The sequence below is a fragment of the Zingiber officinale genome, chromosome 6A, assembly GCF_018446385.1.
Source record: "Zingiber officinale cultivar Zhangliang chromosome 6A, Zo_v1.1, whole genome shotgun sequence".
NCBI classification, from domain to species: domain Eukaryota; kingdom Viridiplantae; phylum Streptophyta; class Magnoliopsida; order Zingiberales; family Zingiberaceae; genus Zingiber; species Zingiber officinale.
In genome coordinates this window covers 80,473,324-80,545,412 of record NC_055997.1, presented here as the reverse complement: position 1 = coordinate 80,545,412, position 72,089 = coordinate 80,473,324, and the positions used below count along the sequence as shown (strand labels likewise).

General features: G+C 39.4%; 3 protein-coding genes across 3 annotated transcripts; 1 reads left to right on the top strand and 2 right to left on the bottom strand.

Annotated features, from left to right (window-relative positions):
- The first annotated feature begins 23,153 nt into the window (after nt 1-23,153).
- LOC121996707 (alpha-galactosidase-like) lies at nt 23,154-26,683 on the top strand. The gene is made up of 15 exons (XM_042550772.1): nt 23,154-23,376; nt 23,474-23,532; nt 23,622-23,678; nt 23,852-23,886; nt 24,067-24,170; nt 24,259-24,334; nt 24,417-24,475; nt 24,571-24,636; nt 24,742-24,825; nt 24,897-24,961; nt 25,488-25,570; nt 25,663-25,753; nt 25,880-25,926; nt 26,122-26,262; nt 26,384-26,683. Exons 1-15 carry the CDS (start codon nt 23,225-23,227, stop codon nt 26,468-26,470), a joined length of 1,206 nt encoding a protein of 401 aa, XP_042406706.1. The 5' UTR covers nt 23,154-23,224; the 3' UTR covers nt 26,471-26,683.
- A 42-nt stretch (nt 26,684-26,725) lies between these two features.
- On the bottom strand, nt 26,726-28,716 carry LOC121996705 (uncharacterized protein At1g65710-like). Its single transcript, XM_042550771.1, has 2 exons — nt 27,663-28,716; nt 26,726-27,591 (listed from the first exon to the last, which is right to left on the bottom strand). The coding sequence occupies exons 1-2, from the start codon at nt 28,653-28,655 to the stop codon at nt 26,893-26,895; spliced, it is 1,692 nt and encodes a 563-aa protein (XP_042406705.1). The 5' UTR covers nt 28,656-28,716; the 3' UTR covers nt 26,726-26,892.
- An 894-nt stretch (nt 28,717-29,610) lies between these two features.
- LOC121994976 lies at nt 29,611-32,319 on the bottom strand. Its single transcript, XM_042548844.1, has 3 exons — nt 31,840-32,319; nt 30,314-30,581; nt 29,611-30,164 (listed from the first exon to the last, which is right to left on the bottom strand). Exons 1-3 carry the CDS (start codon nt 32,317-32,319, stop codon nt 29,611-29,613), a joined length of 1,302 nt encoding a protein of 433 aa, XP_042404778.1.
- Between the last annotated feature and the right edge of the window lie 39,770 nt (nt 32,320-72,089).

Genomic DNA, 72,089 nt, shown 5'->3' with positions numbered 1-72,089 from the left:
ACCAAAGGTCAAGGAAGCCAAAGTCCCAACACGCAAAGGCAAGAAGCACATGGTGTGCTTTCAATGCAAGCAACGGGGACACTATAGGAGCCAATGTCCGAAGAGGAGGAAACCTCACAAGGACAAGGGATGCACATCGATAGGGGGAGCTAAGGCAAACCCTAAGGTAACCTCTAAGGTTCATTATTGCAATTCTAATAAAACTTATGCTAGTAGTTTTGTTGCAATTGTTAATAATGATAAGCATGTTAACTTTAGGAACCAATACATGTGCTTAGGAGCTAAACATGTTAGCCTAAATAGGGATACTACTAGGAATGCTAACCCTAGGATTAACACTTCTAAGGTTAAGAAAAACCTAGGTAGAAACCCTAAATCAACTAGACATATGCCTAGGAATACCTCAAGGAAGAGTGATAATTCAAAAATTGAGGTATTAGAAAAGGAGAATCAAGTCTTGAGGTCAATGCTTGATACCCTAGAAAAGGCCCTTAAAAGTTTAGAGAAGTCAACTCTAGGGCCTAAGGGTCAAAAGTCCAAGGACAAGAAAGGTTTGAGTCACAAACCTAAGTCCCAAATGGTCAAGCCCACATATCATGATGTTCCATTCGATTATGGAACAAAACCTAGGGCTAGGAAGACCAACACCAAGGTCACAAGGGGAGTCACCCCTAGAGTTGATCTTGATGAGTCCCAAATGGCCAAGGCTTTAAAGCCTAAGAGGGTCATTAGGAGGGTTGCTAGGGAAGTTATCCCTAGTGAATATTTAGTGAACCCAATGAGCTCAAGTAGGTATTGGGTTCGTAGGAGCATTTTCTCTACCCCATAGATGGGTTAGAAAGTGTCAACTCCAATAAGAAGGGTAGTTAACCCAACTTTGAGGAAATTGACACTCAAGGAGCATTTTCAAGGTTTTGATAACCTTTGAAAATGAAAAAGAATTATTATTTACTCCTTAAAGAGTAAATTGTGCCATATTTGAAAAATATCGATTTCAATCTTATTTGGCACAATTTAAGAAAACCTAGAGAAATACCATAATTGGGATTTTGGTTTTCTCTAAGGGATATATGGGCAATCTAGGGTTAGATTCTAAGTTAGCTAAGGCTGATACTTAGATAGGGAATTTAGGCATTTTATTTGTGCTAACCTCCCATGGTTGTTTGCCATATGCCATGTCATCATCTCTTGCATTATAATCAATGAAATTGATTTAAGGACAAACATATAATTTGTTATTGAGATCAAATTGATGTTTAGAAAATGCATGAGAACTTAGCCTAAGTTGACCTTAACCCATATCTCACATCAAATTGACTTGAATGTGGTTTGATACACCTTAGATGTGTGTGAGATATTAGGATCATGAGTTAGGATCAAGGTGCATAGTTTTTGTACTTAGATGAGCCTAATTCAAGAAAAGGAGGATCATAGGGAAAGCTTGTGTACAAGTCATGTACATCTAGCCCTAAGATTATGGTCCTAAATTCAAATGATTTTAAAAGCATTTTAAAATTGATTTGAAAAACCTTGATGAAGCTTTCCTAGTGATAGCATTCATCATTGAACATTGTGATACAAAGTTGAGTTAAACTTGAACTTTTTCAAAGTTTTTGAACTTTGTATCAAGATTGAAAAATGGAAACTATTTTCATAGAAAATTATTTTTCCATGATAGTATATGGTATGAGGAGTGTATCCTCAAAATTTTACGATTTTTGGAATTTTCTGGAATTTATTAGGAGTTTCTGAATTTCCGGGAAGGGAAATCAGAAATCTCTGATTTCAGAGTGTGGATCGGTCACCGGACCGATCCAGGGAAGTTCTGATCGGTCTGGTGACCGATCAGTGACGATCCAGTGCGATCAGTGAAGCGTGGATCGGTCTGGGGACCGATCCAGGGGGATTCTGATCGGTCTGGGGACCGATCAGTGCGTGCCAGTTTCTGATTTTTCAGCTGTTGGTCTGAAATTTCAGCTGGAAGTTGGGTTTTGTGGATTTTTAAGGTTTGGAACTCTCAAAGACATTGTTGGTGCAATGGTCAAGGGGGAGTTGACCTCTAGGGGGAGTCTTACCTAATTGTCAAGAGGAGTTGACTTTTAGGGGGAGTTTGTACTCCTTAAGACTCTTGAGGATTAGTGATATGGGATTATCACTAAGTTGATTGTTGAGTTTAGTATCAAGGGGGGAAATTAAGAGTTTCAATGAAAGGTATGGGACTTTCATTAGGAAGAAACTCTTGACCTTGATACTCTCCTTTGTCTTTTTGATGTGTGTCAAAAAGGGGAGAGTATTCATTGGAGAATTATTGGAGAACCTAAGTTAGGTTATCGGGTTAACCTAAGCTAGGGAAAGAATGTCAAGGAATGTTCAAGGAAGAACATTGGAATTCTTTTTGATGTGTGTCAAAAAGGGGGAGAATTATTGGAGAGTCAAGTTAGGTTATTGGGTTAACCTAAGGGGAGAATGTCCAGAGAATGTTCAAGGAAAGAACATTGGACATTGGAAAGATGATTGAAAACCTAAGTTAGGTTATCGGGTTAACCTAACTTGATTATGATTTTGTCAAACATCAAAAAGGGGGAGATTGTTGGTGCAACCTTAGGTCAAGGTTGACCTGGTTGACCCGACTCGAGTTGACGTGACTCGAGTTGTATTTTGATGTTTGACTTGGGGAGATTGTCGGTGCAACCTTAGGTCAAGGTTGACCTAGTTGTGTTGCATGTTGATATTTGACACTCGTGAGAGAGTTCTATTCTTGATGTGGGACAAGAATAGATGTTTGGGAGATTATTGGTGCAACCGTAGGTCAGGGTTGACCTGGTTGACCTGATTCGGGAAAAGTCCAAGTATGGAGACTTGGCACGGAAAAGTCCAAGTAGGGAGCTTGGCACGCGAAAAGTCCAAGTATGGAGACTTGGCACTGGAAAAGTCCAAGTATGGAGACTTGGCACTGGAAAAGTCCAAGTATGGAGACTTGGCACTGGAAAAGTCCAAGTATGGAGACTTGGCACTGGAAAAGTCCAAGTATGGAGACTTGGATCGAAAAGTCCAAGTATGGAGACTTGGCACGGGAAAGTCCCAGGAGGGTTGACTGGGAAAGTCCTAACTGGATGTTAGGCGAGGGAAAGTCCGCGAGAAGGTGAGTGGGAAAGTCCTAACGGGATGTTAGGCAAGGTGGAAAGTCCTGTAAGTGAAGCCAGGCGGTGGGAAAGTCCTAACTGGATGTTAGGCGCTTGGAAAGTCCTGGTGAGTGAAGCCAGGAGAAAGTCCTAACTGGATGTTAGGCGTTGGAAATCTGGTGAGTGAGGCAGTGGAAAGTCCCGTGAGTGAAGCGCAAGGGAAAATCCAGATAGATCAAGGGTGATCGGACATCCGTGTTGAGAAGTCCAAGTGAGTGAAGCTTGGCATATGGAGTCGGAGAGGGCTCGGTAGCTCGTTCTCCGAACTTGGTTAGAGAGGGCACTCTAAACCTAGGAGTTGGATCGTGCTCGGTCACCAGACCGATCAGATCTTCCCTCGATCGGTCCGGTGACCGATCGGGCGTGCTGAATATCTGAGTTTCGACGGTCCACGCACCGATCGTGCAACGATCGAAGAAAGAGCTCTCGATCGGTCCGTGGACCGATCGGTGTATGCGTGATCGGTCTCCACGACCGATCAGGAGACGAATGCGATTCTCTGTGAGAGAGAGCTGGGAGAGCCGGGACCGATCAGGATAGAGCCTGATCGGTCCACGCATCGATCGCAACGATCCACTTCTTCCCGACGGTCCGCGGACGATCAGAGTTCTAGCTGCCGCGACGCAACGCCAGTTTCTTCATTGCCTTCTTCGCAGTATAAAGGGTCGAGGCCGTCACAGCAAGAACTTCTTTCTCTTCTTTCTCTTGCAGTGCTCTTGAGCTTTGTTGAGTTCAAGCTTCGTGTGAGCTTCTACGACTGGTTTCCTGCTGTTGCTGCTGCTTCATCCATCGAAGAGAAGGCAAGTAAGCGAAGGTTTTACAGTTGTATTGTATTTTGCTTCTTGCTGTATACTCCTTCTTGTATTGCTTTTGCAAAACTTTGTGGCGAGGTTTCTCCACCCAGAAGGAGTGATTATTAGCCGGTTCTCCGGGGACTCATCCACCGACGGATTGATAGGGCTCGTCCACCTTACGGACACGCCGAGGAGTAGGAGTCTATCTCCGAACCTCGTTACATCGACGCGTTGAGGTTTGATCTTCTTGTTTTCGTTTCTTGTTCTTATTTCCGCTGCGCTAACCCTAATTTGTAGAAAGAAACGCGAACGATTTGGGGCGGCTATTCACACCCCCCTCTCTAGCCGAGTACGAACGATCCCAACACTATTCACCCCCCCTCTAGCGCGTCTCGATCCAACAATTGGTATAAGAGCGGGGTCGTCTTGAATCAGTGCAACCACTATTCAAGACAAATTTTTTTTCGTGGTTTTGTTCGGAGTCAATTAGAATTTAGCCTCATAGCTATATTCTAATTTCTTTTTACGAATCGATTTTTTTTGCCCGAAGTTGGTGCAACACCACTCGAGCTCGTAATTATTACTATTCTCTTCCCACACTACTAATCCAAGACTCAGTCTTGGAATAGATCTTGTTGTTTTTTGTTCTTTTAGATCTAAATGGCCAAACTAGAAGGATATAGCACCGTTCGCCCCCCACTATTTTCCGGAGAAGACTTCGGATATTGGAAGGGGCGAATGGAAATATATCTAAAGATCCAGTTCGACACCTGGATGATCGTCAGAACAGGACTACAACTACCAACTGGTACCGATGGTAAGCCTACATCCTGTGAAAACTGGGAGCCCGCATTTATCAAGAAGGTGGAAGCCGACGCCAAAGCCACCTGCACCATCCAATGCGGTCTGACCAAAGAAGAGCTCAACAGAGTCGGTCCATTCTCCTCCGCAAAGGAACTATGGGAGAAACTGATCGAACTACACGAGGGCACCTCGGAAACCAAGGTAAGTAAGCGTGATTTGTTATTAAATAAACTATACAATTTGAAAATGCAGGAAGGCGAGACGGCAAGCTCTTTGCACGCCCGAATTCAAGATATCCTGAATTCTCTACATGGAATCGGGCAGAAGGTAGAAAACAGAGATATAATAAGGTATGCCCTTAACTCATTCCCTAGGAGTACACTATGGGCATCAATGGTAGATGCCTATAAAGTCTCTAAGGATTTGTCTTCCTTAAAATTAGATGAATTGTTTAGTGAATTCGAACTCCATGAACAGACTAATGCACGGCCATCCGAGAAAGGGATTGCTTTGGTTGCAGGAACGAGTCGAACACGGGAATCAAGAGGACGGCGAAAAATTGAATCGGAATCAGAAGATGAATCCAATTCAGAAGATTCAGAAGATGAACTGGCCGACAAATTTGTGAATCTTGTAAAGAAACTCTACAAGAAGAAGAAGGGATTCAACAAGAAAGATCTGAAGAAGGCAGTTCAATCCAAGGAGGCCCAATCAAAGACAAAATTTGAAGTCACACGTTACGGGTGCAACCAGAAGGGCCATATCAAGGCCAACTGCCCTAATCAAAAGGAAGCCAAGAAGCAAAGAAGAAAGAAGGCTCTAAAGGCAACCTGGGACGAATCTTCTTCGGAGGACGAAGACGACGAACTCAACCAAACAAGTTTACTCGCATTGATGGCCCGGGACCAGATCAGCGAATCCGAGAGCGAGTCAGAAGCCGACTCTGAGCAAAGTCACGGATCCGCATCCGTTTCCGAAGGACCAGACTCCGCTGTAAGTATTCCTAGACTCAATAATTTAGTCAATTATTTACTTCGCAAATTAGCTAAGTCAAATTTGAAAATTAAGTCACTTTTAAGAGAAATAACCACTCTTAAAGGAGTAACTAACTCAAAATCTTTAACTGAAGATTCAACTCAAGTACAACGACTCAAGAAAGAAAATTCAAATCTGAAAAATCAGTTAAACGAGTTAAAAATTACTCTAGAAAAGTTCTCTCTGGGTTCCAAGAATTTGGATCTAATTCTTGGGACACAAAGAGCTGTCTACAATAGAACTGGGCTAGGATACAAAAGTAAAAAGAAATATAAATCCTATTTATCTTTAATAAACAAACAAAGTAGTAAATCAGTCCAAGCATGGGTCCCCAAGTCCAACTTGGTCAATCAAGTTGGACTTGGTCAATATTGGGTCCCGAAGGATCAAATACACTACCTCGATAGACCATATCGAGGCTATGATCCAGGGGGAGCAAAAAGAAAAACAATCTTAAAAATTTGAAATTCAAAATTAAATTTAAAATTCGAAATGAAATTAAATTTAAAATTCAAAATTCAAAATTTGAAATTCAAAATTAAATTTAAAATTTGATTTGAAATTAAATTCAAATTTCAAAATTTGAAATTCAAAATTAAATTCAAAATTTGAAATTAAACTATAAATTCAAAAATTCAATTCAAAATTCGAAATTAAACTATAAATGAAATTCAAAATTCGAAATTAAACTATAAATGAAATTTAAAATTCGAAATTAAACTATAAATTCAAAAATTCAAATTCAAAATTCAAATTTAATTTAAATTCGAAATTCTAAATTCGAAATTCTAAATCAAAAATTCAAAATTCTAAATCAAATTCGAAATTCTAAATTCGAAATTCTAAATCAAAAATTAAAATTCAAAATTCAAATTTAATTTAAATTCGAAATTCTAAATTCAAAAATAGATGGTGGATCCAAACTAGCTGGCACCTCCAACTGAACTACCCGACAGGGTAACTGAACCTAATTTACCCGAAATGGGTAAAACAAGAGTAGATTACCCGGCAGGGTAATTAAGGACAGTTTAAAAAGGGCTGAGTTAACTTTAACCACAGTACCGGTGAAGTTTTTGGATGATAGTACGTTAGGGAAACTTGGGCATCGCATGTCTAGGAAGATATGACGTCGACTTGGTGCATTTGGCCAAGTGGAACTGACCGAAGCTACCCTTAAATGGATCCTAACTAGTTAGACCAGGGTTTAGTATTAAGTTTAATGGGTAGGACTATTTGGGAAACCTCGAAGGCATGGTTACTTTAATGAGTTCCTTGTGACTCACCATAGCCCAGAAGTTTATCCAAAGAATGCTTACTTGTTGAACCCAAAGTTAAACCTGAATCTAACACAAAGTTAAACCTTACCCCAAAATTCAACCATAATTCATCTCACATCAATTATAGGATTCCCTGATTGACAATTTAGATCGGGTGAGATGACTAAGAAATTAAAAGTAAAATTGAATTGAATTTAAATTAATCAAGTTAATTATCTTAAATTATCATCAAAGTAATTAACTCAAAATCTTTTAAAAATTATTTAAAAATATTTTAAAAACTATTTCAAAATTATTTAAAAAATCTTTTAAAACTAATTTCAAAATTACTTTAAAAATCTTTTCAAAATTATTTAAAATTCTTTTTAAAATTAATTTCAAAATTAGTTAAAAATCTTTTCAAAATTAATTACAAAATTACTTTAAAAATCTTCAAAACTAATTTCAAAATTATTTAAATTTTTTTTCAAAATTAATTTCAAAATTATTTTAAAAAAAAATCTTTTCAAAATTAATTTCAAAATTATTTAAAAAAAACAAAAAACTTGTCAATGCATAAAAATATATATATATATATATATATATATATATATATATATATAAAATAAAAAAGGGGCGCCTTTTGGAGGCGCCACCCACACTGGAAGGCGCCTCATAAAGCGGCGGGAAAGTTCCCACCGCATTACCTTAAGGCGCCTCGGATTAATCCGAGGCGCCTCCTAAACCAACTCAAGGCGCCTTAAACAATTTTAAGGCGCCTTCAACACCGAGCTTTAGAAAACGAACAGATTCTTTCTGTTCGTTTTTCTGTCGACGCCGAAAACCTCTTCCGCGTCTGATTTCAAGCATCCAAAGGCGCCTTTAACCTGTTTAATCTTCCCTCATCACGTGGCAATGCCTCCTAGGTATAATCCCAATCCTTTCCGATCAAGTTTTACTTAGAATTTTTACTTATTTCTGTCAATTTTTGCTAAAATCGTCAAAAATTGGAAGCGCCGACACATTGATCCTAATCCAGCTAGAATTCCATCAGCAGATATCAGATTCCCAACTATACATCTTAGGGATACCTTTGCTAGTTACATCTTTGAACCTATCAAACCTAGATATGTAAATAAGACTTTTTATACCCAGTATTGTCAACCAACTATCCAAATGATAGAGCACTATCAACTAGACCAATTGGTTTACTGCACTGATACAGTAAACCAGGAATTATGTGCACAGTTTTATCACAACCTTGAGAGGGTTGATGATAATAGGTACAGCACCAGAGTTGCTGGCGTTGACATTGAGCTTAATCCCACTTTGCTACGCACCACCCTAGGACTTAGGGTTTCAGAGTCCGCCTTTTTATGCTACCCCAGTAGGGATCTGCCATTTGGCGATCCTTACTCCCACATTACGTTAGATACTATCCATACGTATTTCTTTGGGGGAGTGAGACCTGCTGGCTTGACTGAGTTCAGGTCAGTTACTCTTCGGGTTCAGGACTACGTGATGTATATGTTAGGATCCTTCGTACGGCTAGAGAGGGGGGTGTGAATAGCCGACCCCAATCTTTCGCGTTTCTTCCTACGATTAGGTTAGTACAGCGGAAATACAACGTAGAAAGAAAACAGGAGAAGAAAGACAAACCATATAACGAGGTTCGGAGATGAACTCCTACTCCTCGGCGTGTCCGTAAGGTGGACGAAGCCTACCAATCCGTCGGTGGATGAGTCCCCGGAAACCCGGCTAATAGATACTCCTTGTGGGTGGAGAAACCTCACCACAATCTTTGCAACAACAATAGGAGTACAAATAGGAACAAGAAAACAAGAACAGAAATGTAAACAACACTTGCTTGCCTTCTTGAAGTCAGCAGGAACCCTGGTGAAGCAGCAGCTTCTCGGATCCAAGCCTAGCTAGAAAACCAGCAACAGGAAGAAGCTCACGCGAAGCTTTAGCACCCAACGAGCTCAACAAAGCTCAGCAGGAAGAAGAAGCAGAAGCTCCAGGCAGAAGAGAACTTCCAGAAGGAAGAAGTGAGATGCTTCCAATCTTTTATACCGAAGAAGAAGAGAAAAGACTCTCTCGAAACTGGAAAAGATTCTGGGAACCAGCGTAGCCAGAGTAGCAGTAAAGGCAGGTTCGGCTCAGAAGTCGAAGTCGGGTTGCTGCATCAGGCTGGTGGGCGCCGAACGGAGGTTATGGGAAATGGGCAGCCCAGGGGGATCAGTCTCTCTCTCTAACCAGTGCTTAAGGACCCCGAGCAGTATACAGCATAGCTCAGGGAGCGCGTCACACATTCGTGGCAAAGTCATTACAACGAGCCATCGATTCGATTCGATCGGTCACTGCACCGATCGTGGCAACCGCAGATCACCGGATCGGTCACCAGACCGATTCAAACTTCTCAGCCCTAAACCTAAGGCTTCCACACCAACATCCGGTCAACCTTGACCTGTTGGTACATCATCCCTAGCATCTGGTCACTCCCTTGACCTGCTAGCACTCCCCGCTAAGTGTCCGGTCAATCCTTTTGACCCACTTAGACTTTTCCCCACCAGATGTCCGATCACCCTTGATCCATCTGGATTTTTCCCTTGCCCGGCTTCACTCACCAGGACTTTCCACACTGCCTAACATCCCAGTTAGGACTTTCCCACTGCCTGGCTTCACTCACCAGGACTTTCCACACTGCCTAACATCCCAGTTAGGACTTTCCCACTGCCTGGCTTCACTCACCAGGGCTTTCCAACTGCCTAACATCCCAGTTAGGACTTTCCCATTGCCTGGTTTCACTCACCAGGACTTTCCAACTGCCTAACATCCCAGTTAGGACTTTCCCTCGTGCCAAGCTCCCTGCTTGGACTTTTCCCGTGCCAAGTCTCCATACTTGGACTTTTCCCGTGCCAAGTCTCCATACTTGGACTTTTCGCGTGCCAAGCTCCCTGCTTGGACTTTTCCAGTGCCAAGTCTCCATACCTGGACTTTTCCAGTGCCAAGCTCCCTACTTGGACTTTTCAGGTCAACCAGGTCAACCTTGACCTACGGTTGCACCAACAATTTCCCTAGTTCGTATTCTTGTCAACACATCAGAATACAACTTTTCTACTCTCGTCAAACATTGTCAAACATCAAAATACAACTCGAGTCAGGTCACCCTTGACCAACTCGAGTCAGGTCAACCAAGTCAACCTTGACCTAAGGTTGCACCAACAGTATAGGGTCCTGACAGCATGTATTCTGCCGATCTCATCTCGGGATGTTCCGAAGATGAGATCTTCCCACTCATTTTTCTTGTACGCCCTGTGTCATCGATTAGATATCGACATTGCCCTGCATATGTTCCAGAACATTATCTGTGCATCTGGGACAGTCACCTCCAAGATAGTCCACATGCCCTATTGTCATATTCTGACACGCTTCTTTTCGACCATAGAGGGTATAGATGTGACCAGAGGAACAGTCATTCCTCTTACTATATATGATGAGCTAGGATCCCGTAGTTGTAGACTTGCCAGTGCCGATATCACAGCTGATGGAGTTCTAGCATGGATAGGACGACCATAGCAGGCAACTGCCCCTATCGCTCCGGCAGCCGAGGATATACCAGGCGAGGGAGAGGAGTGGGCTGATTTCTTAGCTGAGGATCTTTTCGCGGATCCCTCCCCGTCTGCCAGACCATCCACCTCAGCTGGACCTTCGACCTCTTCCTCACTCTCCGTCGAGGACAGACTTGCTCGACTCGAGGTTGAGTCCATCCAGACACGACGGATAGTTCTCTCTATTCGATCCGAGATGGCTGCCGGATTTACGTCTCTTCGTGACGAGATACGACGTCTAGGTCAGCCAGCACCTGAGCAGCCCCATGATCCTCCAGCTGATTCTCCTCGAGCAGATGATCCTGCTATTTGATATGACTCTGTTATGCATTGTACTGTGGATTGTTGTTTCACTTCACCACCTATTTTTGTTTAGACTTCCTTGAAGTAATATAGACTTCTGTGCATGTTTAGTCAGTTTCACAAAATCTGAGTTTACTTATCACTTATTCAAATTCTAGGAAAAACATTTTGTCAAAATCCCTATTTTTTTAAACTTTCAAAAATTGGACTTAGCCTAGGATTTTCCCCTAGAAATCATGTTCCCCTAGGACTCAGCCAGAGCATCTCACAAACACCTAGGTTTACCTTGATTGTGTTTGTAAAACATAGAACGGCGTGAGATGCATAGGGTACAGCCTGGACTCAAGAATGCTTATATCTGTGCATCGATATGAGTCTGGGCGTTAAATATGCAATAAATATTAATCAAGTTAAGTTCTCCAGCTCTAGTCAAGTCTATCTGGAACAAAATAACTTAACTTGACTAACCAAGTAAAAGCTATTGTCCTGTAGACAATCAGCAAGTAACTCAAGGTTAGACAGTTGGCAAAGGATACTCAATCTTTTAGTTAAAAATGCCTATACTTTAGGGCTCTGATACCTGATCAACACCAATTACATTGCTATTCAACTTGACTCATGCTTGGACTTAACGACAAACCGAATTTAACTTAACTAAACATTTAGCTACTCCCTCTTTGCTAACAAAAGACTTTAAACTAAATATCTTTCAAACTTGAGAATGTTTTTAAGCTAAAATACTTAAAACTTTAGCTACATTTTCTAACTTTTACATCTTTTCAAAATCACCCTTGAAGACTCCTTCAAAAGTCAAGTTTGCAAAAGGCTTAGCTAAGTGATTTCTATGAAAATTAAAAGCTAAGTCAATGTTTCAAAAGAAAATTTCTTATTTTTTAATTTTTATTTCACTTAGCAAAAAGTTAAACAATGAAAATTAATTATAACAAAGCTAAGTGTTATAAAAGCTACTTCAATTTTTTCTAAGTATTACTAGTGTTTAAAAATTTCAGATTTTTTAAAAAAGTTAAGCATCAAACTAACTTGCTCTTCTAAAAAAATTCAGACTTCTTTCACACTGGTATATTTTGATATATGGCAAAGGGGGAGAGTAGGAAAATTCAAAAGTAGGAAAATTCAAAAAACAAAAAGGAGGGCTTTTATTAAGGGGGAGTTTAGTATTACAAAGTTAAAAGTTTCCAGCTTAACTGTGCTTGCATTTAAAGTTTACTTACTTAAGCTTGGTTAAAACTTAATGCATCTATTTGTTATCGCATGTTTTTTTACTTAACTTTGAATTTGGATTGCCATAATAAAAAAGGGGGAAATTGTTGGTGCGGGAAGCATCTAACGATCGAACCTGAGTTTTGATAATGGCAAAGGATTCAAAGTTAAGGTGTGTTGTGATCTAACATGTTGAATGAGTATTTCAGGAAAAGTCCTAACTGCGGTTAGGCAGGTGAAAAACCCTAGGGGGTGGTAACCCTAGGTCCTAAGGGGTGGTAACCCTAGGTGGAGAAAAGTCCTAGCTGTGGTTAGGCAAAGGGAAAAACCCTAGGGGGTGGTAACCCTAGGTCATAGGGGGTGGTAACCCTATGCGGAAAGTCTTGGCAGGTCGGTGGCTTCAGGCAAAAGTCCTAGGGGGTGGTAACCCTAGGTGGAAAGTCCTGGTGTCGCGAACCAGGTGAAAGACTGGACTAGCTGGGAAGCGGATGTCCAGCAGAAAGTCCGGAAGCGTCGAATGCTGAGCAAAAGTCCAGTCGATCTGGAGGATCGCACTGGCAACAGGTAAATCTCCTGAGTGGAGTAGGTGAGGACGCGTTCCCCGTAGAGGGAACAGTAGGCGTCGAGTCGACCTAGGGTTTCCGGTTGGAAACCCGAAGTCAGGCTCGGATAGTCCGGAGACTATCATTATCACTTCTATTATGTTTCTGTGCTAACTTTGTTTTGCAGGGTATGTGTTTGGGACTAACACATTTTGCAGGAACAAAGGAGCAAGTTACAACTCGGATGAACAGTGTCCGAGGCGCCTCCATGGAGCTTGGAGGCGCCTCGGGTGCGAACCAAGAAAAGCCAGCGCAGAAGGTTGGAGGCGCCTTAGATGAAGTTCAAGGCGCCTTGGGTCGAAGGTTGAAGGCGCCTTGGGTAGGCTGAAGGCGCCTTGAACTGGATGAAGTTCGACCAAGTCTGTGCTGATATCCGCGGGTGACTCGGCCTATTTAAGGCGCCTTGAACACCCTTTATAAGGGATCTCGAGCAGCAGCACCAGAATAACAAGTTTCAAGTCTTCTGTCTCCAACGTGCTGCTCTAAAAGACATCCGGAAGTGCTGCTACAAGTCTCCGACGACCCGAAGCTCCAAGACTCTGTTCTTGTCGTCGGTACCATTAGTTTTCTTTATTTACTTGTACTTCAAAGCTGTAACTCTTTTTCGTACTTATAGTTGTTGCCCACGGAAAGCGATCAAGGATCGCGGGCCTTCGAGTAGGAGTCGCCACAGGCTCCGAACGAAGTAAATCTTTCGTGTCTTTGTCTGTATTTATTTCTATTTCTTTCCGCTGCGCTTATACTCGAACGATGTACTTGATACGAACGAAATAGCCACGAGCGCTATTCACCCCCCCTCTAGCGCGTCTCGATCCAACACTCTCTTTCTCTTCTCCCTTTGTTTTCTTCTCTTAAGGCCGGCGGCACATCAAGCTCCATCTTCTTGTGGCCGGTTTGCTTGGAGGGGAAGAAGAAGAGAAGGAAGTTTCCTATTTTGGCATTCCTTGGGTGGTCGAAACTTATAGGCAAAGAAGAAGGTTCAGGTGGATTTCATCTTGGTAGATCGTCGCCCACACAACGTCCAAGAGGAGGAGAGGAATACAATAGAAGATCAAGAGGTCTTTAGCTGCAAAGAAAGGTATAACTAATTATTTGTTTCCGCTGCATAATTAGTTTATGTTCTTTGTATGGATCCTGAAATATCAACACAAGAGGCTATCGATTTTGTGTTTCTATTGTGGTCTTTATAGTTAAACCTAAGGTTACTGTAAGAAGTTTAAATATTCAATTTCTTTGAAAGGCTTTGTCTAAGAAGTGGTGGATGATCTCATACCCAAGAAGGTCGAGTGTCTTGCCATGTTTAACCTGGAAGCTAATCTTTGAAATAGATATTTAATCAACTTCTGTAATATGGTTTAACTTTTGAAAACACATGGATTGAACTTGGAGTAAAAATGTTAAGTTCTGTTTCCAATCCAAGTTTAACTTCTGAAGAACAACTTGGATTAAAAATGTTAAGTTTCGTTTGCAATCTAAGTTTAACTTCTATAGAGCACATGAGCTGTTAGGAAAAGTTCTGTGCTTGTACAAATTTTTATACAAGGGAAATAGAACGGAATTCTGAGTAGCACCCAACAACCGAGAGGTGTAAAATGAAGGTAGTCGCATGGAACATTAGGGGCTTTCACAAGTCCCTAAAACATTGGGGGGGGGGGGGGTGCACAACCTCCTCAAAATAGAAAGATATTCAAGTGATGACATTATTGGAGACGAAGTTGGACGACAATTCTCTTGACCCTATTATGCGTCAGCGGTTTTCAGGTATGGGGTGTGTTCATAATTTTGATATGTCTAATCATGGTCGTATTGGGATGTGCATAGAGTTGATATGGATGTGCTCTCAATGACCGAACAATTCATTCATTGTCGGGTTCGGTGTGAGATTTCCGGGAGGAACTTCTTAGTGACATTTATTTATGGACTTCATTCTTTTGTTGCTCAGAGACCGTTATGGGAGGCTCTTATGGATCTTGGGGAGTCTATTTCGGAACCATGGTTGATTCTTGGTGATTTTAATTCTATTATATCGACATTGGATAGACAAGGGGACTCTCCAGTTACCAATTATGAAATGCGAGATTTCTAAATTTTTACTCAAGTATGTGGTTTGGTGGATCTTCGCTCTATTAGATGTCGGCTCACTTGGACCAATGGTACAATTTCTTGAAAATTGGATAGAACTTTGGTGAATTCTTTTTTATTATTGGCAGATTTCGATGCTTATACGGAGTTTACGACGCTCGAGTGTCTCTCGGACCACTCTTGCACCATAGTGCATACTCTAGCAAAGGATCAACCTCCAAATCGACCTTTCAAGTTCCTTAATATGTGATCACTAAATGAAGGTTACACCGAGCTTGTGATGGACTCATGGTCACCCCCAGTTATTGGGAATGCTCAATTCATTCTTAAAGTGAAGTTGACCCGTTTGAAGACAAGATTGAGGGAGTTGAATAAAAATAATTTTGGGCATATTTCAGAGAAGGCAAAGAGAGCAAATGCAGATTTAGAGAAGATATAGAAAGGGGTCCTAGCAGGAGGTACTATTCCCATTAACTATGATCATATACGGAGGAAGACTACTCTACTTGCAGAGCAGAGAATCAATTTTATCAATAACGTACGAAGAATGTTTACTTAAGAAACTCTGATAAGTGTACTAAATTCTTCCATGTGACCCCATGGACAGCTGTGGATTTCTTGGAAGAAAACTCACTCATAGTCAATCTGAAGACTTAATCAGGCCGGTGGAGATGGAGGAAATTAAAGCAGCCTTATACCACATTGGGAGTGATAAAGCACCGGGTCCAATGGATATGGAGCAAAATTTTTCACCTCGTCTTGGGATATTGTTGGGTCGAAGCTTATTGCAACTGTTCAAGAATTTTTTCAGAGTGGCGAACTACTCAAACAATGGAACCATTCATTAATATCTTTGGTGCCAAAGGTTGATCATGCCCCGAGAGTTTCAGATTACCGGTCTATCTCTTGTTGCAATGTATTCTATAAGGTCATTGCAAAGGTACTGACCGGTCGATTAGCGGGGGTTTTGGGGGACTTATTGGATCTGGTGCAAGCGACTTTTATGAAAGGGCGATCTATTAGTGACAACATTAATCTCACACAGGAGTTGCTACGGAAGTATGCACCCAAAAGAATTTCCCCGAGATATATGATCAAGGTTGACTTGCAGAAGGCATTTGATACAGTAGATTGGGATTTCCTCATGGATGTCCTCGTTGGTTTTGATTTTTCCCAACGATATTGTGGATGGATTAGGGAGTGTGTAACTACGGCCTCCTATTCTATTTCTCTAAATGGCGACATCTATGGATTCTTTAGTAGGTGTCGCGGTTTAAGGCAAGGTGACCCTTTATCTCCACTACTTTTTGGGTTGTTCATCGAAGTATTATCACGCAGGTTGCAGGTTGCCTCCTTGTCTCCCTCCTTTCACTTCCATCCTATATGTAAAGAGGTTGGCATCACACATCTTGCATATGCCAATGATTTGATGTTGTTTGCACGGACGGATGAGTTCTCAATAAAAGTATTGGCAGATTGTTTGGAGGTTTTTGGCAATGAAGCAGGACTTTGGGCTAATTCATTGAAGTCTCATATGTATATGACGGGGATTGATGATAGAATAAAGGACCAATTGCTCCAACTTATTGGGTTCCAAGAAGGAACATTTCCATTCCGATACTTGGGGATTCCACTAGCGGTGGAGAAGTTACGGATTGTAAACTATGGACCATTACTTGATACTATTACAAGGAAGATTAATTCTTGGTCAAATCATACTTTATCTTATGCGAGGCGTTTGAAGTTGGTGAAGACGGTGCTTCAAGGTGTGGAGTGTTATTGGCTTTCCATGCTTCCTATTCCCGGCGGTATCATTGAAGATCAAAGCAATATATCGTACCTTTGTGTGGTCTTCAAAACATCCTCCTATTTCTTGAGCCATTATATGTCTTTCTCGACATGATGGTGGTTATGGACTATGAGACTTACATGCATGGAACGAAGTACTTGTTAGCAAGACACTATGGAGATCCAAACTAATGCAGATTCACTATAGGTAAGATGAGTGCACCATCATTATCTCAAGGGTACTGATTTTTAGCAATGGGAGGTCAAAGCTTCGGACTCTCCTCTTATTAAACAACTTGTGGGCATTCGAAACAAAATTCGAAGGGCTACAAATGGAAGTGGGGAGGTGAACTTGTTGATGGGTGAGTGGTTTGCGGGAGAAAAAAGTGGGACTACAAATGCATACGATTTCTTTATGCCGAGAGGTCCTGAGGTGACATGGGTATCATTGGTTTGGAAGTCATAAATTATGCCGAAGCATCGATTCATTCTATGGTACTTGCTCATGGGAAGCTACAAACAATAGATAGAATGCCTTATGTGGAGAACAAGACTTGTATGCTTTGCCAATGTTAAGATGAGTCGAATGGTCACTTGTTCTTTGAGTGCCCTTTCACATGTACTTTTTGGAACAAGGTGCGGAGATGATTAGAGATAAATCATGATTTTAATTCAATAGAGGAGTTATTTCACATTCTTGGCCAACACTATAGAGGTGCGAGCCAGAGAATGCATGCGAGGTATCTTGGAATTTCTAGTATGATCTATGTTCTGTGGGAAGCCCGGAACAGATGTCGCTATGAGGGGATGATTCCTGATATTGATAGGATGTTGCGCAAGATCTAAATTCACATTTATCGTTTTATGGACTTATGCAGAAGTTGAAAGGCATTCTACGCTGCTGCCCGTGAGGAGTTTGATGTTCGTGTTTTTGATGCTCCACTTGTAGTCTATGGTTTTGAAGCTACATTTGCTATCCGTGTCTTTCATGGCTTGTGTGTGTACGTGAAAGTCAAGTTATGGACTTGAGTGTATGCATGTGAGTCAAATGTGGACTTGTGTGTGTGCTGCCCGTGTTTTTCATGGCTTGCGTGTGTATACGCAAGTCAAATTATGGACTTGAGTGTATGCATGTGAGTCAAATGTGAACTTTGTGTGTGTCTTGTAATTGGTGTGAGATGAACTTGTGCAGTTAGGGATCCTATTGTGTGTGGTGAGGGCATGTATTTTGTACACATTTCTTATGATGAGGGGATATGAGTTGGGAGGTATGGGAGAGGATGGTGAATAAATTTACCATAATTGATCTATCTAATCCATAGCAAACGGCTCATGGTAAGGATAACAACAAATCCGTTGATGGCTGGGGTTTTGCCAAAAAAAATCCAAGATGGTGAATAGATCCACTATAACGATCTATCTAATCCACAGCAAACAGCTCGTGGTAAAGACAGTGTCAAATCCATTGATGGCTGGGGCTTTGCCAAAAAGCCCAAGAGAGTTCATAGATCCACCATAAGGGTCTATCTAGTCCGCAACAAATAGCTCGCGGTAAAGACATGACAAATCCGTTGATAGCTGACCACTTACTAAAAGTGGGCCGACGATCTATGGCGGGATGACAACCTTGGTCACCTCAGGCAGATTCAGTCCATGCTTTTGATGTTTCTCTTGCTGTCCGTGCTTTTGATGCTTCATTTGCTGTCCGAGCTGAGTATTCATGCCTGTCCGTGTTTGATTGCCACACCTACTACCACACCAACTGTTCATCATGTTGTAATGCATGTAGTGCATGTAACGGTATTTGTGTGATGTTGTGTGTGTGATTGGAGATTGGTTTGACTTTCTTTTTGCTTGTGGATTGCCCCACGTGAAGCATGATGGTGAGAGAGAAGTTTAGTGCATGATGATGATGTAAGTGAATTGAGTGATGATAAAGGAGTTACCTCACTTACAGAGGATGAACTCCTAACTACCATATATGTTTAGACATTTGATATGTGAGTTTATCTCCCAAATCTATTTTATATAAATGTACATATTTCTTTGAATAGTGAATAATGTATACTTCTGTCAATGCATGAACCCTCTTTATATAGTACCCTGGTGAGCAATGGTCACGCTCCCCAAAGCGTGGGCACACTTTCCTAACTATCCCATGAAAGGACGTGTTAGAAAAGTATCTCTGACATCATACCTTAACAAGACATGCATATCCCTGATGAGACAGTGGAAACTTCCGTCGTACGATATGCCTGTTGATTATGCCTCTTGTCAGCGACAGTATCTCTCAGAAGGAAATAAGAGATACGTCAATGATCCCTCTGCTTGGCCGAGCGAGATAACTGCTCGGGTGGGGAGCCCTCTACTCGGTCAGCCTCGGCTGCTCTTCCCTGCGATAACTGGGTTTAGTAGACTGTCTCCACTCTACCGAACAAGTGCTCCGGTCTCGTTTCTCGATCTGTATTGAGCGCCTGACGATCTTGCCGTAGCGTTCTGCTCGGACAAGTCATTTTCCGATCGGACATTGCATGCCCCGATCGACAATTTCAGTTGACCTTCGCTCGACCACTATGGGTGAGCCCGTTAACTCCCTGGTGTTTACCACCTTGATTTTGACTTCCACGTTGGCAACTAACCCCGCTTCTTACCTGAATTGGACGGGCCCCCCTTTTACCACCGCATCAAAAATAATTTCTTTCTAAAAAGTACAGGGGCCCACCCTTGGGCTAGGGTGGGCTCCATTTCCACCTATTTTTAAAAACTTATAAGTAAAATTTTATTTCAGTCTTATCCTCATTTTATTTTAGTCCATATGGTTTATAGTATTTTCATTTCAGTCCTTATTTCTCCCAATTGAATTGCCAAAAATTTTAATTAAATCTAATTTTTTTCTTATTTGCTGCTTCACCTCCCTACATGTATTGCTATATCTTCCCCACGAGCAGTCGGTGTTGCCGCCTTCCTTGTCCCTCCTCGCATGCGTCTAGCCATGACATGACTAGCATAACCGCAACAAACCTTCTCCTTATTAGCACGCTATATCTATGGTACATTGTCGTAGCCACAGCCGCAACCCTACCATTGCTAGCTTCCTCTCTGACCACCACGACATCACATTCATTGATAGTTTTGTCATCGCTGCTCTCCCTGGCACAAGCAACATTAACTCGGTCCTATCATCACAACTCGACCGCAACCATCGTCCCCGGAACACCAATGCCGATGAATAGCCCCAGGTAATTTTAAATCTTAACTATGCCCCTGAAAAAATATATAATAAAATCAGTAACTCAGTTACAAAACACTACGAACTTAGATAACTAAAAAATTATTCTTTCTATTGCATTTTTGAGAAAAAAGTACTTTAAATCACTGGCGACTACTAGTCTTTGGAATAGTAACTAGCACACAAGGGAGACATTCACCTCGACTTTATCGAAATTCAAACTTTAAATCTCATGATCGCAATACTTCATGTGCTAGTCACTAGACCGTCCCGAAGGGACAATTCATTTAATTCGATTTTAATTCCATCTTCATTTCATATTTGATAATTAAATTCATTTATTTATTTATTTATTTTATTAAAAATCTAATACTTAATAAAATTTATATAGGCTGGACTATATATAGCCTAGCACAGCCCATACATACATGATCCGTCTCTAAGAATAAAATCCTATCAAACCTCTCTGCCTATCTAATTTATATCATCAACTATCAGTGTAGAGATATATAGGATATTTTGATTCTTCAAGTTTTTGTTTTCTTTTCTACGTAGTTTTGAGAAAAGAGTATATATAGTTTTTTTTCCTCTAACATAGGAGAAAAAATATTCTACTTAGACAAAAAAAAAAAAAAACTGACATGGCTCTAATGATAAGATGCTTGCCTCAGCAGTCTTAATGATAATCACTATTTAATTTGATATGGTAAGAGCCGTGATAAACTAGACTAGGACCAAATGGAGACTTAACTTTAATTTGATCTTAGCACCACAAGATACTTAAGACAAGATTGCAAAAAATAAAATAAAAATCATATGGAGGAGTGGTCCATCAAGCAATGAGGTCATTAGCTAAGGCTGTGTGTTTAATTTCTTCAAAAAACTTTTGCCTTTGTTCTTCTTCATATCTTTATCTTCAAAAAATTCCTGTACAAGAAAGATATATGCCATAATTTCTAACATTAATGAGGTCAAAGATTTTTGAATGAAAAATCCTCCAAGCTAAGCAACCAATAGCTTGTCAAAGTAGATTAGTTTGACACGCAGAGATTTCTTCTTCTCAAGTCATTTTCACCAGTGCAATTAGTGAACGCAATTCCACATATATGTGACCTAATAGATAAGATATATATGGCCTCACTATATATAAATATATTTATATATTTATACATATATATAGGAATCTTATCTTTAAGCAGAGGCTCCATGCTTATCGATCTTGAGAAAGAGATCAATCTCAATATTAATATGTTGCAAATATAATAATTGTAGCTTGATTTAGTTCATTCTTTCAATATAGTGGTACTAAAGGCTCGATTTTTGAAATTGTTTTAATTCATTTTGTCGGACTTCTCCTGCAGTTTCCCTCTTTTTAAAGGATTCAAAAAGAAATTAATTAATTATTCTCCGAGTAGTTTACTTGATCTTTTGGGCACTTATTTTGAATCACATCACACGACAAACAACTTCATAATCAATATGATTAAGAATTATTTCATAAAATTGCTTTTAGCTTTGTTTTAATCGACATTTTATTGACTAAATTTATGATGCACCACATCTTGCTCGGTTACGATGGCATCAGCATTCCTGTCCTAATTTTAGTACTTGCCGCTTGCCAAAGCAACTAATAAAAGTAAATAACTGAATAAACAAATAAATCTAAATTTATTTTCCGACAAAAATAAAAAATGGTCTTCTTTTTTATCCTTTTTTATTTCTTTTTTTATTTATTATCAAAAAGAGTTGTCTTTATTTTAATACCGTTATAGCAGTATACTTCAACTCTCATGAATACAAAATTGGGTTGCAGTAGCAGCTATGCTATTATTAGTCAACATTCGTTAATATCATATTACAATAAAAATTTAACTTTGATTGATACTAATAATATTATATTGTAATAACTTACATCATGTTATCATTACAAAATATATATATATATATATATATATATATATATATAGTTACAAAATTATAACAGCTACTATTATCTCGTATGATCCGGCGATGAGGAGGGGCAGGTGCAATCGGGCAGACCGAGTATGGTTGAACGGATCGAGTACGATCGAGCGGATGACACAAGTTTAGGAGACAAGCAAGTTAGGCATTTCCCGATTGAGTAAAATTGCTCTCCGACAACAAAGAAAGTTAAGCAGCAGTTAGTCTCGTCGACTGAGTGTCACGCTCGGTCAGACTGGAATAATGGACGACGGTCGGGAAGCATGGAAAAAGACGAGTAGACAGACCCTAAGGAGATTGCCGAGCGAACTCCGATTGATTGCGCATGACCCACTAAATATCTTATCATATCCTTTTGGGAATTGGTATCGCTAATAATTGGGCATGTCTAACAGACAATCGTACTTTAGAAGCTTTCAGGCTATCACATCAGAAAATTGCATGACTGATTAAGGAATAGTGTGAAGGATACTTTTCAACTGGTGTTTTCTTAAAACATATAGGAAAACATGTTTATACTTTGAGAAACGTGCACGGACACTACAGTTACACTATAAAAAGAAATTCTCATTTACAGGAAAAGATATGCATAACTTCGTTTCCTATACTCCTTATTTACAGTTCTTCATCTTTTGAGATGATCATCGGAGACTGACTTGAGCATCAGAAAATCAATGTCGAAAATCTCTTTCCAACTTGATACTGATACTATTATATTGCAGGACTACGTAGAATTTTCACTTCGTTAACCTTTAAGCTACATCTCAGCTCATCACCATCTCCGTTAGAATCATGGTATTTGCTACAATTGTGTATCGCTCTGACACCGTAAAATATCGAGACGTGAACACTCCTTTGACATTCTAAAATAAATCAAAGTGGTTCTTTTAATTTTCGTCCTTTAATTTCCACATATAACTTTATTAAGTTTATCTAAATTCTACGTTTCCTCTACTCGTTCCATTAATGATTTATTATACTCTGTATGAAATAAGACCCTTTAGGAGGCATTGATGTACTAACAATCAATTACGTAGACAGTGAAGTGCCATTTCAACAACCCCATCCAATTTATTATCAACAAACTACTACAATCGTCAAGGGCCACCCAAACCTACGACTTCATTTTGATCCATTATATATGAATCAGAAGACATACGCGATTGGGAACGTACGTGGCGGATTGACACGAGGTCGGATAAGTGGGACCCACCGCCTCCACCTATCGATTCCTATTGGCCAGTCTATATATACAAACGCTGCGTGCGGTGGCGGCTTTTCCACTTCGACTGCGAGAGAGATCGAGAGAGAGGAGCTAATTAACCGAGTGGTTGCTTTCGGGTGGAACGCGATCGATGTGTCGTCGCCTCCCCGTCTTCCTCTTCTTCTCCTTCTTCCTGGTGCTCTCTACGGCCGCGGCAACGACAGCCGCCGGGCTGACCGCTGGGTGGGAGACGCGGCGCCGCCGGGCGCTGGGAAATGGCCTCGGCCGGACTCCTCCCATGGGGTAGAAAATTATATTCTTAATGAAGAAGCTTCTTTATAATTAAGATTATTTTGATAAATTGTCGACGGTATTAATGCCGAATTGATATATGGAACAGGTGGAACAGTTGGAACCATTTCCAGTGCAACATCAACGAGAATCTCATAAGAGAAACAGGTTTAATTTGTTTATTCTTTAAATTTACATTTTGATTTAATTTTGCATGTAACAAAGTAATTAATTACGATATATATATCTTGATGTAGCTGATGCGCTGGTGAGCACTGGCCTTGCGAGATTGGGATACCATTACGTCAACATTGGTGAACTAATTTCTCTTAATTCTAATTCTCTTATTTAATCACCCATCTAATCTAATCCATTAGCTTTAAGCCTCTAGCTAATCAGTGTCTTAAAGTTTAATCTACTCAGGATTAGTATGTAGAGAAATTAAACTTGGTTCGATCATTAATTTCTTTTTATTTATGATTAACAGATGATTGTTGGGGAGAATCAAACAGAGATAATCAGGTGAATCAAACAGTTTTTCTTATATATATATATAAACATGTTTAAAATATTGCATTTTCCGTCTTTTTCTCGATATTTAATTACTTAATAAATATATATTTATGGGTATTTTAATTCTAAATAGTGGCGATTAGGTGATTAATTAATGTATTTTATGCGTCATTAATTATATTTGATCAGGGAAATTTAGTTGCTAAGAGATCGACGTTTCCATCCGGTATAAAGTCTCTTGCAAACTACGCCCATGCAAGAGGGTTAAAGCTCGGAATCTACAGTGATGCGGGGTACTATTTTATTATCTATTCACGCATATATTTTTCATTAATTACATGATATCCGAAGGGGTTTTAGTGAATTTTCTATAAATTTCAGGACCAGAACATGCAGCGGGACCATGCCGGGATCGTATGGATACGAAGAGCACGATGCAAGAACCTTCGCCGACTGGGTGTGCATAAAAACCCTTCTTTTTCTCAAAATTATGCCGATTGTTTTTTATTTACCATTTTTTGAAAAAAAAATAACTTCAGGGGGTTGATTACTTGAAGTACGACAACTGCAACAATCGCGGAACAAGTCCACGAGAGAGGTAGCTAATCGGTCATTATCAATAATCACAATTATTATTATTTATTAATAATAATAATTAATGAATGCTAATGGACTATTGCTACGCCGGCAAAGATATTCGAGGATGAGCAGAGCTCTGCAAAACTCTGGCAGGAGTATTTTCTTCTCCCTTTGTGAATGGTAAACTATTTTATCTTATTTTATTTTTAATGTTATAATTTAAAAAAAATGAATTTTTTAAAAAATATTTTTGCAAAAAAATATATATATTTATATAAATTTCAGGGGTGTGGAGGACCCTGCAACTTGGGCGGGCGGTGTAGGGAACAGTTGGAGGACAACGCAGGATATTTCTGATAGCTGGCAAAGGTTCATTAATTACTTTAGTTAAATTGAATTTTCTTAATTATCACTTTATTTAATTAATTAATTGTTATTAGCATGTCGTCACGAGCTGATGAGAACGATAGGTGGGCATCGTACGCAAGGCCTGGTGGATGGAATGGTATTTCTTATTTTATTAATCTTAAAATTATATATATTTTAGGATAAAAATTAAAAGAACGTCTTTGTTTTTTTCTAAATTGTCAAAAAAAAATATTCCCTTTTAATTTTCGAACAACACATCGCTTGTGAAATAATACAATCATTCTCCCTACTGTAATTATAAACTATAATTATTATAATTATAGTTGTTATAAAATTATAATTGTTATAATATGTATAACAGTTACAATTTTATAACTACTGCAATATGCCTAATCGATTTAGAATTTAGATAAAAAATATAAATTGAATAATAATAAGAACGGTATAATAATGTCAAATAGTTTACTTAAGGATACTGATATCATTTTTATAAAAAAGTGAAACACTTTTATTTTTATAAAAAATTAAAATGGAACGTCTTTTATGATTTAGAAAAATAGAGACGTTGTTTTAATTTTTCCCTATATTCATAGGAAATATTTTTTTTTATAAAACTCCAATTAGCAAATATTATTATTGTTTACTTAACGGATGTCATGTAGATCCCGACATGCTAGAAGTTGGGAACGGTGGGATGACGACGGAGGAGTATCGAGCTCATTTTAGCATATGGGCGTTAATCAAGGTCGACAAGAAGCCAACGATAAATAATCTCTAATCTTTTTATAGATAATTGAGATAATTATTGATAAATAATTATCTCAAATCTATTTTTAGGCTCCTTTGTTGATCGGGTGCGATGTGAGGCACATCGGCAGGGATGCGTTAGAAATTTTGAGAAATTCAGAGGTCATTGCTGTTAATCAAGGTATCCAACTTGTAAATTAAGTAATATTTTGGTGATCTTCTGTTAAATTTCTCAATAAAAAAAATAAAAAGGAATTGGGCCAATTAATGTAAACTTTCAAATTCCTCGTGGATTTTTGTCAAACAGATTCTTTGGGGGTCCAAGGGAAGAAGGTGGTGGGAGGCACTGCACAGGTAAATACCATACATTACGTATTTAAATTTCACAACAAATAAGTTCTACATTTATGGGGCTATTTTTAAGATTTCAAAATTTAGCAGTATTTTTGTAAACTTCGACGGGCAAAATAAAACTTTCCCTTTGGCAATTAACTCTTTTAGTTTTTTTTTTTTTTTAAATTATATGGCAATTAATATATAATTATGCAGGTTTGGGCTGGCCCATTAAGCGGAGGAAGGGTGGCGGTGGTCCTCTGGAACCGCGGCGGCTCGCCGGCGACAATCACCGCCAGATGGTCCGACGTCGGTCTTCCCTCCTACGCCGCCGCCTCCGCTCGTGACCTGTGGGCGGTAAGCATCTTATATACACATCTTCTCATTCATGAACTATTTAGTATCTCTCTCTCTCTCTTTTATTTATCAATCAGAACAATTTACAGAGTTTATTAATTACCATTTTCTGAATTTTCAGCATTCGACCTTGGGGCCATTCAAGGGGCAATTAACGGCTGAGGTGGCAGCTCATGCTTGCAAGATGTATGTTCTCACCCCTCATTAATAGAGTCATTTAGAAGGAGGAGGAGGAGGAGGAGGTTATCTGATAAATTAAGAGGACAATTAAGAACATAAAGAAAGAACGAAAGATTGGAGCAATGGAAGAGCGATTAAGCCAAACCTCCAGTTGCTCATAGATTTCAATTACAATTCACGAAATGTAATAACATATTATTGTAATGGCAAAGGGAGAATAGTTTGGGGTTTGTCCATTAAATGCAGTTCTCTAACACTCCTAAGTATTATTAATATGATACGGTTTTGTGAAGATAATTAACACTAACAAGAAAACAACATGCTACATCGTCTAACAATCCTTGCAAATAAACAAAAAACAAACAACAAAAGAGAATTACAGATACAGATATGGGAAAGCAGCAAATCCTCTTGCCGTCGTCATGCCAAAATGTTCTTTGAGTTCCACATTTATAAGCTCACAGCAACTGGTGCAGCAGTAGAGCAAGCCCTGCCTCTGTGAATCTGTTGATTCCGTCGATAGAACTCCCTCCTCTTCTCGTTTGGCGTCGCTGGAGCCACCCTTCCGCCGACGCTCCTAGACGTCGCTGGCGGCGGCTGACACTGGCTCAGCTGATCACTGCTCGATTTTGAAATGGAATCGACGGAATTGGGCTCGGGACAATCGTGGCTGACGAAGCTATTGCTTCCAGCCGATTCCTGAGGCTCGATGGACTCCAGTGCGACCGGCACTGGTTTGAGAGGCAAGTAGCAGCTCCTCGACTCTGAGGTGGTGGTGGTGGTGGAGTTGAGGTCGGCCACGGCCTCGAGGATGGAGCAGGCCTTGGAGATGCAGGCAGGGAGGGAGACCGCCATTTCGGGGTGCTGTTGGTTGTATGCCTGGATGTCCTCCAGAAGGCCGAGAGCTTGGTCGAGGTCCCTGGAGGATCGCCTGGAGGATCTGCTTCTGGTGATGGTCCTTGGCATTTGGCTCTCGAGTTTTGAGGAGGATGCTCTATCCGTGGGAGCATCTACTGCTGTAGATTCGATTGGTGGTTGAGATTCTGGTACGGAGTGGGCGATCAGATTGTTGTTGTTCTTGGGCGCCGCCGTTGTCGTGAGCTCTGTTTTATCGCCTCTGTTTCTCTGCCCTTCATTTTCGCTGAATTTCTGTGGAACGGATCGAGTTATGAATAAGTAATTTGATGAGATTATTAGGTTGAATCGCATCGATCGCTAACCTGAGATCGGAAATGGATCGGTTTATTTTGGATTCCTTCCTCGCCTTCTCTTGTCTTCTGCATCTTGTTGAAGTTGCCGGCGGCATTCTGCTTTGTTCTCGGGCAGTTCTCGTCGAGCTCTGCCATGGGATTCCTTCGGAACGGCGACTGGTCCGCCTTCCTCGATGAGCTCCGGCTGAGGCACGGCGGTTGCTGGGGGCAAGCATTCTCGTCGAGAATCCGAGCATTAGTAGCCGGTGAACGTGACCTGGGCGATGCAGTTCTCACCGCCACCATTTCGCCCCCACCACTGCCGCTGTTGCCCCTCCGGTTGACTCGAACGGAGGAAGCTCCCCTGCCATTGTCACGAGAAGAAGGCGGCACGGCCACCATCTTTGTAGGTTGCTTTGACCTCTCAGAGACGGCGGACAAAGCAGGAGCAAATTCGGACCGCCGACCGGGGGATCGGCTCAGTCTCCGCCCTCCGCCACTGCCCCGCTCCCTGCTCCCCGAACGTTCTCGGCCAGGGGTTCTCCGGCAAGGGGAAGGTCGGGAGACAGTCTTCATCTCCCCCCACTCCTCCTGATCCCTCCCCTCGTTATCAAAATCAAAGCTCCTCTTAGACCCAGAGTACTTTCGGTAGCCAATTCCACTCTCGCTGCCCGCCGCCATCTTCCCCGAGGAACTACGGCTGAGGCGGCCGCATTGGATCAAAATGGCCTCAACTTCCTCCTTGGTGCAGCTCGAGGCCCTGAGGTTGTCCGTCAGCGCTGGAGCAGTCGCAACTGGCACGTTAACAGCCTCAAAGACCACTTCTCTACTAGCCTTCTTCGGCGGTGTCCCGCCCCTGTTCTCCTTCTCACCGGCCGCAGCGGAGGCATTACTCTTGTTGGCGTTGTGGGTTATGACGAATACTTGCTTCTTCTCAACGGGCGGAGTTTCTACCACTGCCGTCGCCGGAGGCTGCTTCTCCGGCGACAAGACCACCTCCTTTTTGCTGAAGCACAGGCCCATCGGGCTGACAATGGAGAAGAGAAAGAGCGGAGCAAAAGAGTACCAAAGAAGGTCTTTTGGAAGTCGCTTCTTATTAGTAGACAAACAAAGTGGACAAGAATTTCAAATTTTGTGGGCGGGCGGGACGGCGATGTAGCCGTTAGATGTGGCAGTATCCAACGGTACACAATGCAAGATTCTCGTAATCTATGCGTTGGATTTGTACGGGGGATCTTTGAAACGGCTATGTGGATAATGGAAATCCAACGTGTCCGCTGACATTGTGCTCGATGTCGAAGCGATAAAATGGCCGTTGAAACGGCACGTGGTCGGCATGGGAAGACAAGAAGGATTCAAAGTTACTGTCTTTATATCTTTTTTGGTTTTTTGTTTTTTAGTTGCCACCGGATGTTTTTTTTAAATTGACACTAAACCACTAATTTTAAAAATGATTGATTGGATACCATGAAATTTAGAATAAATCGGAAGACTATCATGTTAATTTATCCAAAGGATCCATTTCTCATTGTCTGTTATCCATTGGAGAAAATCCTTTGTAATCCACTGTCGTTTAAATACTATAAGAGCATCCATATTGATGAGTGTTATAATATCCATCATCTCATCAAAAAATATGGGACCCACATGCCATATATACATCATATTAACACATTCATTCTCTCACATTCGTTTTAACAATCACCTTCATTATTTGTGGGATCCGCTGTTCATTCATCTTTATTTTTATTATAATTTCAATTATATTTACACAATTTAAATAATTATTATTTAAAATAATTAATAATATTATTTTAAAATATATTATTTATGTAAAATTAAAATATATTTATTTAAAATTAAAATAAATAATAATATTAATAATTTTATTTAAAATTAAAATATTAATATAAAATTGAAATGAAGGAGTACAACATAAAAAAAAATTACACTTGCATAAACTTAAAATACAATACTTTCAGGGATTATTGTTATATTGTGACCAAATATGTTCAACTAAATCTGCACGAAGTTGGTGATGCACATGACTGTCACATAGTTCAGAATTTGTCCGCAGATAATCATGAAATCCTCGATTTGAACCTTGGATATGTTCTGCGGGTTCATCACCTTCATCATTGTTGTACCAATTTGTCACCTGCTCCCCCTCATCTTCAACAATCATATTGTGCAAAATAATGCATGTTAACATAATATGTTTTAACTTTTTTCTGTACCAATAACGAGCTGGACCTCTGACAATTGCCCATCGAGCTTGGAGCACCCCAAATGCTCGTTCAACATCTTTTCTTACAGCCTCTTGTCTTTCCTTAAACAACCTCCTCTTGGGATCTTCTGGACAAGGAAAAGCCTTCACGAAAGTAGCCCATTCCGGATATATTCCATCTGTTAGATAATACCCCTTTGTATATTGAGTCCCGTTGACCGTGAAATTAATCTTCGGAGCATTTCCTTGCAAGACGTTATTGAATATGGGAGATTCGTACAACACATTAATATCATTACGTGAACCTGCGACACCAAAGAATGCATGCCATATCCACAAGTCTTAAGACGCGACCGCTTCAAGCACGATTGATGGTGATCCATGACCTCTTGTAAACTGACCTTTCAAACAACTGGACAATTTTTTCATTCCCAATGCATGCAATCAAGGATGCCCAACATTCCAGGGAAGTCGTGTCTCTCATTATGCATTTGAAGAAGACGTTGAACATCATCAGCATTCGGTCTTCTCAAGTATCGATCCCCAAATGGTTCAACCACATAACCACAGAACTTGAACAGACACTTGATGGCGGTTGATTCACCCATGCGTAGGTACTCATCAAGATGGTCGGCTGGAACTCCATAAGACAATTGGTGAATCGCAGCTGTACATTTTTGTAGTGGTGACAAGCCTTTTCTTCTCGCAGCATCATCCCTTTGCTGAAAATAGGAAGAATGACTTTCAAATGCATTAACTATGCGACAAAATAAATCTCTTCGCATGCGAAATCGTCTTCGAAATATTTGATCTGGATACACCGGGTTTGTGGAGAAATAATCATTGAAGAGCCTCACATGTCCGGCTTCGCGATTTCTTTGGATGAACCTTCTTCTTCGCCGCATCTCGTTATTACTTTGATATGCTTCAACTATTTGTTGACTTTGTTGAAGTATCAATGACATTAGCTCATTCCCCGGATCATAACCTTCGTCGCCAACTTCAACTTGGACTTCGTTTTCACTTGTCGAGTCAGAGCTGGTGCTACTTGAAGATTGAGACATTTTGGAGGAAACTAATGCAAGTCTATGTTTAGAATAAGAATTGTAGAGCACAAGGTGTCTATTTATTTTTTCTTGTTAATGGATATATTCCAACGACTATTTTCTATTAATCTAATTGTACACATATTCCAACGGCTATCTTACTAAAATAATTCTCATTAATTAATTAATTAAAAAAATATTCAACGGATACTTGTTTGGGTGGGTCACCTAATTTATTTATTTATTCATGGATGACTAAAATATTTGGTTCATTGAAAATTGTAATAATAAAAAATTAGACTTAGTGATCAGTACAATAATTGAAAGTTACATTAATTGAAAAGTACAATAATTGAAAATTACCTTAATTGAAAATACAATATTTGAACATTACAATAAATGAAAATTACATATTCCATCTCCCCTTAATCTCTTGGCATAGATGTCCATGGATGATTAATTGCTCCTCTGTCATTTGCGAAGTGTCCTTTGAAAGGATTGCATATTCTTTTAATTGAACTTTGGCTAAGGCAGCATTTGCTTTCATCTGGGCAGCGTTTGCTTTCATCTCCTCAACTTTGAGTTGTTGTTTTTTCATTTCAACTTCAGCCATTTTTATGCTTGTATACTCAGTAAACTTTGCAAACATATTGTCCAAATTTGTTGTCATACCTTCAATGTCTGATTTCATTTTGCCTTTCCCCTTTCTTTTTGCTGCCTTCTAACCCATTGGACGAGTTTCTTCTTCATTTAGGTCTACATGCTGACCCATTGGATGAGTTTCTTCTTCATCTAGGTCTACATGTAGACTCGCATCTTGGTTAGATGAGGTATTGCTTGCCCCCGACTCCGAGGTCCTTGCCTTCTTCGTGCCAACAAGGTGATCAACGGACTGTGGAGTAAAGCTTGGACGATCTTTTATGATTCTCCATACATGCTCGAGATTAAATGCAATGCCATTATTTTCCTCGCGATACTTTTCATATGCAAGCCGTAATATATCCTCATCACTGTGGTCGCTACGATACACACTATAAACACTATTGTAATTTACGTTGAAGCGATATACCTTTTTTTGTATGGTATTGTGCCAGTGCGATCGTATGACACTAGCAATTCTACTGGGTGTACCTGGAGGACGATTCTCATTGTAGTAACTTGCAATACGTCCCCAAAAAGCATCCACATTCTGATCATTGCCGATGATTGGATCATCACTGATAGTAACAAACGATCTTGCTAAAACCTCATCTTCAACCTTACTCCATGTTGACCGCTTTCTTCTACTTGCAATGTCAGAATCCACCTTCTCCAAATTTACGAGCTCAATTGGGGATTCACGGTCAGACAGTTGAGTCTCTGGAACAAAAGTCGGACTAAACGGCTCATTTTCCGTCGGAGATGTAAAAGGCATACCGGTTGCATGTGGAATAGATGGATAATTTTGTGGATATGGATTATACGGATAATTTGGTGGATATGAACCGTATGGATTTGGTGGATATGGATTATGTGGATAATTTGGTGGATATGGAAAAAATGGGTAATTTGGTGGAATTTGTGAATTTTGAGGAGAAGGATTTTTTTCTGGCAAATTTTGGTAATTCACAAAATTTCTAAAAAATTCTCGATTATTTTCATCCATTTCGGAGGAAAATAAGAGAAGAATTTTAGAGGGATTTAGGTGTTGAAAGATTGAAATAAGGTGATGAGTATTTATAGATGAATTTTTTTTTAAAAAAAATTATCCGTTGAAATTTGAAATAGCCGTTGAAAATAAAAAACTATCCGTTGCGTTGCCGTTGTTTCCCAACGTCTAATTGATTTTTAAAATTTTTTTAATAGATTATATATATTGTAGAATAAGTTTATGGTGGGCCATAGAGATAATAAGTTTGTGGTGGGCCATAGGGATTTTTTTTATTTTCCTCAACGTTATTTCCTCTCTCTAAAATGCTTGTGGTGGGTCATAGGTATTAAAAAAAATAAAAAAAAGACATTGAACGTGTTCATGCCTTTGTGTGGGCCCAACCCAATTAATTCTTGCGCTACACTGGTTTTAACGTTCATTGAACGTTATAACAGTCCATGAACGCACCAATGCAGGTGCTCTAATAGATTAGACAAGTTTGAAACATTATGATAAATCCAAAAAATAGTAGAGAGTAGAGAGTAGGTGATAAATAAGATCATAATCTTATTTAACCAGATAGTTCTTCATTCAACGAACTAGAAGAATAACTAGCCAAATCTTCTGCTTTAACCGGATATTTTGCAACAACAAAACATCAGTTAATACGGGAAATTATGGATGCCCCATCAGGATGGGGAAATAATGGATGCCCCATTAGGATGGAGATGGATGCCCCATCAGGATGAAGATGATTATTAAAATGGCGTAGTAGTTAAAAGTTGGAAGGAGGTGGCAGTCATGGTTAAAGATTACGTGTCCAGGTAATACGCTCCTCTAATTTCGGTCGGTCGGATCCTAGAGTTTAGTCCTCTCACTTCTCATGGATAGGACTCCTAATCTCATCTCGATCGGTTTTACTCCAATTGAATCCTAGAGTTCAGTCCCTTTACTTTTTATGGGCAAGACTCCCAATTTAATTCTGACCGACTTTATTCCGGTCAGACCCTCAGAGCTCAGTCCCTTTACTTTTCCTGAGGGACACTCCTAGTCGGCCTCTTAGTCGGTCAAACCCCCATGAGGACAACGCTATCAAGAAATCGCAAAAACTTATTAGAGAGAAACAAATATTCATGAGGGAACATTCCAATACTCTACCACATACAAACTACGGAACTTTCCTCTACCCAATAGAAGTCCATCATACATCTTCATTCACCCAACACCCCCTAACATGTGATATTTTCTGATGTCTTATGATTACAGAGGCTACAAAAGGGAGTATAAGAAAGGAGGATCCCTCCGTTGGCCAAGTATGCGCTAGACATCAATTTTACTTACATACACATTTACTGTTCTTCATCTTTTTCTGCTTGGCCTCTCTTCTGACTTGAACGTCGGAAGGGCCTATTCCAAGGACCTCTTCTCTGGTTCTCGCTCTAACGCTTCTGGGTGCTTGATCTATAGTGTTTACAGCGTAGTGGGTAACATCGATGATCCTCTCCCCCAAGCTCCAGATTCCTCTCTTCGTCAATGTTCTCGCCATCAGTCACTGATACCCTCATCTGACTCAATTTCGGATGGGATCAAATTTGACGTCATCTATAGGAATACATTCACCTGCTTTAGAGCATGAAAATGGAGAACATTGGTAAAAACAATGTCACTATGGCGCCCGAGAAATACGAGTTATTCAAGAAGGCCAAGATGTGAGCGGCTATAAAAAATCAACTGCGGACTCTCATCCATGTCGTGCACCAGTGGCCTTGAAGGACGGGCCCTCTACCTCAAACGAGAGGTCTAAGAGGACACGATCATACGAATTCCCCCCGGCATTGTATCGAACCCCCGGAGAAGGTGACAACAGAATGGAGCAATCTCATGTCTCCTCGGCCGAGAACTCACCCTCAAGGGACCCAAAGAGAGGAAAGACCCCATCCATTCAAGAGACGCCTGAACTACTCAATGTTCCTTTCTCCCAAGAAATGCTAGACGAGAAACTTCATAAGGGTTATAAACCCCCATCTATTGGAGAGTACGAAGGTAATAATGATCCTGGGGATCACCTCTGAAAATTCTAAAATGTTGATCTATTGCATCAATATTGTGATGCAATAAAATGCTGAGTGTTTCTGAACACTCTCTCCGACTTAGCACAAAGTGTTGGAATGTATACTAAAAGCCTAGCTTTTTATATAAACATTTACTTAGAAATAAGAATCATATTAGTCAAATATCTACATTTATAAGTTAAGTGTAGTTGTTCGATTAATTTATATTGTAGATAACACGGTGTGTGGTGTCACACACAGAAGATCATGTTATCAATTCCTTATAAATTATAAACAGTAGCTCACGACTGAGATGGAAAGAAACAAACCATTGGAATAGTCGTAGTGTAATTAGGTATTAATTTATCTTGATTGATAAATTACACTAGTACACTCTGAGTGTATTGAGCAGGATCATATAAAGTAAGTTCTTTTTATACTGATTTAATAAAAGAACAAGACCTTAGTTATTATAAAAGTGTGTGCTCTTAATCTTAATATAATAACAGGCACATACATTTAATATTTATTTCTTTAACTTATCAAATGGTGAGATTTAGCTCGATAAATCAAAAGGCCCGATAAGTTGGGAAATGATATTATTTATAGCTTGTATTGTTGATTATAGAAGGAAACTGTGTCCTAGTAATTTAGGTTGATAATGCCCCCAAGAGGAGCTCATAAGGATTGTCATGTTAAACCCTACAGGTGGACTTTGTCCGACATGACGATAAGGTTGAGTGGTACTACTCTTGGGCTAAGATATTAATTAAAGAGAGTTGTCAGTAACTCATTTAATTAGTGGACATTTGACATCTTAAACACAGGGAGACTAACACACTCATGATAAGAAAGAGCCCAAAATGTAATTTGGGATTGGTGCGGTAGTTCAATAATAATTTTTTAGTGGAATGAATTATTATTGATGAAATTAAGTTGGGTTTTTGGGGCGAACACGGGAAGCTTAATTTCATCGGAAGACCAAAACCAATTCCTCCTCTCGGTCCCTATCGTAGCCTTTTATTAATAAAGTATTATAACCACCTATATCCACCTTTATACCCATCCTAAGGTGGCCGACCAAGCAAATAGGATGAGCCAAGTTGTGTGACCGACCCTAGCTTGAATTCAAGCTTGGTGTGGCCGGCCACATTAAATTAAAAAGGATTTTATTTTTTAAATCTTTCTTATGTGGATACCATGGTTTTAAAAGAGAGTTTAAAATTTAAATCTTTCATTTTATAGATTTTTACAAAAGATTAAGCGAAATGTTTGATATCTTTCCTTATTTGTAGTTAAAAGGAAGATTTTAATTTTTGATAAAAATTTTCTTTTATGAAACCATCCTCATGATTTTAAAAGAGAGTTTTAAAATTAAATCTTTCCTTTTATAGTTTCTACAAAAGATTAAGAAAAGATTTGATATCTTTTCTTATTTGTAGATTGAAAAGAAGATTTTAATTTTTGATAAAACTTTCATTTTATGAAACCATGTTCATGATTTTAAAAGAGAGTTTTAAAATTAAAATTTTTCTATTATAGTTTCTACAAAAGATTAAGAAAAGATTTGATATCTTTCCTTATTTGTAGATTAAGAGGAAGATTTTAATTTTAAAGATAACTTTCCTTTTTGGAAATCATCCACATGTTTTAATAGAGAAATTTTAATTTATAAAATTTCCGGAAACAAATTAGGAAGTTTTAATTCTTGTGATTAAAATTTTCCTTGCTTGGAGAATTAGAGGTGGCCGACCACTTTAATAAAAGAAAAGGAAATTGTTTTTTGTCAATTAAATTTTCCTTTTCATGGCAAAGAAAATAAGAAAGTTTTTATTAAAACTTTCCTTATTTGCCAAGACCAAGGATTATAAAAGAGAGAGAGGGGGTGCCTTCACAAGGTGAACTCTCTTCTATTTTCCTCCCCCTCTTCCTTGGTGTGGTCGGCCCTCTTATTCTCTCTTCTCCTTTTTCTTTCTTCTTCTTGGCCGAATCTCATCATCTCTTGGATCTTGCAAGGTGGCCGGATCTTGTTTGGAGAAGAAGGAGAAAAAGGTGGCTTTGTTTCTAGCATCCCTTGGAGCTTGGTGGAGGTGGTCGGGACTTGCTTTCTCTTGGAGAAATTTGCTTGGTCGAACCTTGGAAGAAGGAAGAAGGAGGCTTGGTGGATTCTCATCTCGGTAGATCGTTGCCCACACAACATCCGATATAAGAAGAGGAATACGGTAGAAGATCAAGAGATTGTTTATAAAGAAAGGTATAACTAGTAATTCTTTTCCGCATCATACTAGTTTTTCTTTGTATGAATTCCAAACACAAGAGGCTAGAGATTCTAGATTTTCGGATTTGTAATTCGATGTTGTGTTTCTTTTATTTTATTTGTCGATCTCGTGATTCAATTGTTCTTTTTGGTTAAACTTAAGGTTATATAAGGAAATTAAATATTGAATTTTGTTAAGAGGCTTTGTCGAGGCAGTGGTGGATGTTCCCATACCCAAGAAGGCCAAGTGCCTCACCATGTTTGACCTGGGAGCCAATTTTCAAAATAATTATTTAATTAAATTTGTAACCTAGGTGTATTTGGATTTATAATGTTAAGTATCGTTTGAGATCCAAATCTAAACCACTAAGAATAGATAAGTTAAATTTGGAATCAATAATATTAAGTTCCGTTTGCGATTCCGAATTTAATTTCTAAAGGACACAATAGGTTGTTAGGAAAGGTTCGACACTTGTACAAAATTTTTGTACAGTGGAACCGATACGATCTTCCTAGGACCAACCAACAATTGGTATCAGAGCTAGGGTTTGCCTCTGTGTGTTTGGTTTTCAATTTAAATTATGCACATGTCATACATAATTTAGGCAGGATAATAGTAGGATATGCTAACTCTATGGTTGCAGGCTCCAACTATTATGGCTTATGGTTATTGTGTGTGATTGGACCCTTGGACATGTCAAGGGCATTTTATTGTGTGTGCATGATTGTATTTAACTAATACAGCAGAAGTTGTATTAGCCCTAGGATTTTACATTTATGTTCGATCTAGACTTAATGTACATTTCCTTGTGGAATATAGGATCGATGTATGTAAAATTTTATTTTTTCTGTCGCGGATCGTATCCTTGTGAGGCGTGGTGCTATTGGAGGACCAGAGACGCAACGAAAAAGGAAGCTCGATGGACCCGACGACATGAACCCTAGGGCCGGCAGCATGCGAAGGATAGTAATGGAAAATGCCATAATAGTTGAAAAATTAATTTCCATATTTATTGTTTTTATTTACTGTGATGTGTGTGTGCATGTGATGTATGCTAGCATAGTCAAAAATCCTCACCTTTAAAAACTAAATGGGAGAGGGATTAGTAAAATTCCACGGGCTCCATTACTAGTTTGTAAATGATGCAACAAGCTTGCGTGTTGGCTCTGAGTGTCTCCCTCCACAACGGATAGGTTTGTTGCGGATCACTAGATCAAACTTCCTTTATGGATGGTTATAGGAAATTATTTAGGAGCATTTGATCTTCTCCAACTGAAGGAGCGCAATCCTATTTAATGGACTAAGTATCAAGTAATGGTATACACTTAGACACATTCAATAGTATCCTCCCCAACGGAGTCACTGCTATTGTTTTGTGTGACCAAAGAAAAAACCAACTATTAATTTGTCATAAAGTTAGGTGAAACCCCCTCTTACAAATATTTGAATTTGTATACGTCCACACTAATGTGACATACAAAATTCATGGTGTTTGAGGTAATTTTATTTGTCATAAAGTTAGGTTGACAAAATAAAATGGGTAAAACCTCCTCTTACAAACAATTGAATTTGTATACGTCCACACTAACGTGGCATACAAAATTCATGGTGTTTGAGGTAATATAAGGTTGACAAGATAATTAATGGGGAAGACCGTCCTCTTACAAATGTTTGAATTTGTATACGTCCACACTAACGTGACATACAAAATTCACGGTGTTTGAGGTGTTGGTGAATTTAAATGATATTGTTTTGAGGAATCAATATTATTTTAAATTCAAAGTTTTGATCAAATATTTGATCAAAGAAAGATCAACTATTAATTTTATTTGTCATAAAGTTAGATAATAAAATTAATGGATAAAATCTCCTCTTAAAGTTTGAATTTGTATACGTCCACACTAACGTGACATACAAAATTCATGAGGATTTTAAGGTGTTGGTCTTGACCAAATATTTTGTGATTCTTAGGATTTCAAATGTTTGTCAATCCCCTAAGTTTTATACTATGGAATAGACTTAGTAGTCCCAATAATGATTGGAAACAAAACTTGGACACTAAGGTGGACTGTCCTCTCAGAACTGAGAATAATAAAGGTGACCTTAAGAGTGTACATCAAGTGTTTCGACCAAATGACTTTAGTTGTCCCGTCAGCCACCTCTAATATATTAATAAGCGTCTTCTCTCAAGGATTGTTAGAGGGAGACTTCTTCTGAGCCCTCATCCGAAAACCTGCAAAGGACTTTGATAATTTATTGGGAAAAATAGTCAAATATATTAATGTGGAGGAATCTCAAGCCACCCGAAAGAAAGAGATAAAGACCCCCGGTCCAACCGGTTGAGTGGAGAGGAGACCACCACCACCTCTTGTTTGTCCTAAGGATCCTCGGCTGAATTTTCCATCGGGTCAAGAAGTAGGGGTGGCGTAACGAGTTGAGGTTGTTCGAGCTCCGATCAACCAGTCTACCCTATGGGAGGCCTAGTATTGCACTTAACGTCGGTCTCACACTCATGACACAGGGAATTATCTCTAGTTCACTCGAGATTCTCTCCGAGCAGCTGAACTAGACCTGCCTCTGCCCGAAATCCCGCCTCAACTTCTGAGACAGTAGACCAACAACCCTAACATCTCGGCTTGACCAGCTAATTCACCTCAAGGGAAAGAAGATCTGGGTGGCCCGTTAAGCAGTAGAGGAAAGGAAATGAGGGAAACCCGGGAGGAGGAGAATCAGAGAAATACTACCGTTTGGGACATTTTGTAGACGCACCCTCTACTTTGTCAAAAAGTTGTGTAGTGCCGATCAGAGATATAACTAAGCTAATACCCCATGAGGATAAGACATAGAAAATCCTCAAGGGGCTTGGGTCTAAAATGTCAAAGGTGAGAAGCTGGATACCCCCGAGAGCGCAAATTCCCTCTAGTTTTATCGTAGTTGAGGAGCATTCTCTATCTGTATTAACTTTTATCTAATGAACATATTCTAGACTCTCACTCCTGCACGAGTTATAAGTAAACAAGGCTCTCGCGTCACAACGTCCTCTCAGTCGGATCGCAGACACTCGTCCTTGTGCAAGTTATAAGCAAGTAAGGCTCTCACATCCCAACGACCAGTCGTTGGAATCCCAGGCTCCCGCCCCTATCCGAGTTATAAGTGAGAAAGAATCTCGTGTCCCAACGATCGCCTAGTCGAATCTCAGACTCTCGCCCCTTAAACCTCATCTTCAACCTTACTCCATGTTGACCGCTTTCTTCTACCTGCAATGTTAGAATCCACCTTCTCCAAATTTACGAGCTCAATTGGGGATTCACGGTCAGACAGTTGAGTCTCTGGAACAAAAGTCGGACTAAACGGCTCATTTTCTGTCGGAGATGTAAAAGGCATACCGATTGCATGTGGAATAGATGGATAATTTTGTGGATATGGATTATACGGATAATTTGGTGGATATAAACCGTATGGATTTGGTGGATATGGATTATGTGGATAATTTGGTGGATATGGAAAAATGGGTAATTTGGTGGAATTTATGAATTTTGAGGAGAAGGATTTTTTTCTGGCAAATTTTGGTAATTCACAAAATTTCTAAAAAATTCTCGATTATTTTCATCCATTTCGGAGGAAAATAAGAGAAGAATTTTAGAGGGATTTAGGTGTTGAAAGATTGAAATAAGGTGATGAGTATTTATAGATGATTTTTTTTAAAAAAAAAAATTATCCGTTGAAATTTAAAATAGCCGTTGAAAATAAAAAACTATCCGTTGCGTTGCCGTTGTTTCCAACGTCTAATTGATTTTTTAAAATTTTTTAATAGATTATATATATTGTAGAATAAGTTTATGGTGGGCCATAGAGATAATAAGTTTGTGGTGGGCCATAGGGATTTTTTTTTATTTTCCTCAACGTTATTTCCTCTCTCTAAAATGCTTGTGGTGGGCCATAGGTATTAAAAAAAATAAAAAAAAGACATTGAACGCGTTCATGCCTTTGTGTGGGCCCAACCCAATTAATTCTTGCGCTACACTGGTTTTAACGTTCATTGAACGTTATAACAGTCCATGAACGCACCAATGCAGGTGCTCTAATAGATTAGACAAGTTTGAAACATTATGATAAATCCAAAAAACAGTAGAGAGTAGAGAGTAGGTGATAAATAAGATCATAATCTTATTTAACCGGATAGTTCTTCATTCAACGAACTAGAAGAATAACTAGCCAAATCTTCTGCTTTAACCGGATATTTTGCAACAACAAAACATCAGTTAATACGGGAAATTATGGATGCCCCATCAGGATGGGGAAATAATGGATGCCCCATTAGGATGGAGATGGATGCCCCATCAGGATGAAGATGATTATTAAAATGGCGTAGTAGTTAAAAGTTGGAAGGAGGTGGCAGTCATGGTTAAAGATTACGTGTCCAGGTAATACGCTCCTCTAATTTCGGTCGGTCGGATCCTAGAGTTTAGTCCTCTCACTTCTCATGGATAGGACTCCTAATCTCATCTCGATCGGTTTTACTCCAGTTGAATCCTAGAGTTCAGTCCCTTTACTTTTTATGGGCAAGACTCCCAATTTAATCCTGACCGACTTTATTCCGGTCAGACCCCCAGAGCTCAGTCCCTTTACTTTTCCGGAGGGACACTCGTAGTCGGCCTCTTAGTCGGTCAAACCCCCATGAGGACAACGCTATCAAGAAATCGCAAAAACTTATTAGAGAGAAACAAATATTCATGAGGGAACATTCCAATACTCTACCACATACAAACTACGGAACTTTCCTCTACCCAATAGAAGTCCATCATACATCTTCATTCACCCAACACCCCCTAACATGTGATATTTTCTGATGTCTTATGATTACAGAGGCTACAAAAGGGAGTATAAGAAAGGAGGATCCCTCCGTCGGCCAAGTATGCGCTAGACATCAATTTTACTTACATACACATTTACTGTTCTTCATCTTTTTCTGCTTGGCCTCTCTTCGGACTTGAACGTCGGAAGGGCCTATTCCAAGGACCTCTTCTCTGGTTCTCGCTCTAACGCTTCTGGGTGCTTGATCTATAGTGTTTACAGCGTAGTGGGTAACATCGATGATCCTCTCCCCCAAGCTCCAGATTCCTCTCTTCGTCAATGTTCTCGCCATCAGTCACTGATACCCTCATCTGACTCAATTTCGGATGGGATCAAATTTGACGTCATCTATAGGAATACATTCACCTGCTTTAGAGCATGAAAATGGAGAACATTGGTAAAAACAATGTGACTATGGCGCCCAAGAAATACGAGTTATTCAAGAAGGCCAAGATGTGAGCGGCTATAAAAAATCAACTGCGGACTCTCATCCATGTCATGCACCAGTGGCCTTGAAGGACAGGCCCTCTGCCTCAAACGAGAGATCTAAGAGGACACGATCATACGAATTCCCCCCGGCATTGTATCGAACCCCCGGAGAAGGTGACAACAGAATGGAGCAATCTCATGTCTCCTCGGCCGAGAACTCACCCTCAAGGGACCCAAAGAGAGGAAAGACCCCATCCATTCAAGAGACGCCTGAACTACTCAATGTTCCTTTCTCCCAAGAAATGCTAGATGAGAAACTTCATAAGGGTTATAAACCCCCATCTATTGGAGAGTACGAAGGTAATAATGATCCTGGGGATCACCTCTGAAAATTCTAAAATGTTGATCTATTGCATCAATATAGTGATGCAATAAAATGCTAAGTGTTTCTGAACACTCTCTCCGACTTAGCACAAAATGTTGGAATGTATACTAAAAGCCTAGCTTTTTATATAAACATTTACTTAGAAATAAGAATCATATTAGTCAAATATCTACATTTATAAGTTAAGTGTAGTTGTTCGATTAATTTATATTGTAGATAACACGGTGTGTGGTGTCACACACAGAAGATCATGTTATCAATTCCTTATAAATTATAAACAGTAGCTCACGATTGAGATGGAAAGAAACAAACCATTGGAATAGTCGTAGTGTAATTAGGTATTAATTTATCTTGATTGATAAATTATACTAGTACACTCTGAGTGTATTGAGCAGGACCATATAAGGTAAGTTCTTTTTATACTGATTTAATAAAAGAACAAGACCTTAGTTATTATAAAAGTGTGTGCTCTTAATCCTAATATAATAACAAGCACATACATTTAATATTTATTTCTTTAACTTATCAAATGGTGAGATTTAGCTTGATAAATCAAAAGGCCCGATAAGTTGGGAAATGATATTATTTATAGCTTGTATTGTTGATTATAGAAGGAAACTGTGTCCTAGTAATCTATGTTGATAATGCCCCCAATAGGAGCTCATAAGGATTGTCATGTTAAACCCTACAGGTGGACTTTGTCCGACATGACGATAAGGTTGAGTGGTACTACTCTTGGACTAAGATATTAATTAAAGAGAGTTGTCAGTAACTCATTTAATTAGTGGACATTTGACATCTTAAACACAGGGAGACTAACACACTCATGATAAGAAAGAGCCCAAAATGTAATTTGGGATTGGTGCGGTAGTTCAATAATAATTCTTTAGTGGAATGAATTATTATTGATGAAATTAAGTTGGGTTTTCGGGGCGAACACGGGAAGCTTAATTTCATCGGAAGACCAAAACCAATTCCTCCTCTCGGTCCCTATCGTAGCCTTTTATTAATAAAGTATTATAACCACCTATATCCACCTTTATACCCATCCTAAGGTGGCTGGCCAAGCAAATAGGATGAGCCAAGTTGTGTGACCGACCCTAGCTTGAATTCAAGCTTGGTGTGGCCGGCCACATTAAATTAAAAAGGATTTTATTTTTTAAATCTTTCTTATGTGGATACCATAGTTTTAAAAGAGAGTTTAAAATTTAAATCTTTCATTTCATAGATTTTTACAAAAGATTAAGCGAAAGGTTTGATATCTTTCCTTATTTGTAGTTAAAAGGAAGATTTTAATTTTTGATAAAAATTTCCTTTTATGAAACCATCCTCATGATTTTAAAAGAGAGTTTTAAAATTAAATCTTTCCTTTTATAGTTTCTACAAAAGATTAAGAAAAGATTTGATATCTTTTCTTATTTGTAGATTGAAAAGAAGATTTTAATTTTTGATAAAACTTTCATTTTATGAAACAATGTTCATGATTTTAAAAGAGAGTTTTAAAATTAAAATTTTTCTATTATAGTTTCTACAAAAGATTAAGAAAAGATTTGATATCTTTCCTTATTTGTAGATTGAGAGGAAGATTTTAATTTTAAAGATAACTTTCCTTTTTGGAAATCATCCACATGTTTTAATAGAGAAATTTTAATTTATAAAATTTCCTTTTATAAACAACCATGAAGGGAAAAATTAATAGAGAAATTTTTATTTTAAAAATTTCCGGAAACAAATTAGGAAGTTTTAATTCTTGTGATTAAAATTTTCCTTACTTGGAGAATTAGAGGTGGCCGACCACTTTAATAAAAGAAAAGGAAATTGTTTTTTGTCAATTAAATTTTCCTTTTCATGGCAAAGAAAATAAGGAAGTTTTTATTAAAACTTTCCTTATTTGCCAAGACCAAGGATTATAAAAGAGAGAGAGGGGGTGCCTTCACAAGGTGAACTCTCTTCTATTTTCCTCCCCCTCTTCCTTGGTGTGGTCGGCCCTCTTATTCTCTCTTCTCCTTTTTCTTTCTTCTTCTTGGTCGAACCTCATCATCTCTTGGATCTTGGAAGGTGGCCGGATCTTGTTTGGAGAAGAAGGAGAAAAAGGTGGCTTTGTTTCTAGCATCCCTTGGAGCTTGATGGAGGTGGTCGGGACTTGCTTTCTCTTGGAGAAATTTGCTTGGTCGAACCTTGGAAGAAGGAAGAAGGAGGCTTGGTGGATTCTCATCTCGGTAGATCGTTGCCCACACAACGTCCGATATAAGAAGAGGAATACGGTAGAAGATCAAGAGATTGTTTATAAAGAAAGGTATAACTAGTAATTCTTTTCCGCATCATACTAGTTTTTCTTTGTATGATTTCCAAACACAAGAGGCTAGAGATTCTAGATTTTCGGATTTGTAATTCGATGTTGTGTTTCTTTTATTTTATTTGTCGATCTCGTGATTCAATTGTTCTTTTTGGTTAAAATAAAGGTTATATAAGGAAATTAAATATTGAATTTTGTTAAGAGGCTTTGTCGAGGCAGTGGTGGATGTTCCCATACCCAAGAAGGCCAAGTGCCTCACCATGTTTGACCTGGGAGCCAATTTCTGAAATAATTATTTAATTAAATTTGTAACCTAGGTGTATTTGGATCTATAATGTTAAGTATCGTTTGAGATCCAAATCTAAACCACTAAGAACAGATAAGTTAAATTTGGAATCAATAATATTAAGTTCCATTTGCGATTCCGAATTTAATTTCTAAAGAACACAATAGGTTGTTAGGAAAGGTTCGACACTTGTACAAAATTTTTGTACAGTGGAACCGATACGATCTTCCTAGGACCAACCAACAATTGGTATCAGAGCTAGGGTTTGCCTCTGTGTGTTTGGTTTTCAATTTAAATTATGCACATGTCATACATAATTTAGGCAGGATAATAGTAGGATATGCTAACTCTATGGTTGCAGGCTCCAACTATTATGGCTTATGGTTATTGTGTGTGATTGGACCCTTGGACATGTCAAGGGCATTTTATTGTGTGTGCATGATTGTATTTAACTAATACAGCAGAAGCTGTATTAGCCCTAGGATTTTACATTTATGTTCGATCTAGACTTGATGTACATTCCCTTGTGGAATATAGGATCGATGTATGTAAAATTTTATTTTTTCTGTCGCGGATCGTATCCTTGTGAGGCGTGGTGCTATTGGAGGACCAGAGACGCAACGAAAAAGGAAGCTCGATGGACCCGACGACATGAACCCTAGGGCCGGCAGCATGCGAAGGATAGTAATGGAAAATGCCATAATAGTTGAAAAATTAATTTCCATATTTATTGTTTTTATTTACTGTGATGTGTGTGTGCATGTGATGTATGCTAGCATAGTCAAAAATCCTCACCTTTAAAAACTAAATGGGAGAGGGATTAGTAAAATTCCACGGGCTCCATTACTAGTTTGTAAATGATGCAACAAGCTTGCGTGTTGGCTCTGAGTGTCTCCCTCCACAACGGATAGGTTTGTTGCGGATCACTAGATCAAACTTCCTTTATGGATGGTTATAGGAAATTATTTAGGAGCGTTTGATCTTCTCCAACTGAAGGAGCGCAATCCTATTTAATGGACTAAGTATCAAGTAATGGTATACACTTAGACACATTCAATAGTATCCTCCCCAACGGAGTCACTGCTATTGTTTTGTGTGACCAAAGAAAAAACCAACTATTAATTTGTCATAAAGTTAGGTGAAACCCCCTCTTACAAATATTTGAATTTGTATACGTCCACACTAATGTGACATACAAAATTCATGGTGTTTGAGGTAATTTTATTTGTCATAAAGTTAGGTTGACAAAATAAAATGGGTAAAACCTCCTCTTACAAACAATTGAATTTGTATTCGTCCACACTAACGTGGCATACAAAATTCATGGTGTTTGAGGTAATATAAGGTTGACAAGATAATTAATGGGGAAGACCCTCCTCTTACAAATGTTTGAATTTGTATACGTCCACACTAACGTGACATACAAAATTCACGGTGTTTGAGGTGTTGGTGAATTTAAATGATATTGTTTTGAGGAATCAATATTATTTTAAATTCAAAGTTTTGATCAAATATTTGATCAAAGAAAGATCAACTATTAATTTTATTTGTCATAAATTTAGATAATAAAATTAATGGATAAAATCTCCTCTTAAAGTTTGAATTTGTATACGTCCACACTAACGTGACATACAAAATTCATGGGGATTTTAAGGTGTTGGTCTTGACCAAATATTTTGTGATTCTTAGGATTTCAAATGTTTGTCAATCCCCTAAGTCTTATACTATGGAATAGACTTAGTAGTCCCAATAATGATTGGAAACAAAACTTGGACACTAAGGTGGACTGTCCTCTCAGAACTGAGAATAATAAAGGTGACCTTAAGAGTGTACATCAAGTGTTTCGACCAAATGACTTTAGTTGTCCCGTCAGCCACCTCTAATATATTAATAAGCGTCTTCTCTCAAGGATTGTTAGAGGGAGACTTCTTCTGAGCCCTCATCCGAAAACCTGCAAAGGACTTTGATAATTTATTGGGAAAAACAAGCAAATATATTAATGTGGAGGAATCTCAAGCCACCCGAAAGAAAGAGATAAAGACCCCCGGTCCAACCGGTTGAGTGGAGAGGAGACCACCACCACCTCTTGTTTGTCCTAAGGATCCTCGGCTGAATTTTCCATCGGGTCAAGAAGTAGGGGTGGCGTAACGAGTTGAGGTTGTTCGAGCTCCGATCAACCAGTCTACCCTATGGGAGGCCTAGTATTGCACTTAACGTCGGTCTCACACTCATGACACAGGGAATTATCTCTAGTTCACTCGAGATTCTCTCCGAGCAGCTGAACTAGACCTGCCTCTGCCCGAAATCCCGCCTCAACTTCTGAGACAGTAGACCAACAACCTTAACATCTCGGCTTGACCAGCTAATTCACCTCAAGGGAAAGAAGATCTGGGTGGCCCGTTAAGCAATAGAGGAAAGGAAATGAGGGAAACTCGGGAGGAGGAGAATCAGAGAAATACTACCGTTCGGGACATTTTGTAGACGCACCCTCTACTTTGTCAAAAAGTTGTGTAGTGCCGATCAGAGATATAACTAAGCTAATACCCCATGAGGATAAGACATAGAAAATCCTCAAGGGGCTTGGGTCTAAAATGTCAAAGGTGAGAAGCTGGATACCCCCGAGAGCGCAAATTCCCTCTAGTTTTATCGTAGTTGAGGAGCATTCTCTATCTGTATTAACTTTTATCTAATGAACATATTCTAGACTTTCACTCCTGCACGAGTTATAAGTAAACAAGGCTCTCGCGTCACAATGTCCTCTCAGTCGGATCCCAGACACTCGCCCTTGTGCAAGTTATAAGCAAGTAAGGCTCTCACATCCCAACGACCAGTCGTTGGAATCCCAGGCTCCCGCCCCTATCCGAGTTATAAGTGAGAAAGACTCTCGTGTCCCAACGATCGCCTAGTCGAATCTCAGACTCTCGCCCCTGTGCGAGTTATATGCAAGCAAGATTCTCGCGTCCTAATGACCTCCCAGTCAGATTTCAGACTCTTGCCCCTATACGAGTTATAAGAGAGAAACGCTCTCATGTCCCAACGACCATTTGGTCGGATTCCAAACTCTCACCCCTGTGTGAGTTATAAGCAAGCAGCGATCTTGCATCCCAACGATCGCCCGGTTGGATTTCAGACTCTCGCCCCTATGCAAGTTATAAGCGAGCAAGGCTCTCGCGTCTTAACGACCATTTGGTCAGATTCCAGACTCTTTCCTCTGTGCGAGTTATAAGTGAGCAAGGATCTCGTGTCTTAACATCCATCTGGTCAGATTTCAGGCTCTCACCTCTATGCGAGTTATAAGCGAGCAGGGCTCTCACGTCCCAATGACTGCCCAGTCGGATTCCAGACTCTCACCCTTGTACGAGTTATAAGCAAGCAAGGCTCTCACGTCCCAACAACCATCCAATCGGATTTTAAACTCTTGCCCCTATGCGAGTTGTTGGATCGTGAAAGTCGATAGAGGGGGGGTGAATATCGATTTAAAAATATCGTAAGTACGTAGCGAAAAAAATAAAATTAAAGCAATGCTAACACAAGTAATTTTTTACTTGGTTCAGAGTCTTAGTCGACTGTTACTCTAAGGCCCGCACTCGTCGAGTGCTTTCGTTGGGCAATCTACTAGCAGTTCGAAAATTCGATTACAAATTTAAGGTATAAGAACTTAAAAAAAATACCGACAATAGTAAAGAAATAAAGGCAGCACGTTGTCGGAGTCGCTTCGAGGCATCGTAGGAGCACAACATGGCAGAGCAAGCTTTGGAAGGCTTTGTTGTTCATTGTTCTTTACTCTAGGGTGCATCCTCCTTATATAGGAGGCTCCGAGCGCCCGGATCCCTTCCGGGTGCCCCGATCCCTTCCGGGCGCCTGGAATGTGACGTACCCCGTCCAACCATAGTGCTCCACGAGGCGAATCGATAAGGGGATATACTTTGCATTCCGGGCGCCCGTACCTATGTTTTCCAGCAACCTGCAAGAAAATGTTAGTCTGAGACAAAATGAAAAACTACCCTGCAAAACAAAGTGTTAGTACAATTTATATAAGGAATAAGTATTAATTAGATTCTATCTCCTCGAGACTGGCTAGTCACGATCTCAACTTAGATTTCCGAAATGGATCTAAGTTGGATTGACGCCTAATGTTCCCTTCTCGGGAACGCGTCCTCACAGTCACTCCCCTTCAGTGACTTACCTCAACTTACCCGCCAAACGTCTGGTCAACCCGTCGACCCTCTAGACTTCGTGTCAGCTATCTGGTCAGCCCGTCGACCTAGCTAAACTTCTCTGCAATACTAAGTTAGCACAATAGATAAAAACAGTGCTAACAGAATTCAAGTATAACCTAGGGTTACCTCCTAGGGTTGCTTAGCTTCACTCACTAGGACTTCCATTGCCTGGCTTCACTCACCAGGATTTCCTCCACCTAGCTTCACTCACTAGGGCCTGATTTTACTCACCAGGACTTCCTCCATCTAGCTTCACTCACTAGGACCCGACTTCACTCACCGGGACTTCCACCACCTAGCTTCACTCACTAGGGCCCGACTTCACTCACCGGGACTTCCACTTTGCCTAACCTTTGGTTAGGACTTACCTTTACTAGTCATCTAGTCCTGACTAGACTTCTCTCTGTTGGTGCAGCGGAGGCCGGCAAGAGGGGGGGGTGAATTGCTCCTGAAAAAATAAATATACCCTCCTTGTACTTTCAACTCAATTAGTGTAATAGTTAAATAAAACAGTAAAAGAAAGACACAGGAGAATTAACCTGGTTACAACCAAGGAGGTTGTTAATCCAGGGCAGTGGAAAAAGCGCAGTAAAAAAAATCTCCTTTGCTGAAGGTGGAGAAGCCTTTTACACTTTCAAAAGCTCAGAACTATTGCTAAGAAACACTACAGATTGAATGCTTGAGTTGATATTCAATTCCTAGCTCCAGGGGCCTTTATATAGCTCCTGGAAATCCTATCCCGAGACTCCAAGGCGCCTCCAACGAGGGTCCAAGGCGCCTCCATGGGAGTTAGCGGATAAAACTTTATCCGCGCGCAGAACGGTCACTTTGACTGGTTGAAGGCGCCTCCAACCTGGCTGAAGGCGCCTCCAACCTGGCTGAAGGCGCCTCCAACCTGGCTGAAGGCGCCTCCAACCTGGCTGAAGGCGCCTCCAACCTGGCAGCTCAGCTCCTTTGACTTCGTTTCTAGCTTATTGCGACTTCCGATGCTTCGATCTTTTGGGTGATTGTGGCCATCCGAAATAGGGCTCACCCGAACCCAATTTCCGGCCTTCCTCGAGCAGCCTTCCGTCCCGGCTTAACGTCCCTCGAACGCCGCGCACGCTCTTCACACCCACCGGAGTACTCTTCTGCAGCTCTCTCGTCCTTCGGACGCACCGAGCTCGTTGGCTCCCTTCCCGTGTCGTCCTTCTCGCTAGCTGCGTCTTCCGCTCGACTTCCTGTGCTCCTAAGCTCCTGCACACTCAGACACAGGGATCAAATACAACGCAGGACCTAATCAACTTGGTTGATCACATCAAAACTATCACGGGGTCCAACAATCTCCCCATTTTTGATGTGCATCAACCCAAGTTCAAGTTAGGGACAACATAGACATAAATAGTAATTTTAAAGGTAAATTACTAGACTAACAGGTTAAGTACAATTTTACAATAAATAAAATTGCCAACACCTTTATAAAAAAATTTGCAATTTATAAACATTTAAAATTTTAAACCCCCTTGTTTAACTCCCCCTTGAACTTGTACCTTTCTCTCCCCCTTTGATCACAACAAAAATAGGGTTAAGAAAATATGAAAAAAAAACTTAAGTTAAGTGAAATGTATAGAATTTTTTAAAAAAAATCTAAGTAAAAAAATTTTTTAAGTCAAATTTAAATTTTTGAGTTTTAAAAAATCTTCTAAATCAAAATTAAGTCAAAACGAATTTTTCCCAAACAAAATTTCTAAGTCAAATTTTTGAATTTTCAGAAAAAATTTTTTCTAAGTCAATATGAATTAAAAAAAAATTACTAAGTCAAAATGAATTTTTTTTTTAAAAAAATTCTAAGCCAAATTTTTGAATTTTTAGAAAAAATTTTCTAAGTTAAAAAAAATTTCTAAATCAAATTTAAATTTTTGAATTTTCACAATCTGACTTTTTAGAATTTTAAAAAGATTTAAAAACTTTTAAAGCATTATTTAATTCTAGTTTAATGTTTTTTCAGAAAGTTAATTAAATATTTTCTTTCAATATTTTAGCTTCCAGGTCGTGGCGAGGCACTAGGTCTTCTTGGTTATTGGATCAACAACCACTTCCTTAGACAAAGATTCCATAAAGAATTTCAATGTTTAATTTTCTCACTGTAAGCTTTTAATTTTTGATAGATCAATTAAGTACAGATTTTGGAATCCAATAGAGGTTCCTTCCTACAGGATTATTCAAAAATCTAGGGGGTACATAGTTTCTTGGTATTTTCCTAAGTTGTCCTTGATGCTTTCTTATATACCAATTTAATTTACCATAAATTCTATTTTTTGACTTTGGAAATTTCTTTAAGCATGCATCATTCCTTAATTTCTCAATTTCTAATTTTAGATTTTTATTTTCAGATTTTAAATTTTCATTTTCTTTTTCTAATTGATCTAATTCTTTAGACAAACCTTTAATAAACTCAAAAGACTATTTAGAGTTTAGGGCACGTACCTTACTTACCTCATCTTGCGATGTGTAACGATCCAATTTTCCTCATTAGGAGTTCTAAAAGTTCTTTAAAATATTTAGAAATACTTTCAAAATATTCTAGAGATTTTTAGGAATTTATAGAGTATTTTTATGCAATTTTTGGAGTTCGTTTGGTAGTTTTACCAAGAGGAAGAAGTTAAAAAAAAAAAAAGGAAGAAAGAAAAATGTTGAAACTGGGTTTTGAACCCAAGACCTCGGGCTTGACCCGAGCCTTAACCAAACTCAGACAACCAGCTGGTCCACGACTATTTTGTTATAATTTAAGGGAATTAAATATGATTAAGCAGTCTTAAGAAATGAAATAAAAATTCCGTTTAAAAAGGAGCCGAGGGCGGCTCGAACCCAAGACCTTCGGGAACTTATCTTTCCAGCGAACCAAGCGCGCCATCTGGTATTTCGTAAACAAATTTATAACGAATTGGTCTTAAGCTGTAGTTATAAAAGGACAAGTTAAAGAGAGGGTTAAGTTATATTCTTTTCTCTCCCGTGACCTAATTCCTTCGACCTTCCCTCTCTCGCGACCTAAGCTTTCCCGACCCCGATTCTTCGAGCGGCGCTATTTTGTGCTCGGGCGAAGATGAAGCCAAGAAAGGGTTTCTCTCCGGCAGCCGGTGAAGGGCAAGTCCCGGGAGCTCTTCACAGAATAGGGACTCTCCTGACGAGGAAAATCCGTGGGCTCGAAGGGGCGGCCGAAGAGTTGCGATCTCAAGCTCGCCGAAGCCCTAGAAGCTTTCTTCCGGCTGTGAGTCCAAGAAACTGAGGTAAGTTGCTCACTCACCTGCGGTAAGATAGTTTCGAGCCTTTTGATTAGAGTTTTCTTGTTTTGTGAATGTGCCATGAGGTTCTTATTTTCGATTGAGGGATTCTGTGATGATATTGATTCATTTCGTGTTCCTATGAGGTTTTGGATTTTGTTTCCTTCATGATGTTCTTCCGAAGCATACTGTAAGAAGTATGTTCTTGAGGCTAACTATTGTGAATTCAATTCGGATTGTTTGGGGTTTGCTGGGAAGGTAGGTTTGTTTTGTAGCTTACGGCAGAATAGTATGCTTTGTTAAGTTAACCCCGCATTACTTGAATCGCAGTCCTATCTTTATGAAATTGTGAAGAACAGCCCATTCCTTTTGTGCTATAAGTTGAACAAGAACAGCCCATTAAACCTATCCTAGCTTTAGAGCTTGCATTGCAGATTTTTGATTGTCTAGCATAGCAGATTTTGAATGGTTAGCATTGTAGATTAGCATTTCAGATTTTTTTTGGTTTATTCTAGCATGCTGTTTGGACTTTCCCATTTGCTATTGAATATGCATGATTAGATTTCATTTTCTATTTCGTTGCTATAGGTTTGAGCATGAGTAGATTTAGAGTTCTAGTTCCTTATGTAACTAAATGTGCATGAGTGGCATTCCTTTAAAGCAATCAGTTTCTGGTTTCTTTTGTATTGGTTAGGTATGCAGAATTTGTCATTGTAGCTTAGTTTTTCCTTGCTAATTCTATGCACATGATTAGTTTTAAGGTTGGTTTCTCCGTGTTAATTCCTTAATTGAAGCATGTGAACTCAAATTATGAGCATGGACAGTTTATGTTAAGTTCAGCAAGTCTAGTTTTGTGTTACGCTTCAATTTCAGCAAGTTTAAATTCCAGTTAGTAGATCTTGTTGTTTCATTACTACCTCATTTAGCATGGACAGATTTATTTCGGCTTTAGTTGTGGTTTCCTACTAAAGTACCAAAAGATAAGAGTAAAAAGAGATAAAGAAAAGAAAAGAAAAGGCCGAGGCCTTAAGTAGATCCCAAAGTCAAGACTTGAGGGATTTTTGGCACACAAGGTGCCTATTAAAATGCCGAGGCATTTAAAGAAGAAGTAATTAAGATTATAAGTATTTTACTTTTAAGAAGAGGCTAGTACCCGACTTCCGAGGTTGTCGTTAAACAAATCCAGGTGTTCAATTCCGAGGTCTTGGCCCTGGTAGACCGAGGTCTGCTCTTTTAGGATTGGTGGCTCGCTACCCCAACCTATTAGGGAACGCGCATAAGATGGTACTATGCCTGGGCCCAAGAAGAAGTTGATTATTATTTTGAAGTATTATAAGTATAAGTTTTTGAACAAGTAAAACGAGTTTTACATAAACATAAAGTATTAAAGATTAAGTTTAGAACAAATGAAATAAGATTCATATAGTTCTAAAAATCAGTAAGTTTAGTTCTTTATTCTACCATGTTTATCTAGTAGATGAGTAGTTTTCATGTTTACCTATTAGATGAGCAGCATGATTAACTATTAGAATTACATGAGTAGATTCCTTAGCTTTCTTTGCTATTAGTTTGACATGAGCAGTTATGTTTATGCTTTATTTCTTTTTAGAGCATATAGTTTCTAGTTCTTTTCGTATACATGCACATTCGTGATTTTGTGAGTTAGATAGCGCTTACTAAGCAAATTTTGCTTATAGACTACACTTCCTCTTACTGCAGATACAGGAAAGGAAAAGATATAGAAAGGAAGGCGACAAGGAGGTGCTCGAAGGATGTGTGATGCCAGGACTATGGAAGCCTTGGGACTAGGAAAGAAGTTTTAATTTAGTTTCCATTGTCTTTTGCTATGTTAGGAGTATTTGAGATAGTATTTGTTATTTTAATATGATTAGGACGTAGTAGAAGAATTGTAGTCTTGTGTGATGATTTTTGGTGTTGTTTTCTTTATTTTGGATTTATTATACTGCGTGGTTGATTGATATGTGTTCCAGCCGCTTGTGGCTGAGTATATTATGTCATGTATTAATGATTATGGTCACCGGTATAGGGGAGACTCTGCCGAAATTTTTCGGTAGGGTTTCTTCGAGGATTTTTAATTATACCGGTTAAGTAGAGTTAGTAGATAAGTAACGGTCATCCTTAGAGAGTAGTAGTAGTAAGAAGGGTGGTCGTTACACGATGCTCCCCCTTCATCATTGCTTTCTCCTTCTGATGTTCCTCCCCCTTCATCTATGCTCATTTCTGAGCTGGACGTTTCTTCTAGCTGATGGTTGGCCATCAGTGCTAGTCCCGAGAATTCTTCGACTTCGGAGACGGAGGACGACGAATCATCCCACGTGGCCTTTAGATTGTGTTTGGAGGGTTCTGCCTTCTTTACTTTTGACTTTTGACTTTCTGTCATCTTTGATATGTCCTTCTTCGTTGCAATTGTAGCAACGAACCACCCTTTTCTTTCGCTGGAGCTTTTTCGACTGCAATCTAAATTTGTTAGAATTTACAAATTTATTAAACCGTCTTACCAGTAGTGCTGCTTCGGATTCGTCGATCGAAGCTTCGGAATCAGGATCGTCCCTCCTTGCTTGTAGGGCGACGTCGAGGTTTGACTTCACTACTTCTTTAGGCTTTGCAATTCGAGACTCTTGAAGTTCAAAGGTAGAAAATAAACTTTCTAAGGTACTTACCTCAAGGTCCTTAGAGATGTACTAAGCATCTACTAAGGACGCCCATTCCGGAGTCCTCGGGAAGGCGTTGAGCGCGTATCAGATGGAGTCTCGGTTCGTTACCATTTCGCTGAGATTCGTCAGTTGCGTTATCATCACCTTGATCCGTGCTTGGAGTTGCGCTACCTTCTCGCCGGTGTTCATTCGGAGATTCGTTAGTTGTGTTCGAAGAATGTCGCGCCTCGCTAGCTTTGCTTTTGAGGTACCTTCGTGGAGCTCTAGGAATTTCTCCCAGAGGTCTTTTGCGGAGTCGTAGCTTCCGATCCGACTTACCTCTTGGGGCGGAAGAACGCTGAGCAAGTGAAACTCAGCTTTTCCGTTCGTCACGAAATCCGCCTGCTCCTTCTTCGTCCATTGGAACTCTTCTTTGTCTTTAGGAGCTGCAAAATCGTATTTCATTGTTAGTAAGATATCGAACTCGATTTTGAAGAATACCTCCATTTTTCGCTTCCATGTAGCGAAATCTCCGTCGAACTTCGGGGGATGGATGTTCACTCTGGCCATCGTCTTGATCGTAGTGCTTCAGTTGGCGGTTAGTCCTTCTGAGGCGATCAGGCTCTGATACCACTTGTTGGTACAGTGGAGGCCGGCAAGAGGGGGGTGAATTGCTCCTGAAAAAATAAATATACCCTCCTCGTACTTTCAACTCAATTAGTGCAATAGTTAAATAAAACAGTAAAAGAAAGACACAGGAGAATTAACCTGGTTATAACCAAGGAGGTTGTTAATCCAGGGCAGTGGAAAAAGCGCAGTAAAAAAAATTTCCTTTGCTGAAGGCGGAGAAGCCTTTTACACTTTCAAAAGCTCAGAACTATTGCTAGGAAACACTACAGATTGAATGCTTGAGTTGATATTCAATTCCTAACTCCAGGAGCCTTTATATAGCTCCTGGAAATCCTATCCCGAGGCTCCAAGCGCCTCCAACGAGGGTCCAAGGCGCCTCCATGGGAGTTAGCAGATAAAACTTTATCCGCGCGCAGAACGGTTACTTTGACTGGTTGAAAGCGCCTCCAACCTGGTTGAAGGCGCCTTCAACCTGGTTGAAGGCGCCTCCAGTCAGGTTGGAGGCGCCTCCAAGCTGGCAGCTCAGCTCCTTTGACTTCGTTTCCAGCTTGTTGTGACTTCTGATGCTCTGATCTTTTGGGTGATTGTGGCCAACCGAAATAGGGCTCACCCGAACCCAATTTTCGGCCTTCCTCGAGCAGCCTTCCGTCTCAGCTTAACGTCCCTCGAACGCCGCGCACGCTCTTCACGCCCACCGGAGTACTCTTCCGCAGCTCTCTCGTCCTTCGGACGCACCGAGCCCGTCGGCTCCCTTCCCGTGCCGTCCTTCTCGCTAGCTGTGTCTTCCGCTCAACTTCCTGTGCTCCTAAGCTCCTGCACACTCAGACATAGGGATCAAATACAACGCAGGACCTAACCAACTTGGTTGATCATATCAAAACTATCACGGGGTCCAACACTCTCTCCCAAACATCAAGTCCTGTTTGGGTCAACCCTTGGTCATATTGTCAAACATCGAAACCCTAGAGGTCGATTACACCAACACGAGTTATAAGCGATCAGGGCTTTCTCGTCCCCAGGACCGCCTAGTCGGATTCCAAATTCTTGCCCCTTTGCGAGTTATAAGCGAGAAAGGTGATAACAAGTATTTTGATGTTTTATTTTGGCTCTTATACTTAGTATTTTTACCTTCTCGCATGCTTAATTTTGTGTTTGTATTATGTTTTGTGAGTAGAAATTTATTTGTACTTAATTATAAATTTTCTACAAATTGTGGAGTTTAATCTCATGTCTTTAATGTGGTTTTGTAGGAAATCCAAAGAGCCATAGATTAGGGTCAAGTCGGATCGAATCTAGCTTGATTTGAAGGTCAAATGAAAGAGATCAACCTGAATTAATATGAACCATTGATCCCAATCTAGAGAAATCTTGTTCCTTTATTCAGATCTAAGCCATCCAGCCCTCCATCCAGATTTGAAGCTATGTGGGCCGTCAGATCTAATATGAAATTAACCTCAATTTAATCTAAAATGATCTGGACCATTTATCTCAAGATCTAATGGCAAATCTCCATCTCCCCTCCTTACAAGATGGACGGCTGAGATCGAATCCCCTCCTCTTCATTTCCTCCACACAACACAATGTCAGGGGGCTCAGCTAGGGATTTTTGTTAATGTGCCAATTTCTTCATTCTTCTCCCCCCGACGCCCGACGCCCCTTTCCATTCTCTTGATCAACAACAAAGAAGCTAACGGCGATATTTCTAGCGAAGCTGAAGATGTAGGACTCCGGTTGGCCGGTTAGAAGGGGGGTTGAATAGCCTTATAAAAATAAAGACAAACCCTCCTCGGACTTAAAAGAACACTTGCATAAAGATAGAATAGAAAGTGAACTAAAAAGAAAGAGACACCTGAATTTACATGGTTACAACTGGGGAGGTTGTTAATCCAAGGAAGTGAAATGCACTAACTCTTCTTCAGATGGAGAAGCCTCTTTACAGTAATGTAAGCACAAAAAATTAGAAGCTAAATGAAAACTAGAGCGTGTACAAGTGTTGTTGTAAGAATGCTTGTTTTTGTTTAGCTTCTTGGACCAAGACTATATTTATAGCCTTGGTCGGGGCGCCGGAAGGGTTCTAGGTGCATGGAGTGGGATAGAAATCTATCCCCGACAACGGTCAATGACCATGTCGATGCTGATAATATTTGGGTTCCGGGCGCCCGGAATAGGTTCGGGTGCTGATCCCTCAAAGTCAACCTTGTTGACTTTTTCGGTTCAGGCCCTCTACTCTGGTGCTACTCTCCTCGGTCCGGGTCTTCTGCTCCGGCTCCGCTTGTTTAGGTGATTTTGGCCAACCGAAATAAGGCTCACCCGAACCCAATTTTGGCCTTCTCCTCGAGCAGGCTTCTGCTTCGGTTTCTTGTCCCTCGAACGTCGTGCACGTTCTATTCGTCCACCGATGTACTCTTTCGTGGCGCCTCGTCCCTCAGACTCACCGAGCCCGTCGGCTTCCTCCCGTGTCGTCCTTCTCGTTAGCCGTGGCTTCCGCTCGACTTCCTGTGCTCCTAAGCTCCTACACACTTAGACACAGGGATCAAAAACCACAGGATATAACTTAACTTGTTTGATCACATCAAAACAACCTTGGGGTTTCAACAATTTTTCTCTTTTTGATATGAGCAACCCAAGTTAAACTATGGTAAACAGACATAAAGTAAAGCAAAAAATAAATTTTGTAATAAAGCACAAAAAATAGGAAATTTAATTTTAAGCTACCCCCCCCCCCCCCCCTACACTTAATTTTTTTTCTTCTCTTTCTTTGATCACATAAAAAATGGGGTTCCATAAAAATCTAAGGGTAAAAAAAATTTTCAAAAAAAAAATTCTAAGTAAACTTTGATTTTGAAAATATAATTTTAGAAATATTTTCTAAGTAAAAAAAATGAAAAATTCCCTCAGTTAAAGAAAATTTTCAAGAATTAATTTTTTGTTGAAATTTTGGTAAAGTAAACAATTTAAATTTTTTTTTTAAAAAAAAAATCTAAAGAAGTTAAGTTGATTCGTAAAAAAAAAATTTAGAATTTTAAAAAATTGAATAACTATTTAAAGCATTATCTAATTTCAATTTTAATGCTTTATCAATTAGTCAATTAAACATTTTATTTCAAAATTTGGCTTCCAGGCTGTGGCGAGGCGCTAGGCCTTCTTGGTTATTGGATCATCAACCACTTCTAGATAAAGTCACATAAGAAAATTAAACATTTAATTTTCTCGCTGAAAGCTCTAAGTCTAAACAAAGTTTAAGTTAGACAAGATTTGAGAACCCAATATAGGTTACAACCAACTGGATTAATTAGGTATTTCTTAGGGATATATTTATTTGAAATGTTTTTAATTTGTCCTTTATGGTATCTAAAATACCAATTTAGGTTATTGAACTTTCTAAAACTTGTATTATATGAGCATGCATGATTTTTCAAGTTACTTATTTCTTTTTACAAAATATCATTTTCTAATTTTATTTTGTCAAATTTTTCTAATGGGTAAGATTTTGCTAAAATTAATTAAAAAATTTTAATTTCTTTTTCAAGTTTGCAATAATCTTTGGTTAATAATTTTACAAACTTAAACAACTTGTCAGGTGGGAGAGATCGTACATGACTTACCTTATCGATCTCGTTGTCTGTGGCTCCCCCTGAACTGCTTCTTTCTTCCGATGTTGCTCCCCCTTCATCTATGCTCTCGATGCTCATTTCGGAAGAGCTTTCTTCATATTCGTCTTGATGACTTGCCATCAACGCAAGCTCGGAGAATGCTTCAACTTCTGATTCGGACGACGTTTCGTCCCATGTCACCTTTAAAGTCTTGTACTTGTTCGTTTGGACAGACTTCTTTCCTTTGTCCTTACCCTTATTCCTTAGCTTAGAGCAGTTGTCCTTAACATGCCCCTTTTCGTTGCAGTGGTAGCATCTGATTAACTTTTTCTTTCTACCCTATGGATGGTTAGTTTTTCTTGATTTAAACAATTTCTTAAATCGTCTTACCATTATTGTTGTTTCTTCGTCCTTAAGGGAGGATTCCAAGTCTTGTTCGTCCATCCTTGCCTTAAAGGAATGTTGTGTGTTGGCTCCTTCTTCGTATCTACACATCTCGACTCATGGACTTCAAAAGTCGAAAATAATTCTTCTAAAATAACAATTTCTAGATCATTAGAGATATAGAAGGCATCTACTAGTGATGCCCTTTTTGTATTCCTAGGGAATGCATCAAGAGCGTACCTTAACGAATCTCGATTACTTACCGTTTCTTCGAGATTCGAAAGTCTGGTGATGAGCTCCGTAATCCTCGAGTGAAGGTGTGCAATCATTTCTCCTTCTTCAAATCGGAGGTTGCTGATCTGGTTACGAGGTAAGTCCCGTCTCGCAAGTTTTGCCTCCGAGGTTCCTTCATGAAGTTCTAGGAATTTTTTCCAGAGCTCCTTGGCGGACCCGTAAGCTCCGATCCGGTTGACTTCTTGTGGCAGGAGGACACTTAACAGATGAAATTCTACTTTTTCATTTGCCATGAAGTCAGCTTGTTCCTTCTTCGTCCATTGATATTTTTGCTTGCCTTCAGGTGCTTCAAAATCGAATTCCATTATTAATAATAAATCGAAGTCTGTTTTAAAAAATATCTCCATTCTCTTCTTCCAGCTGGCGAATTCCCCCTCGAACCTTGGTGGGAAGATGCTTGGTCCGACCATTTTGTGTGCTTCGTTCGGCGGTTAGTCCTCCTGAAGCGTCCTGACTCTGATACCACTTGTAGGACCTCGGTTGGTTGGCTAGAAGGGAGGTTGAATAGCCGTGCAAAAATAAAGACAAACCCTTCTCGGACTTAAAAGAACACTTGCATAAAGATAGAATAGAAAGTGAACTAAAAAGAAAGAGACACTTGAATTTACTTGGTTATAACCAGGGAGGTTAATCCAAGGAAGTGAAATGCACTAACTCTCCTTCAGGCGAAGAAGCCTCTTTACAGCAGTGTAAGAACAAAAAATTAGAAACTAAATGAAAACTAGAGCTTGTACAAGTGTTGTTGCAAGAATGCTTGTTTTTGTTTAGCTTCTTGGACCAAGGTGATATTTATAGCCTTGGTTGGGGCGCCTGGAAGAGTTCCAGGAGCATGGAGTGGGATAGAAATCTATCCCCGGCACAACGCTCAATGACTACGTCGATGTTGGAGTGGGATAGAAATCTATCCCCGACGCAACGTTCAACGACTACGTCGATGCTGGAGTGGGATAGAAATCTATCCCCGACGCAACGCTCAACGACTACATCGATACTGATAATATTTGAGTTCCGAGCGCCTGAACTCTTAGCGCCCGGAATGGGTCCGGACACCTGGTCCCTCAAAGTCAACCTTGTTGACTTTTTCGATCCCGACCCTCTGCTCCGGTGGTGCTCGTCTCGGTTTGGGTCTTCCGCTCCGATTCCGCTCATTTGGATGATTTTGGCTAATCGAAATAAGGCTCACCCGAACCCAATTTTGACCTTCTCCTCGAGCAGGCTTCCGCTCCGGCTTCTCGTCCCTCGAATGTCGTGCACGTTCTTCTCGTCCACTGGTGTACTCTTTCGCAGTGCCTCGTCCCTCAGACGTACCGAGTCCGTCAGCTCTCTCCCGTGCCGTCCTTCTCTCTAGCCGCGTCTTCTGCTCGACTTCCTGTGCTCCTAAGCTCCTGCACACTTAGACACATGGATCAAAAACCACAGAACCTAACTTAACTTGTTTGATCACATCAAAATAATATTGGGGTTCCAACAGAAGAGACGACGATCATCGGATAGTGTGGGAATGGTATCTTCGATGCGGTCCTTCATCCATCTCAAATTCCAGTCGAAGTTTCGCTGCCGGGCACAGTGAAGAAGGCAGCGACTCTTCGATGAGGCAACGAGCTTCGATTCTTCTCTGGCATTCACTCCATTCCCTGCACCAGCATCGGAAGCGCATGTTCTTCCAGAAATGGTGAAGAAGGCAAGAACCTGGAGTTCCAGCAGCTGCTGTTTTCCCTTCGTAGGAGCATTTCCATCCGGACTTCTACCAATTTTCGGCACCGCAGGATGAGATCTGTCCGACACGATGAAGAGGGTAGATCTAGGTTTACGAAGTTTGGGCAGATTTCCTCTGCAACTAGCCTATTCCAAGGAGTGGTTATTACAAGGGATATTGTGCTTCCACCATCCAAACTTACATCTCCGACCAGCGACATTGCCATCCACTGGATTTATGGGATTTTCTAGTGATAATGGAGTTCTCCTTGGTGGTTCTGTTGTTGACAAGCAAAGCACTTTTTATATTTGATTGTGGAGAATTGGATTGTTTAATTAGGTTTTATCTGTTGTTCATCTTTGATTGTTTCATGTTTGGTTAACTTAGTTTAATTCATGTTGATCTTTATTAATTATGGTTGAACGTTTGTATTGAACTTGATTTCCCATGTTTGAATTGCCCGTACCATGCTTGAATAATTTCTCATGTACACAACGTGTTTGATGAATTATTTCAACCATTAGTTATGTTTAATTTTATGCATTTTACTTTGTTTAATTCTTGCTTTATCTTATTCTTTCAATTTCTTTAAGTTCTAGTTTTGATTAAATGCAATTAGGATAGATTAGCTTAGGTTTCATTACATGCTTTAGGTTTCGTTCTATGCTTAGTTTCATTGATGTTTTACATCATGTTGTATTTTATTTTCTGTAATTGTAGTTAGTGTTGGGGTTGCAAGGTTGCAAACATAGTCCCATATTGGAAACACATGGGAAAGATCATGGGTTTATAAGAGAAAAGATATCTCCATTGGCATGAGGCCTTTTGGGAAGAGCCCAAGAGCAAAACCATAAGGGCTTAGGCCCAAAGTGGACAATATCATGCTATTGTGGAGATATCTAAATTCTTTTCGATCCTACAATTGGTATCAGAGCCCGGACTGCCAGAAGGTTTAACCGCCGACTTGCATAAGAGCTATGGTCTGATTGAGCCATGTGGGTACAATATTGACCTCGAACAAAGAAAGTGGGGGCTCCTATGTTCGGATCAAGAGGACCAAACACCAGGCAAGAAGTCCTAGTTGCGACTAGGCAAGGAAGTCCTAGTAGGTCGGGTGGACCGAGGGGCAGGAAAACCTGGTGGGTCGAGGATCGGACGTGGGAAGCCTATGGTCCTTTGTTTGAGGGGGGATTGTTGGGGTTGCAAGGTTGCAAACATAGTCCCATATTGGAAACACATGGGAAAGATCATGGGTTTATAAGAGAAAAGATATCTCCATTGGCATGAGGCCTTTTGGGGAGAGCCCAAGAGCAAAACCATAAGGGCTTAGGCCCAAAGTGGACAATATCATGCTATTGTGGAGATATCTAAATTCTTTTCGATCCTACAGTTAGGTTAGACTTAGCTCTCATTACTTTGCATTGTCTTTCATTTACTAGATTAAGTTTCATTTAATTCTTTGTTATTTCAATTTAATTGTGTTGATGGTGAAACCTATAGCATAGAGTGACAATGCGTTGTGAATTAATTGTTGACATTTAGTTAAATTTCATTTAAGCATTAGATTAGTTGCCTACTTATTTTGCTTTCAATTTGTTAGGTTTAGAATCAAAATCTAAAACCCCCATTTTCATATTAAAACCCCCCAAAATATGAATAACAAATAATTCTAGATTACCATCCTATTATTGTATTCGTTGGGAGACAACCTGAGTTATTTCTGTACTGTATTATTGTAGTTAGAGGGGTTCAGTACTTAAATTCTTTTGATATTGTTTCACGATAAAAATAAAGCTTATCACAAGGCTCTCGCGTCTCAATGACTATCCGGTTGGATTCCAGACTCTCGCCCTAGTATGAGTTATAAGCGAACAAGGCTCTCGCGTCCCAACAACCATCCGGTCGTATTCCAGACTCTCGTCTCTATGCGAGTTATAAGCGAGCAAGACTCTTGTGTCTTAATGATCATTCAGTCGGATTCTAGACTCTCGCCTCAGTGAGAGTTATAAGCGAGCAAGACTCTCGAGTCCCAACGAGCATCTGGTCAGATTACAGACTCTCGTCCATGTGCGAGTTATAAGTGAGCAGGGTTCTCGTGCTCCAACGACGACTCAATCGGATTCCAAACTCTCACGTCAGTGCGAGTTATAAGCGAGCAGGACTCTTGCGCCTATAACTTCTCGGTCAGGATCAAAATCTACCGCTCTGCCCGACTCTCATCTAAATTGCTGCTCTGCCTAGACCTGATCCCGGGCTGGGTCTGGCCCGGACCCAGCCCAAGCCCGTAACCGAGTCAACGGGCCGATTGCCCGTTGACCCAATTTGTCGGGTCGAACCAGAACTAGCCCGATAACTTGCCAGGCTAGTTCTGGTTCCTTAAATGCAAACCCGGCGGACCGCTGGTTAATTGCCAGTTTGGCCCGCCGGTTCAACAAGATATTTTTTTTTGCCCGTCAGAACCACCGATTAACCGACGGTTCTTAGCCATTGGGGGAGGGTAGGGGGTTTTTTTTTGGATATTTTTTCAACGTTTAGGATCATTTGATCGTTTTTTGATCAATGACTATGATTTAGTGTCCGTTACTATTCAAACTCTATAAATAGAGAGCTCATTTTATCATTTTCATACATATCTTCTCTACTCTTAATCTCAATTTCATATTCTCTATACGCTTTCATTTCTAATTTTCAATTGCAATGGAAGGAGGTCGTGGAGGTGCATCATCTCGAGCTCAGAAGGGAAAGGAAATAATGAATCTGCGGGAGGAGGACCCCAACATTCAATCCACCGATAATGAGATCGAGTACGTTTCGAATCCGACACCCGAAACATAAGGAAGTATCGATGCAATTACTTCTAAGGTTAGGGAATTTCCTCCTCTAAAGTCTTTTATTTTCATTAAATATTTTGAGAAAGTCACTCTTCCGTCAGGAGAAATGCGTGCAAATGTAAGCAATGCAATGCTTCCTACAAATTCTAAGTCGGCGGCGGCTATGGGTCGTTGAAACGACATGTAGAAACGAAGCACCCGATGGAATATGGACTCGACCGTTCTCAAACAGAATTATCAAGATTTTCTTCAATTAGTGGTCATACTGATTTCGATTTATTTTTATATTCGGATAATAATTAAGAGAATCATTAGCTAAATTTGTTTCCGTAGAATATCTTCCTTTTAGTTTTGAATCTAAATGCACATTTGAATATTTTTGTAAAGAATCTCTTAATCCATGTGTTAAACGTGTTTCTAGGACTACACTTACTCGTACAATTAAAAAATTAGTAAAACAAGAAAAAAAATAATTTAATTGATGAATTTAGTAAATTAGATAATAAAGTTATTTATGCTCCGATATTTGGGGTGATCATTGGCAAACACATTCATATATAAGTGTGACTTGCCATTGGATCGATAACTCCGGGAACCCCCAAAAAAGATTGTTAGCTTATAGAGTTTTTGATGAATCACATAATGCCCATAACATCACACAATTATTATATTTAATTTTAGAAGAATATCACTTAACTTATAAAATATTTTCAATATCATTAAATAATACTAGTTCCAATACTGCTTCCATAGATGATCTAAAATTTATTTGTCAACCTATTATTAGTGGTTTATTTTTTCATATTCGTTGTGTTTGTCATATTTTAAATTTATGTGTTCAAGATGGATTAAAAATTTTAAAAAGTTATATTAAACCAATTAGAATTGTAATTTCTTATTTACGATTCCATCCATCTATAATGAAACAATGAGATAGGTTTTGTAAAACTAATGGAATGAGACCTAAAAAATTTACACGTGATGTACCAACACGTTGGAATTCAACATACCAATTATTACAAGATTCATTTCAATATAAAGAATTATTATGTTTATTTTTTACACAAAATACTAATACTAATATATATTTATTTTCACAATAATAAAATATTTGTAGTAGTATTTGTGAAATTTTAAAAGTATTTAATGATATTATCGAACAATTTTCCGGTGTTTATTATCCCACTGCTCAATTAGTTTTATAATTTTTTTTAATATAATATTAGTTTTAAATGAATATATTAATAATAAATTTTTATCTTCTTATATCTTAGCTATGAAAACTAAATGGAAAAAATATTTTTATTTTATTTTTGAAATTTATTTAATTATATTTGCTTTAGATCCTAGATTTAAATTAGAAGGTTTACAAGAAATGTTAACTTTATATTATGACGTTTTAATTCTAATTAAAGATTCTTCTTCTCTTGATCCAATTAATATTATATATAATGTTAGAATTTATTTATATGATATTTATAATCAATATTATGCAAAATATGGAACACAAATTAATATTTCTGAAATATAACAAACTATTAGTAGTAATTTAAAACTTACAAAAGTACAACTTTTATTAAAAGAACAAACAAAACGTCCACGAGGATCCTCAAGTTCCACATAGGAACTTGAGAATTGTTTTACGATTATTTTTTAATTTTAATGGAGCAGATAGCGAAAATTTCGATATCTTAAGTGGTGGTCATAGAAGGCTCAAACCTTTCCTATCCTCTCTGTGATCGCCAAAGAAATTTTAGCTTGTTCAATGTCAACTGTTGTTGTGGAGCAGACGTTTAGTACCAATGGTAACATATTAGATGAATGACGATCAACTTTATCTCCCAACTCATTGAAAGCCCAAGCATTACTGGGCGATTGGACCAGAGCAGAGAAAAAAATCCAATGAATGCAACTTTCAGATGACGAAGTTGAAGATTTTGATACAGAAGGCACGAATACGACGGGAATGGGAAATGGAAGTGAATCAGAATCCCAAGCAATTTTAATTTTTAATTTTTAATTTTTAAAATTTAAATTTTTTAACATAATAATTTTGAATCGTGAATTGGCGGTTTCAAACTGTGAACCGTAACCGTCTTGGGCGGTTAAGGTTAAGGGTCAACCTACCTGGAACCGTCAAACCGGCAGTTTTGAACCGTCGAACCGTCGGTTCCGAACCGTCGTCAGGTCTAGCTCTGCCCGACTCTTATCTTTACAATCACTATGTCCAGTTGTCATCTAAACAGTCCCTCTTCCTGTCTCTTATCTTTACAGTCACTTTGCTCGGCTCTCATCTAAACAACCGCTCTGCCCGACTCTTATCTCTATAGCCGCTTTGCCTGGCTCTCATCTCTTCAGTCGTTCTACCCCGCTTTTATCTCTACAGTCATTCTGTCCTACTCTTGTTTTTATAGCCGCTTTGCCTGTCTCTCGTCTAAACAGTCGCTCTGCCCAGCACTCGTCTAAACAACCACTCTACCCGACTCTTATCTCTTCAGTAGCTCTGCCTGACTTTTATCTCTATAGCTGCTATGCTCAGCTCTTATCTTTACAACCACTATACCCGACTCTCGTATAAACAGCTACTCTACCCGGCTCTTATCTTTATAGCCGCTCTGCTTGACTCTCATCTAAACAACCACTCTGCCCAGCTCTTATCTTTACAGCCACTCTGTCCGACTCTAGTCTAAACAGCCGCTCTGCCCGACTCTCATCTCTTTAGTCGCTCTGCTTGAATTTTATCTCTACAACTGCTCTGTCTGACTCTTATCCCTACATCCGTTTTGCCTGGCTCTTATCCTTATAGTCATTCTGTCCAATTCTTTACTCAATAGTTGCTCTGCCCTACACTTAGCATGATCATGGTGTTGCTCGGCAATACACACATATTGTAAACCTTCAATAGCACAACCCCAACCTCACGATTTGATTAATGCTCAAACACGAGAGTTATAAGAGAAGAAAAGAGTAAACAGAATGATAGTTAAGGATAATAAAGTCAACACGGATGTCAATATATCATCAACAAGCACACGTCACAAAGGTAGTCCGATTAATCAAACCCCAAAAAAATAGCTTTTGGTCTCTCTCCTACAATTCTTTCATGGTCCAAAAAAATTCATCGGGCAGATCAATCGTTAGGCGTCCTTCCTCGCAGGGGTGTCGGATTACTCCTCTAACCCCATATACGAACGAGTAGTTAAACTACAGCCCGAACATAAATAGGTTGCTTGCCCCATCTTCAAACATTTGTTCGACTCACCCTTGTAGACCTGCAAGGAAGACGCCAGCTCAGATTTAGTTCGGTCTAATTTGGCTTATAGGGAGCTCAGCTCGATCGTTGGTAGGTCCAAATCCTGCTATTTCTATGGTATTGTTAGATCTTTAGCCTTTGCCTCCCTAGTCATGCGAGAGATCACGGAAGCATGCATCATTTTCAGGTCATATAGTTCTGTAGTCTTTTGCCCTAAGTCCATAGAAGTTTTTTTCTTCATTGCCAGTTCGGCTCGAACTTTAGACTTCAGCAAACAAACATGCCTCAAGTTCCTTCTGGTTTGAGTGTTGGAGATTCAGGACTTGCAACGCCTCCACTAAAGATTCCTCCTCATTGAGTAGTTGAGTTTGGTGTTGTGCCTCTAGCTGCAATTGTTGGATCTCTTCAATTAGCATCTCGGGATGAGATTCTGACTCCGTTACTTTAAAGGATTCGCTGAAAGACAAGGAAAAAACACAGCAAGGAGGAGAGGCAGGTGTTAGGAGCCAGGTGAGGGGGGCCCTTTTAAAAGAGTGATCATAAGATAAATCATACGATCTCATCGGGAGAAGAGCCTCCTCCTAGAACCATTAGATCAAAGGGTAGGTGGATCGTCATAGAAAGTTGTACGTTGACTGTATTGTCTGGGGAACATTAAGTAGATAAACACATGACAGTATTGGAAATGAGCGATAGTTATGGCAATAGCAGAAGGCGAAGAGGCACGTCAACACGAGGTTCTTTTCTTGCTTTCAAGACGTCTGCAATCTATCTAGTTCGGTCGGTAACATATGAGCATCTCCTGCCTGACTAAATAGTAAGATAGTGAAGAGACTATGGTCTAGTTAGTAAGACATGTGTCTCTTTTGACTAAACTTGAAAGGGAGGCTTGTGATACGAGGAATCATGGTTGCCCCCATTGTTAGGACGTAGACGATGGTCAAGATGTGTAAATCAAAAGTCAAGAGGAGATGATGGTTATGGTTAAGACTACGTGTTCATGCAGTCCACTCCTTTAATCCCGGCCAGCTTTACTCCGATTAGACCCTAGGTGTAATATACCAAAAATATAATAAAGATTTAAATATAATTCAAATATGACATAATTAAATTATTTTAGGGAAAACAAATATTTTTGGTAGATAATTTATCAGGAAACAGGTTTAGATGAATTTTTAGAATTTACTAATTTTTTAAAAAATTTTATAAGAGTCTTTTTATATTTTATGAGAATAAACTGGATAAAAAAAGTTTATTTTTGAATATTCATTTAAATGAGGAGTTGATTAAATTAATTTTGCTAAGTTCCTTTCATTAAAGCCTAGGTCTTAATTTCCTTCCCTGCTCTGTTGTCCGCGTCGCTCATCAAACCCACGCATGCGGCGCTTCTACCGCGAGAATGCTCGCGGCGCCTTTTCATGCCTAGCTGCCGGTGCTTATAGCTCATCCTCACAGCAGCGTCATCTTTCCCTTCCCTCTATGTGCTCGCCACCACCATCGCGCATGTCCTCGGTGCCTCATAGCTGTGATGCGACACCGTATGATGCTGCTGCTACCAACCACCCTCGCCGTCGACGTCGTCTTGTGTGCGGATGATGTCGCCCTAGTGAGAGGTCGACGCCTAGTCCCTTTCCCTCTCACCTAACTTGGTCGGCTCCGACTTCTTTTCCTAACTGCCGTGTGATGTGCCGTAGCGCGATTCGCTGCCGACTTCCGTGTTTGTTGTTGCTGAGAGTCGCTAGGCGTCCGACGATTATGCCATGAGCAACGACCATCACTGTCTTGATTGATGCTACTATTTTGGCCACCGTAGTAGCTAATCCTGTGCCACAGATGATCGTAAAAGATGCCACCGAAAGGAAGAGAGGATTGAGGAGGTAACAACAATATTAATTAGGATTTGTTTTCTTATTGTTGATTGATTTGGGTTAAGGAAATTGATTAGCGATTAATTAATTTTATGAGTATATATATGATAAATAGTTATGGAATGATTGGTGGAATATTGATTGAATTTATTAACATCTAACTAATAATGTTATGGGTTTATTGGGTATCATAAATTTGTTAATGGATTAATTAATATCTAACTAATAATGTTATGGGTTTATTGAGTATCATAAATTTGTTAATGGATTAATTAATTGGGGGTATTTTAGAGATTATTTGATTAATTAATTGCTTAATAAAACTTAATAAGGGATGATTGGACCTTAATCAATATAATAATTAATAAGATTAATTAACTTAGTAGTTAATTGATCTACTCATCAAATTGATCATGATTTAATTAGAAGGATTATTCTAGTACTTAGATCAGCTTCATTCCTATACTTGTAGGATTCGAGTTCGAAGAAGACCTTTGATTTGAAGATAGTTTGGATACTCTATGTTAGAGGTGAGTAGATCCTGCTTATTTTCTTGATAGCTTTGATTATAGTGCATGATTGTTTACTGGCATGTTTGATGAGGTTATAGTTACTCGCCTACTTTAAATCTGTCCTATATCACTCCTAAGTTTGATACATTATTGTTTGTCCTTATATATTTTGATCTATGGTTGATAGCTATGCAGTTATATTTGATATTCATGATGGTGTGTATAGATATGCATGAGATTACCTTACCATAATATATGACGTTGTATATTTTGCTAGACCCCTTGGTAGATTATTTGAGTTGCATTTATGGTTAGGATGATCATACCGTAATATAAAATATCGAGCATCTTGCTAAACCTTTGTTTGTTATTTTATACCATAATGTAGGATATGGAGTATCCTAATATACCCTTGCTATTAGTTGGGCCAATAACTTATGTTCGTGAATTTATATTATAGTATGATTATATACTTAGGCTCGTGCTTATATGTCATTGATATTATATATAGTATATTTGTATACTGGTGTGAGGACATGTATGTTAGTAAGATTATACTGACTCATGCTTGATGGAAATCACTTCCTAACATAGGGGTAGCGTATTCCACTAGGCTTTTTCTTTTGGATCAACCCCTAGGATTACTTAATCTTGATCCTGATGTTTATTATATGTGTGGTGATACCATGAAATTAGTTGTGATATTAATACTAGATGACTAATAATTTGAGGACTTGATTGCCCATTTCTGCCTACATATTAGTAGGATATACCGTAGTATAGAATATCGAATATCCTAATAGATACTTATTATATAAGCTCATGCCTATACATTCATAAGATAATACCATAGTATAGTATGTTGAGTATCCTACTAGACCCTTGGTTAGTATATCTTGTCGACCATTATTTTCCATTCCTGTTGACCCTTGGTTAGATAACTACGTATATACCCTATCTGCCCACGAGACCATTCGTGATAGCAAATTCGCCCGTAGATAGTTACTGTTTACTTATCCTGTCTGCCCACGAGACCATTCGTGGTAGTGAGTTCGCCTACAGACAGTGACTATTTGTTTATCCTGACTGTCCACGGGACCATCCGTGGTAGAACATTCTCCTGCAGTCAGTACTTGTTATATACTTGCTATATGTCAGTCATATATTTGTGCATACAGGTTTGGATGTACTATATGTACTCCTGAATTGTTGAGCAGGTTAGTGAAGTGTTATGTTATTGAATATACTTTTGGCTATCTAGTGATTATGTTGGGACACTTACGTTGATTAGTAAGTATTTTACTTGAGACTGGATCCTTTGATCTCCTGTCAGTATATTATCATGCACTATTTTCTTCTACCCACTGAGTTGCTATACTCATTACCCCCTTGTTTTTCCTCTGACTTTCAAGTTACAAATAGAAGAGGTATAGTGTCGCTCAGAGGTCCTGGCTGATAGTCCCACTCGAATTTAAATTTTTGTTCGAGTTATTTGGGGTATTTTCTGCTGTTTGTATTTACAATTTTCTTTTTATATTAAATGCTTGAGTGTTGTTATGAGCTTGTTAGTTAGTATGATCATTTGTTCATGCATACATACACACATTATCATTTGTGACATGATGTTATTATTATATTGCATTGGTATTTGTATTAACTTGAATTTGTTCGATATCATATTTCTTATATTGTCACTAAAGGGTACCATCCGATTTGGCGGACAAGTATACCCTCGGAGTGTGACACTAAGGCTTAGTCCCCTCACTTCTCATGGGCAGGGCTCCCTATCTAATCCCGACC

Bases quoted from the DNA above. Each gene is read 5' to 3' on its own strand.
- LOC121996707 (XM_042550772.1), top strand. From the start codon at position 23,225: ATGTGTCGTCGCCTCCCCGTCTTCCTCTTCTTCTCCTTCTTCCTGGTG. The intron at 24,171-24,258 runs GTACTATTTTAT...TATAAATTTCAG, and splicing joins GGAATCTACAGTGATGCGGG to GACCAGAACATGCAGCGGGA. The intron at 25,571-25,662 runs GTCGACAAGAAG...ATCTATTTTTAG, and splicing joins GCATATGGGCGTTAATCAAG to GCTCCTTTGTTGATCGGGTG.
- LOC121996705 (XM_042550771.1), bottom strand. From the start codon at position 28,655: ATGGGCCTGTGCTTCAGCAAAAAGGAGGTGGTCTTGTCGCCGGAGAAG. The intron at 27,592-27,662 runs GTTAGCGATCGA...TCCGTTCCACAG, and splicing joins CGATCCATTTCCGATCTCAG to AAATTCAGCGAAAATGAAGG.
- LOC121994976 (XM_042548844.1), bottom strand. From the start codon at position 32,319: ATGCCTTTTACATCTCCGACGGAAAATGAGCCGTTTAGTCCGACTTTT. The intron at 30,582-31,839 runs GTATGGAGAATC...TCCTATTTTCAG, and splicing joins TTGCATTTAATCTCGAGCAT to CAAAGGGATGATGCTGCGAG. The intron at 30,165-30,313 runs GCATCCTTGATT...TTGGTGTCGCAG, and splicing joins CGACTTCCCTGGAATGTTGG to GTTCACGTAATGATATTAAT.